Source organism: Lynx canadensis, chromosome A3 (genome assembly GCF_007474595.2).
Source record: "Lynx canadensis isolate LIC74 chromosome A3, mLynCan4.pri.v2, whole genome shotgun sequence".
Taxonomy (NCBI): Eukaryota; Metazoa; Chordata; class Mammalia; order Carnivora; family Felidae; genus Lynx; species Lynx canadensis.
This window is the reverse complement of record NC_044305.1, coordinates 25,815,342-25,874,531: the sequence shown is the minus strand read 5'-3', so window position 1 is coordinate 25,874,531 and position 59,190 is coordinate 25,815,342. Positions and strand designations below refer to the sequence as shown.

At 52.9% G+C, this 59,190-nt stretch overlaps 2 protein-coding genes across 2 annotated transcripts; both read right to left on the bottom strand.

Moving 5' to 3' along the window:
• Positions 1-4,542: 4,542 nt before the first annotated feature.
• Positions 4,543-19,551, bottom strand: LOC115510205. Its single transcript, XM_032592584.1, has 5 exons — positions 17,967-19,551; positions 14,952-15,111; positions 14,039-14,204; positions 13,403-13,597; positions 4,543-4,791 (listed from the first exon to the last, which is right to left on the bottom strand). Exons 2-5 carry the CDS (start codon positions 15,101-15,103, stop codon positions 4,630-4,632), a joined length of 675 nt encoding a protein of 224 aa, XP_032448475.1. The 5' UTR covers positions 15,104-15,111; positions 17,967-19,551; the 3' UTR covers positions 4,543-4,629.
• Positions 19,552-30,855: 11,304 nt separating this feature from the next.
• LOC115511187 (uncharacterized protein C20orf203) lies at positions 30,856-32,760 on the bottom strand (the record flags this gene model as incomplete). Its single annotated transcript, XM_030311760.1, is given in 4 exon segments — positions 30,856-32,371; positions 32,373-32,485; positions 32,487-32,531; positions 32,533-32,760. Coding segments are annotated over 4 exon segments (495 nt in total), but the record flags the coding sequence as incomplete, so codon positions are not given.
• Between the last annotated feature and the right edge of the window lie 26,430 nt (positions 32,761-59,190).

Here is a 59,190-nt window from a genome sequence, read left to right as displayed (position 1 = left end):
GCAAACGAGGCCGAGTGAGCGAGCAGGTGCCCAGAAGTGGCTCAGGACCCCTGCCTGCCCAGCACAGTGGCAGGCTGCAGGCCCCTCGCCTGGCCGGTTTCAGCATCGGCCTTGTCCCCGGGTTCCAGCTCCTGGGCCAAGAGGAGGGGAGTCAGCCAGTGCCACCTTGGCCTTTGCACAATGAATGGGCTTGGCCATGGGGCTTCTGGGAACCCTGGAACAGAGCAGGCGCGGGAGCTGGAGGGCAGTGGGCCAGCTAGCGTGGGTGGCAGGCTATGATAATGCCCAATGTCTCTGTGTCCTGGGGAGAAGGCTGCCATCTGTCCCTGTCCCCGTGGGTCCCGTGGAGCCCAGGAAGAAGCAGGTAGAGACTGGGTGCCTAAGACCTGGCCTCTCTGCTCTGCCTGTTCACTGGGCAACACGGGTGACCCACTGGCTTCCCTGAGCCTCAGTTCCCCATCCGCCTCTGGAGGATAAGAGCGACAGAGCTGAAAGAGCTCTATGTGGGACAGGGTCGGGGCAGAGGTGGCTCTGGGACAGCAAATGGTTGCCCCACCCTGGCTCATCAGGTAGCTGGTGAACCTTAGCTGTTGTGGATTCCTCACCTGCCAAGCGTGGTCTCGTGGCGAGGCTGAAGGCTGCCCGGCAGCGACGAATCGTGTGACTTGTCCTTGGACCCGACCCCGGCCCTGATGAGGTGTGGACAAGGCAGAAGGGCTTCTGCCAGAAAGGGCCCCCCCGCCCCCGCCCTGCCTCCCCCACCTCACCCCACCCCCCTAGTCAGGGATCTCAGCTTCCTGAAGACTGCAGACTCAGACCAGCAGACCCCAGAGGCCTGAGAGCTGCTGCTTCCAACTTCTTCCGTGCCAGCTGGAGACAGAGGCTAGGCGCCTTCCCCAAGGTCACCCTTTTGGGTTCCTGGCTCTCCCCTTGCCACTGCCCCCTCCTCCTGGCAACCTCTCCCCTCTCCCCCATCTGCCTCCCTCACATCATGATTGCAATAATAATAACCACCATCGTGCAGGTGCTGGGCGCTACGTGCATTTGCTTGTTTACTTCTTTCAACACCTGTAAGGAAGATGCCATTTTTGAATGCTGTTTTCAGGTGGGGAATATTGAGACACAGAGCAGTAAAGTGATCTGCCCAAGGTCCCCTGGCTGGCAGTAGTATAACCCAGAAGGTCAAACCGGGGCCACTCTGGGCACCGCCTCTTCTTCTGTCTCCCCTCCCCGCCGAGATGACCTCCTCGTGTCAGGGATAGGTCTGGTTCTTCTGTTTTGCCAGCTCTGTGCACGGAGGAGGCACAGACAAATGTTTCTGTCCGCTCATTTATGCACGCATGCATTCATTCAGTATGCACTGAGCACCTCTTATGTGCCAAGCCCTGTGCCCGGTGATTCCACGGATCCCCTTCCTCACATCGGCCAATCAGAAGTCCCCAAGGACAGCTGACCCCAGTGCACAGAAACTGATTCAAACGAAGCATCCAAGTCTGGGCAGCCTGGAATCTCTCACTGGCCTGAGTGGGGCAGAGCAGTGGCCATGGCCTCACACTATAGCTGAGGAGAAGGGAGTATAGAGACCAGAGGATCTGCCCAAGGTCACACTTGTCCCAAGTGGGGCAGCCCCTAGGACCCAGGAATTTTTCCACCCCACCGGGCTATCGGCATGGGGATTGCTTTGGCCTTGATAGAGTGCTCATAATAGAGTGACCGACACGTCCTGGTTTACCCCTTAGCCTCAGACAAACTAAACAATAGTTACCCTGCTCAGGACCTCCTAGGTGCCACAGACCCAAACTTTGGAATCCAGCTGCCTGATCTGGGATCCAGGCTCCCTTCCTTCCTGGGAATGTGATCCTGGGAAAAGGATGGCCCCTCTGAGCTGGGGGGTGCCTCCCTGCCCCACCCAGGGACCTGTGGCCCCGTCCCAGGCTGCCTTAACAGGAGTCACAAGGTCTATACCCAGGAGACACCAGGCCTGCCCGGTTCCTGTTCCTCAGGGAATGCTGGTTGGGTAGGGAGCCCCAAGCCCGCCTTAAAGAGACAGGCACAGGCCATAGCCAAGCTCTGCATATTTAACAGGCAGCTCCTGTGAGCCATGAATCAGCAGCCCAGGGGCCCTCTGGGCGGCACAGAAGCACTTTCTCAGACAGGCCCCTCCTGCAGCCATTGGGGTGGGGTGGGGGGGTAAGACAAGGATGTCTGCAAGGAGGGGCTTGTGGGCCCAGGAAGGCTACTCCCCATATGGCTGCAGGGCCGCCTTAGGGATTGAAGGGTCCCAGGAAGGACTTCCAGGAGACCCGCGAAAGGGCTGCAGTCGGAGGTGTGGGGGCTCTCTGATTCCAAGCCCCATCCTCCTGCTTCTCGGCGATGGATGGGGACCTGCACTTCTCCTGGCCTCAGTGCCCCTGGAGCAATGGCATCTGGCCTCTGACCTCTCGGGCCCCTTCCAGCCTCGCTAAGATTCTCTAACTGAAACCAGACTTCCGGATTCCCAGTGAGAGTGGGATAAATGCTCGGCTTTCTGGTCCCTGGGTCTCAACACTCAGTCTTATACACAGTAGGTGCTGAGAAACACAGAATAGAAAGATGGATGGATGGATGGGCAGATGGATGGATGGATAGGTGGACGAATGGATGGATGGATGGATGGATGGATGGAGAAGGGGACTCTTGGGCCAGTGGACTACTCAATGCCCAACAAAGGGCAACTCAGTGGGTGAATGAATATTTGACTCCTCCCTTGCTCTTAGCCTCACATCCACTCCACCCTCAGGGCCATCCATTTGACGTTTCACTTCCTCTCCATCTCCCCTGCTACCTCCTGGCTGAGGCCACTACCCTCTTTGGCCTGGACAATCATAGCACCCTTCTCACTGCGGTCCCCTTCATCCCCTTTCAGATTATTCTCCAAGAGCAAGAGGACCCAGGATGTAAATTATCTCCCACTTCCCCCTGCCTCAAACCTCCCCCTGGCCCTCCTTACCCTGGTCCACAGGCCTCACATGATTGAGCCCCCGGTTACCTCTGGACCTCACTTCCTGCCCCCCACGCACCTCCCGACCTCTCCAAGCTCTTCCACGCTGACTGGCCTCCAGTGTCCCCACATGCACCATGCTCGTGCCCACCCCCAGCCCCCTTACCAATGCACCCACACTTCACCCTCTTACCTCCTACTGCCTTCCAGACCTCAGCTCAGCGGCCGCTTCCTCAAGGAAGCCCTCCTTGACCCCAGCCTGTGTCAGGCACTCCCATTGTACACTCCCAAGTCACCCGAACCTTTATTTTACAACTCTTCTTATAGCTGCAGGCATGTGCTTGTGTGACTAATAACACCTGTCCTCAGTGGACCTGCGTGAGTGGGGCCCTGTCTGTCTCATTCCCTCCTGGGGCCCCCGCACCCAGCACAGGGGCTGGCACATAGTTAAGACTCACTGAGCATTTGTTGAACGAATGAATAGACGGAAGGAAGGATGGATGGGAGGATGGATAGAAGCAGAGGATGGAGCCAGAAGGTGAAGGACGAAGTGACAGCTGTTTAGACAGGGCGGCTGGGGGCCAAGGGAGCCTCGGTAAGGCGGAGACGTTTGAGAAGGGTCACAAAAGCAGGGGAGTATCTAAGCAGAGGGAAGAGCATAGGCACCGCTGGTGGGAGGCGAGCACACCCCAGGTACATCCGCAGGCCCAGAGACAGGGTGCGAGGGAGCGCAGGGCTGGGCAGGGCGCAGAGGGGCCAGGCACAGCCTGTGGACCCTGGAGCGCGTCCCAAGTGACACGGGAGGAGCCTTCTGCACTCTGCACAGAGCAGTGGCTCCGTGCATGTGTCCCCGCCGCTCCCCGAGTGGAATGCACACCCAGCGAGGGCAGGCCCTGGTCCAGCTTGTCGGCTGCTACCTGTACGTGAGCAGCACCAGGCGGCTGCTCCCAGTAAAGGAGGGTTGGGGATCAGTGGCGTCGTCTTTGTGCGGGCATCTCAGGGGACTTCGGCCATCCCTCTCCCCCATACAGCCCATTTTCCACCCAGTCACGTCGCGTCTTCCCTCTGCTTGAAACCCTCCCGTGGCTTCCACCTGGAGTACAAGCCAAAGGCTTTGCAGTGGCCCACGGCCCCATAGCAGGGTTCCTCCCCTCAGGACTAATGACGTCCAGGGCCCGGGCGTTGTCCACTTTAGGGCTGCCCCCTGCGCTGCGGGAGGTCAGCAGCACCCCACCCCCAGGGCAGCAACCCCAAATCTCCAGACACTGCCGAATCTCTGTCTCTGGGGCTTGGGGGGCACACTCTTCCCTGCTGGGGTCTGGGATTTGCTTCATTCCCCCCATCCCACCCTGTCCTGGACCTCCTTCTGAAAATCACACCTCCCTACCCCAGCCTTCTTTTCTCTTTTTTAATTTTTTAAATATTTATTTTGAGAGAGAGAGAGAGAACATGTGTGCAAGCGAATAGGGAGGGGCAGAGAGAGAGAGGGAGAGAGGATCCCAAGCAGGCTCGCACCGTCAGCACAGAGCCCCACGTGGAGCTCGATTCCACGAACTGTCAGATCATGACCAGAGTCGAAATCAAGAGTCAGGTGCTCAGCCGACTGAGCCACCCAGGCGCCCCCAGCCTCATTTTCTCCATAGCTCTTACTAGCGTTCAACATTTCTCTTGTTCACTCGTGTGTGTAGCTGGTCGGACCTGCCACCTGGATTGAGCTCCGCGAGGGTGGGCGTTGGCTTGGGTCCCCAGTGCCCAGCACGAGGTCGTCTATATATTTGTTGAGTGGATGCCTGAATTCGGACCATCACCTCCTGCTTTAGGGATGAGAAAACTGTATCAGGAAACAAAACCAAAACCAAAACCAAAAACACAAAAACTGGATCAGAGAGGTTTGGTGACTTACTTGTGGTCACTCGGCTAAGTCTGATGCCAAGACAACGTGGGGCCTCCGCCTCTAGATTCAGGATCATTTTACTCTGTGTGCGCCTTTGAGGCCTGGGACAGGGTAGGCAATGCAGGGGGAGGCCAGTTTCCCTGAGTCCCAGGAAACAGGATTCCCCTGGGGCTTGAACCCACAACCGCCTGGCTATGAAGCCGATATGTGATCTCCCCAGTAGGTGTCACAGTGTGGGGCAGAGGGAAAGGGGGCCTTGCAGGGGGTGGATGATTAATTCATCCTAATTGACAAGGTTTTATTGAATTCCTAAAAGGCCCCAGGCTGGACATTTCAGAAAATATCGTTGCAGTGTCTCCCTGGGAAATGTCCTCCAGTATCAAGCGAGCAAGCAGATGCACTTTAAGATAAAAGTTTGTTGCATTTACCCAGTAAACATTCAAGTTTGGGGTGGGGGAGGTGGTGCTCAGAAGGGGGTGTGACTTCCTGAAGAAGGGAATGCGCTTTTCATAAATTACCAGGAGGAAAATTGTATGTGTCGGAATAAACTCTGTCCAAAAATATAGCAGGGCTACCTGATAGTTAATAATTCAGAGCTGTTCCCCAGCACGACGCAGGCTTTTAAAAATATTTCCTTGGGATCGTTGTTTAAAAATACTGTTAGTGGCTGGGAACCTTCTCGTTGCACTAGATGGCCATGATGGGCCAGCCTTGGTGGGGTCCCGGCGGACAAAGGACAGCGATGTATCTGATGCATCATGATGTGTGAGTAAGGCTGTGCTCCTCCGGGAAAGTGCCACGGACACCCTCTCATCTTCCTCACAGTCCCTCACAGCACGGAAAGGGAAGACGGTGGGGCTCAGAGAGGGCAAGAGGCCAGCCCCAGACCACACAGCTAGGAAATGGAGGAGGGGCTCTGAGGAGAACCCAGGAGGGGTGATGGAATTGCGATGCCCGCCCCCCCCCCCCCGGCTTTGGGCAGGGATTTCCCTTCTCTGTGCTTCAGTTTCCTCGTCTGTAAAATGGGGATGTTGATTCACCAGACAACACATAGTTACGGAGTACTCATTAAAATCGAAGTGTTTGGGGGGATTGCACGCTGGTGGGTCAGTCGGTTAAGCGTCCAACTCTTGATTTCAGCTCAGCCCATGATCTCATGGGCTCGTGAATTCAAGCCCTGTGTTGGGCTCTGTGCTGACAGCACGGAGCCTGCTTGGGATTCTCTCTCTCCCTCACTCTCTGCCCCTCCCCCATTCTCCTGCATTTGCTCTCTCTCTCTCTCTCTCCCCCCCCAAATAAATAAATAAACTTTATTTAAAAAAAAAATCTAGGGGCGCCTGGGTGGCTCAGTCGGTTAAGCGGCCGACTTCGGCTCAGGTCATGATCTCACAATCTGTGAGTTCGAGCCCCGCGTCAGGCTCTGTGCTGACAGCTCAGAGCCTGGAGCCTGTTTCGGATTCTGTGTCTCCCTCTCTCTGACCCTCCCCCGTTCATGCTCTGTCTCTCTCTGTCTCAAAAATAAATAAACATTAAAAAATAAATAAATAAATAAATAAATAATAAAAAAAAATCTAAGTGTCGGGGTGTCTGTCTGGCTCAGTCGGTGCGACTCTTGATCTCGGGGTTGTGAGTTCAAGGTTGACATTGGGTGTAAAGATTACTTAAAAATAAAATCTTAAAAAAAAAAAATTGCAAGTGTTGAATGGTGTTTGACCAAGACAGACCCAGCAGTCAGGTGGAAGAGTCAGATGAAGTACAGTTACACCCCATCACAAATGCTAATCAATGCTATCAAGAAAAATAAAGGGGAATAAAGGGACAGGGCAGGGAATGGATGCTTTAGTCAGGATAATTAATCAGGGAGAGCTCTCGGAACAGGTGCTAATTGAGTAGAGACCTGAAAAAAGGAGAGGGCCGAGAGAATTTGTGGAGGCAGAGGGCAGACAGAACAGCAAGTGCAAAGGCCCTGGGGTGGAATTGTGCCTGCCATATTGGAGGAACAGTGAGGAGGTCACAGTGGCTGGGGCAGAGGGAGCCATTGGGAGAGAGAGGGAGGTGAGTTCAGAGATGCCAGCAGTGGCCAGATGAGAAAGCACCCTGTGGAAGTCTGGATTTTACCCTGAGAAGGCTAGGGATCCACCAGAGGGGTGGTTTGCAAGGGAGGGACCAGCCATTCTGTTTGTTTTTAAAAGTCCTCTGTAAATTCTCCAGATTGATTGTCAAGTGAAGAAAAGCACGGGGCAGAACCATGTGCGTGGTCTGCTACTGTCTGCTTAAAAAAGAGAGAGAGAGAGAGAAAGGTATGCATTGGCTTGTATATGCATAAAATTATCTCTGGCATGATAGATGAAAATAGGAGGAAACAGTGCCTGCCTCTGGGGAGGAGTCCTGTCTGGCTGGGCCAGGTGGGAGGGATACTTTCTTTTTTCCACATTCGTTCTCGCACCTTTTGAATTTTGAGCCATGCAAATTTGTCACCTATTCAAAAAATAAATACTTTTTTGGGAAGTGAAAGAAATAAGATAAAAGAAAGGCCCCTTTGGCTGCCATGTGGATAATAGATTTTAGATGTGCCCAGATGGCGGTGGCTGGGAGATGAGGAAGAGGCCAGCTGGGGCCCCCTGGTCAGAATTTTTTGCTCCACTTTACAGGGAGGACCGTGGGGCTCAGAGAGGGCAAGCGCTGAGCCCCAAAGCACACAGCTAGGAAATGGAAGATGGTCCCAGATGAGAACCCATGCCTCGGTTTCCTGGGATTCCTCACTGCCTCCTTCTGTCCTCTGCTTTTGGGTCATCTGCCCTGCAGCATCATCCCCAAGACCCGGTGTGAGGGTTTTGGCTCCCAGGCCCTGTACCGATGGTGACCTTGCCCGAAGTATGTGCCCATAAATGTGTGCTGAGTGATAAATTCCTTCTGTCATCCATTCGCTCGTTCATTCTCTCGACAATTGTATGGAGTGCCTTCTCTAGGCCGGGCCCTGTGCTAGGCCCTGGGGTTCAGCCGTGAACAAGACAGGCCCTCACCTTGGTGGCACTTGCACTCCTGGGGCCAGGGTGTGGGAGGCAGGTGATTGCACGTTAACCAAACGGTGCGTAAGTGCTAGGAAGAAGACTAGAGAGAGTAGGGGGTAGTGAGTGAGAAGGGAGGCACCTTTAGATGACCACAAGAGCTCCTGTGGGGAGGGGGCATTAGAACAGAGGCTTCAAGGACACGCAGGAGTTGGTAGGGATCTAGGGGCAGAGCACCATAGGCAGAGGGAACAGTGAATGCAGATGTGTAAGAGGCATGTGGGAACTGGATTACTCCAGGGTAACAGAGTCATTCTGGAGGGTGCCGCGTCGTTCCAAAGGAGTTTTGCAATGAATGGAGCTGCCCCCTACGTCCCGTTTGTGGGATGGGGATGGTGGTGGCCTCAGCTCCGTGGGCTGCCTTGTGAGAGATTCTGGGAGAAGAAAATCCCAGAGTGGTGAGGCCAGAAGGGACTGTCCCATCCTTCGAGGATTCTGGGGTGTGCTGGAGAGGACCCGGTCATGTAGACAGAAGCCAGTGACTGTTCCTGGGGACTCAGCTGTCTGCCTTGTCACAGAGGGCAGGGTTACAGATGAGGAAGGGCTCCTGAAGGCTGGTGACGCTTAGCGCCAAGATCAGCAGTGTGACCACCGCCGATAGAGACTGACCTGAACAGCTGAGGCTCTGCTAGGAGGAAGGGAGGGCCTGGAGGCTGCTGGCGCCCCCGGCCACCTCCACGGTCCGTCCCACCACAGTCCCTGGCTCTGGCCCGGGAGACCTGGGTCTGGCCTCCTGTGCTGTTGCCATCTGTGCTCCACGGCTGGCCAGGCGTGCCCTGCTCTGGGGTGCCCATCTGGACGCCGAGCTGACAGCACATCCGGCTCAAGCAGGGCCTCTGACAAGGGCCATCGTCCCTAGATTCATCAGGCTCCCAGTGATTTTGTATTGGCTTGCGTCTGGCCCATCTCTTCCCCGGTGGTACTGCTGGGGAACGGGAAGGGACACAGGGGCTCACACTTCCTGTCTGCTCTGTGCGGGAGCCATCAACTCATTCCATCTTATACGAGCCCCCCCCCCCCCTTTACAGGTGTGGAAACTGAGGCTCAGCGAAGAGGGCGGTTTGTCTAAGGACACCTAGGTGTTAAAAAGCCAAGCCAGGATTTCAACCTCGGACTATTGGATTCCAGACCAGCACTTTCCACCAAGTCCCAATTCCCCACTGGCCTCAGACACCCAGAAGGGACTTGAAGTGTGGGCAGGGGGTTGACAAAGCCACACCTTCATCCCAGGTTCTGGGCTGGGGAAGGCCCGGGCCATGCTTCTCTGAGTTACGAGGAAGAGGAAGCGAGCCAGCCAGTAGGCTTTATGGGAACATGCTCCCTCCTCCCCGTGGAGCAGCCGGGACCTGGGCTCAGGTGACATATAGCACCTGCAGCTCGAGCCACCGCCTGCTTGGCCCACCAGCTACAATATTCCCAGAGCAGCGGGCAGGCGGGCCAAGGGCTTCAGTTCACTGGCCCGGCCTCGGGAAGCCCAAAGAGGGAGGTCAGGAATGCTGCTGCTGGGCTTCCAGAAGCGTCTCCAGTTTCTGTAGCTGTAGCAACGTCTGGAATGGACCCAGGGCAGTCTGACCCCTGCCCAGACCCCCTCCCAAATGCTGGCTCCCACTTGCACACTCAGGGGTCACTGCCACCAAGAATGGTGCCTTGTGCTCTTGGCTTGTTAGGGGCCTTGGAGACTCTGGGGAAAACCCACAGTAGTGGCCCTGTGCCTGAAATGCCACCATCAGCCAGCATCACTGTGGGTTAAGAAATGCCTTGTCCCAGCCACCTTTAAAGAAAAAAGCCGCCTGTAATCTCACAAGGGAGAAAAGGCCAACTCTTGTACATATCAGTGAAATAATAACCGGCCAGAGGGGAGGAAAGAGCACCAACTTCCTGTCAGGCTCATTAGACTTGAACTCTAGCCATGAGCCAGGCCTCCATGCCAGAGGCCTCTCTCTGCTCACCCGGCCCCACCTCTGCCCTTCGGCCTCCCTCAAAGGCCTCCCCTTGTCCTGCCCCGGGGCCCCTGTGGATCAAGACCCCACCAGCCCTCACTTGCACCACTGTAGCAGCCTCTCAGCTGGTCTTGGTGGCTCTACCCACCCTCCACAGAGGCCACAGAGTCTTTCTTCTCACACGCAGCTCCAACCCTCTCTCTCCCCACCTCAAAGCCTCACCATGACTCCCCAGAAGCCCCAGAACTGGATCCTGACATTAGCCTGGCCTTCAGGGCCTTTTATGGCCCAGTTAGAATCATCAGTCCAACCCCACCCCTGAGTGTTGGAGGGAACGGACTCTGGGTTTGCTGTGTGACCTTGAGCAAGTTCCTTGACTTATCTGAAACTCGATTCTTCATTCTGAAAGGTGAAATCGGCCGCTGCCACAAAGAGAGCAGGGTTTAAATTGTGTGATTCCAAAGAGCTCATGCCTTGTAGCCCTGGGCCAGACATACAGTCAGGGCTCCATAAAGGTAGCTGTCCTTAATTATCACTGGTCCCACGAAACCACTAAAATATTCGCCCACTGTGCTGTGCTGTTTCCTGTTTTTGAACCTGTGCAGGTGCTGTGTTCTCTGCCTTGGCAACACGGTGAACTCCTATTCCTTCAACACCCATCTCAGAAAGTGCCCTGACCAGTGTCATCTCTCCTTTCTTAGGACACTCCTCCATATAGGCCAAACAGCTGACCTGGAATTTTTCCATTTACTTGTTGATCCTCCACCATATGACTGTGGGCTCCCAGGGCAGCGGCTGACAAATGACTGGACCAAACCATCAAGGAAGGACTGGGGTGATGGGGAGGGGGAGAGGTGAAGGGAGAGGGTTTCTGTGGTTGGCCACTGCAAAACAAAACTTCCATTCATTCAATCATGCATTCACTCATTCATTCATTCATTTAACAAATATATATTGACCTCCTTCTCTGACTAAAACCACTTGCTGACTTTCTACAGCTTCTAGAATCATATCCCAAAACTCTCCTCCGTGGCCCACAAAGCCCTGGAGATCCAACCCTGTGAGACCTCACCGACCTCAGTCTTCCTGTCCCTCTCTGCTCCAGAACCCTGGCACCCCTTCGGTTCCTCAAGGAAGGCCATGTTCTAGAATGTCCTCTTCCTGACCTTTCCAGGCTGGCCCCCTGGAGAGGCCCTTCCGGCTCACTCTGCTTAAATGGGGTCTCAGCCCTTGCTTGGCACACCCCATCTCAGCCCCACATCTGTCTCCTTCCTCACACTCACAGCCCACACCCCAGACACACTTGCGGGATTAGGCAATTAGCACCCGCTCCTCACTAGGCTGTGAACTCCCCACTTCCGAGCCTGCTTAGCCTCTCTGGTGCCTGCTGGAGAGGCCTCGCCTTCAGAAAGCCGCCTGGAGAGCCCTGGGAGGCCAGAGCCAAAAGGGGCTTTGGTGAGAGCGTAGGTCCACCTCCTCGCGTTGTAACAATAATAAAAATAATCATAATTCCAACAATAACAACAGCTAACACTTCCCACGTGCCAGGCGCTGCCCTTTCCATGCACTGTTTTCTTTAATCCGTGCAACAATCCCATAAGGGAAGGTTCATTATATCCCCCACTGGACCGAGGGGAAAACTGAGGCTGGGAGAGGTTGACTCGCATCCCCCCCGCCCCCCCCGTTCCCTTTCCCAGCCCAGACCAAAGAGTCTGCGCCCTTACCAACTACTGGGCTACACTGCCAGATGACAGATGACTGGGGAATAGCCACAACAAATACCACAGCGATGGCAGGGCCGTGACAAGCCTGAACTGGCTGGACACTCTCTATTTTCAGCGGTGTGACCTCAGACAGGCCACATAACCTCTCTGGCCTCAGCTTCCCCATCTGTAAAATGGAGGTAAATGTATCCCCTTCATCAGATCAAGCATTCTCAGGAGGGAGGCCTACGGGGCCTTTACTACTAAGTGGAGGGGCCTGGACGCCATCAGGGCAGGATTCTGGGGGTCCTGAAGCACTGCCTCTGGGCCCAAGGCCTCCCCCACAGGCAACCCCACACACAAAGCCAGCCCTGCCCACAACAGCTCTATGCCTGGCTCCAGCAGGACCCTGCCAGGGCAGCGTGAGTAGAGTCATAAACACCCTTCCTGGAGAGCCCTCAGTGACTGCGCGCTCCCCTCTGGAGAGGGGAGATGACATTGGGGTGATTACACCCAAGGGTCCTGGGTGAGCAGCGGGCAGCCGACCTGCCCCGAGTGGAGCCCTGAGCCACAGGGACCCCAAGCACCCCCAGTCCTGACACCTGCTTCCCTTGCCCCCACGGGTCCTGGCAGCGGGAACGGGGCGTCGCTGGAGCCTCCCCTGGGCCGTGCCAACCTCCCTGTGCCCAGACAAAGCCCCCTCCCCCTGGCCTCTGGGGGAGGGGCAGGCGGGGAGAGGGAGCCAACAAAGGCAGCCAGTGGGGCTGCGCCGGGGGCTCGGGCGACCCCCTCCCCGACCTGCCCAGAGCGCCCACACCCCCTCCTGCCACTCGGCCGCCCGCTCGGCTGGGGCGCCCGGCACCGTTGCTATGGCGGCCGCTCTGGGGAAGCTGCAGCTGGGTAATTATTGCGAACATCCATCCTGCCTCCTGCCCGCCCGGGAGAGCAGGGGAGCGAGCAGCCGGGGCCAGGCCAGCCCCTCCTCGCCCGCCGGGTGGCCGCACCCTGGCCTGGCCCGGCGCCGCCGGAGGTATGCGGGGGAGGAACGCCGCGCAGGCAGCCCGGTGGGCAGACGGCTACCCAGCTCCGGCAGGGGCCCGCGGGGCTGCCCGGGAGACCCCTGCTTTCGCCCCTGCCCCCCACCCCTGGCCCACCCTTGGAGCTGACCGACCAGCCCGGAACTTGTTTTTTCTAACTATAAACACACACCACACACAAAACCAGCCAGAGAGCCTCCTTTGTTCAAACAGAATCTTTCCTTGGCCTTTTTTGGGGGCAGTGGGAGCCAACAGCGCCTGGTCTGGGCTACGGCCTCTTACACGGGACCGTCCCCCTAGATGAGGAGGTCCCCCTGGGGCCCCACCGTGGGCTCCGCCGCCTTCTCTGGCCCAGAAGCTCGCCCTGGCCCCGGTGTCTAAATATAGCTCAGCCTGGCTGAGCCTGAGGTCACACACACTCCCGACTGCCTGGGGTGACCATGCTCAGGCCGGCGAGTGACGTCCATGGGTTTGGGTATCAGACGAGTATTTCAGGAGCCAGGGCAGTGCTGGGCTCAGAGCCCCAGCCGCAAAGCAGGTGTGCCTTTCCCCCGGGGCTCATGGACCCCTCAGAGAGACTTGCAGCCATGGCTTACAGAGCACACACTGTCAAGGGGACACAGACAGGCTCCCTCACACACCGGAGGCAGGATGGGAAGAGGGCCCGGAGGGAGCTTTGATGCCCACAAGGCGATGTCAGGTTTGAGGGAAGGGGTGGGGTCCGGGCAGAGGGGAGAGGGGGCAGGCACAGCCTCTTGTGGGCAGGAGTGGGGGGCGCACCTCGGTCAGCATGCAGGGCCCAGGAGCAGCGGGAGGCCACTCTAGCAGGCCAGGGGTCAGCAGGCTACAGAGCACGGGGACACTCTTCCTCTCCTTTGGCCCCTGTTGCCCCTTGGGGCTCTGCACAGGCTGGGACACTTGGCAGAGGGCACTCGGCAGGAGAGATCTGCCGGAATCCTTGATTTCCAAAGGTCTCTGGTGGCAAGAGAGGAAATGGAGGGGCCATGAGGGCAGTGGGGAAGCTGGCAGGGGCCACCGGTAAGGCAAGGACCCCCAGGAATAATGGGTTCGAGGAGAACAGGAAGACCAGACGGGACTTGGGGGCTGAGAGGGAGCAAGGGGTTGGTCTGCGTCTCTGTGTTTGTCCAGGGGTTTGGGCTGCCTGTGTATCCCGCCCCCCAGACTTGGGTCATCTAGGTGCTGACCAGGGCCCTGCAGGGGAGGTGGGCATTCCAAATAAGAGGCAAAATGTTGGTCGAGAGGGAGCCCAGCCCTGGCATGTCACCACACGTTGGGGCCCCGGGGAGAAGGTCATCTGCTCCTTCACCACAGATGGAGGGAAAGCGGCCTGGGCTCCAGCACAGCCTTCTGGGCAGGGGCCGTCCGGCCCCGATGGCCTTTGGCCCTCACACTTACAGTCATGGCAATAAATCTTCCCAATGGGGCAAGTTTTCCATCCGCAAAGCTCTTCCCCATCCAGCATCTTACACTGGCTTCATTCGAACAGCCCTGGTGCTGGGCTGGGCGGGAGGAACAGCCATCGCAGGCGTCCAGAGACTGAGGCCCGGAGAGGCGACCTGACCTGCCCAGGCAGGGAAAGAGGGAGGGATTGTGATGTCAGGTGCCCGATAAGTGGTGGGTACCAGACACGCTCACTCAGGCTGCAGCTAGAAAGTGTCAGGAGCAGAGCTTGAACTCATGGCTGACCCCCGGTCCAGGGCGGCTCTGTCCTCCTGAGACAGAGGCTAGCAAGGGTCTGAGGTGGGGCCACAATCCACTCCCTTTGCCAACATGTCTTCTGAGACCAGAAGCCAGAGGAGCAGGGGCCCAAGACAAGCATAAATACCCATAGCAATTATCCAGTCTGACAGTGACCACTTCTGTCTTACACACGGGGAAACTGAGGCTCTGGCCAGGACCAGACCCAAAGAGCCTGCTGTTTCCCAGATCATGGAGTGGCTGGAGCCGGGTGGGTAAGTCCCATGTATTCCCAGAGCTCTGTGGGGTGCAGCCATCCAACAGTGCTTGCGTTTGGAATGTGAGACAAAGAACTGTGGATGTAAATTCAGAAGGAAGGGTTCCGGGCCAAGCTCGCGGCTAATAGCAGCCCTGGGAGTCGCAGGTCACTGGGGTAAAGCGGCTCAGGTCAGGAGGGCTGAGGAAGGCCACACCACAGCCAGCACCCGCCATCTTCAGAAACCCAGAGGGTGCAAGGGGCCGTGACGGTGCGCGGCGGGGCGCCCCACGCCCTCATCCCTCCGTCTGCCTTCCTCCTCCCTCTGTCCCTCTCGTCCTGGAGGGCAGTCCCAGGGCTGGGCACAGGGCATACCGGGGTGGGTCAGCAGCCGTGATCCGGCCCCCTTGGTGCTCCATTGTCAGTTCCTCGTCTGCAAAACGGACGTCGTGGCAGCCATGTCCTGAAGTTGTTGGAAGGGTGCGCTGACACGTGTGGAAGGCCGGGGTGATGGCAGCTGTGTTCATGTCACTGACTGTAGATAATAACGGCGGTGGTGATTAGCTGCAAGCCAGCTCCCTGCCTGGCATTCATGGCAGGCAGTGCAGGGCCCCTCCCCGCCCCCCTCCGCCGCTTCCAGCTTTGCGTCTCACACCCAGACCCAGACCAGACCCTTCTCCCATCAACATGCCAGGTTCACCCCAACCTCGGGCTTTTGTTCAGGCTGTTCTGCCGACCCCGGAAGGTGCTTCCCTTGCTCCCCAAATCCTACTCGTCTCTCAGATCCCTTTCCTCACCAAGACACACACACGCTTCTCCAGCCTTCGTGTATCTTGGGCTCCCTGGGGAGTCAGCACTACCTTCTGGCACACATTTTTAGCTCCTTGCCATTACAGGGCCTGGGCTTTGAGGCTGTATAGGCCTGAGTTCAGATCCTGCTTCCCCTCCCTCTGAGCCACGGCTCCCTCACTTACAAGGTGGGGGCAATTACAGCACCCAGTGCAGGGAGTGCCTCAGGCTTGGTGTGGGGTCAGGGGCACTGCAGGTACTTTGTAAGGAACAGGCCATTATTACGGTTCTATCTCTTTTGGTTCCTGCTATGCTTTCCACCTCCCAAGCCTGCCCTTCTTTGTTCCACACTGCCAGTGTGGCGGAAGCCTTAGGAAAAAGAGCTCCCAAAAGGGGCAGGGACTTCACCAAACTTCCTCTTCCTTTAGATATGGGAGAAATTTGGAGGCTGGGAGATTCCTCCGTTTTCCCTGAAATCACCCCAGGCAGGAGGTCACTCACTAGCAGGACAAACCGAGATGGCTGGAAAGTTCCCTGTAATCCAGGTTTCAAAGCCATCCCAATAGAGTGATTGGAGGCTTGGGAGGTAAGGATCATGCTGGGGAGAGATGGTCTGATACAAAAATGTGATACACTGGGCAGCTGAGTGCCAGTGATGTGCACAGAAGCAGGCGGTCTATGCCCTGTGTGGGAGTGTGGCTTTGCTCTCTGGCTTCCCCGGGCTGCGATTTTTTAGTACTCGTCACAGATGGGGTACCCAGTGTCTTCAGTAGTGCTGGGAGGTTAGCCAGCTACCTATCCCAGAGAAATTGCTCCATGCACAATGAGGCCTGCCCAGGGCCGTTTGTGGAAGCAAAACAATAGAAATCATTTAAATGTTCAATAGGGGACTGGACAAGAAACGACGGGCCAGCTCACATGGTGGAATAGTGCTCAGCTGTTAAAAAGCAGGCGGTTGTATGTGTGCGGACCCAGAACAATGCCCATATGACATTCAGTGAAAAATGAGGCACCTTGCAGAACAGAACATGCAGAACGTTACCACTTATGTGAGAAGCACACACACCTCTACATCCATAGTTATAGATACAGTTGATGCAGATATAGACGAAGGTATAGTCACACCCGCAGATGGAAATGTACATACAGAAGGAAAGATACAGACATATACACAGGATAGCAAAACGTTCAAGGGCATACCCACTAACAGGCAGTAATGTTTGAGGGGAATGAGGCTCAGGAAATTCAGGGGAATTACTCCGGTTTTTGTCTGCTACATTTTGTTAATGCTTGAGATATTGCAAGGAGAACGTTTCCCTGAAATATGTGCATAACGCTAAAAATTAAAAAAGAAAAGAGCCTGGCCACGTGTCTGGCATCTGGAGGCAGGGCTGGGCCGGGATCTCACGGGAGGCTGCTCTGTGGGGGTCAGGCCCGCTGGGTAGTCTCAGGCTGAGCCTGGAGCTCCTTCCTACACCAGCTGTGGCTCTTTCTCCCCAAGGCCAGAGGCAGAGAGAACTGGCTTTGGTGGCAGCAGCAGCACATGCAGGTTTCCTAGTCTGGGAAGTCTGGAAGTATGTGAACGCTGAGCACTTACCCCGCAAGATGGGCTCACTTCCACCCCAAGATGCAGGGAGAGCCCTGGAACCTGGCAGATGGCCACCTCGGAACATGTAGGCACAGAAGCGGGTGAGGGTCCCGTGAGCCCCAGGCCTGTGGTTCCCAGACTGTGTGTTCCCAGACTGTGCTTGCACCTGAGCCGGATGAACACTGTGCCCCTCGCTTACACAGACCCGCAGCCAACGAGGCCATGGGTGGGAGAGGGGAGAAGGCCATTCATGTACATCCTGGGTGCTGGACCCTGAGCTAAACGCTTTTCCTGCTGTGTATCTTTGGCCTTCCAACAATTGTTTAGAATCGTTCTTTTTTATTTTAATTTTGGGTTGTTTTTTTTTTTTTTGGACACACAGAAGTTGAGGAGGTTTTTCAACCTGATGAGGACAACAAAAGGTTAAAAGCCTTCCAACAACACAAAAGGATATATAGTGAAAAGCTGATCTTTTCCTCACCTTCTCTCCCCAGCCACCCAGCTCCCTCCCCAGAGAATCCACGCACATGAACATGTGTGTGTCCATTCACACCCCTCCTCTGATACTAGTGGAAGGTCTCCAGACAAAACGTTCTGTACCTTGCCCTTTTCACTAAAAATATGTATCTTAGAGCTTCTTCCATTGCGGTACACGCGAGCTGGCTCATTCTTTTTCATGACTGGATTTCCATGGCACATGGAAGTCTTTAATATTCATGTAATTGATCTAGAATTCTACTCCCATGGTTTTCTGCCTTTCCCCTGTGCTTACTTCTGTTGTGCACAACAGCCCTGGGAGGCGGGCGGTTCCCCATGTCCCAGGTGAGGGAACTAGGGTGACCGACCATCCCCGTTTGCCTGGGACTGTCCTAGTTTTAGCAGGGAAAGCACCGCATCCTGGGGAAATCCTCATTCTTAGGCAAACCAAGATGGTTGTTCGCCCTAAAGGAAACCGAGGCTCAGAGGGGGTAGGGACATTCTCCAAGACCTTGTGCTCGGTCAGCACAGGCTACCTGATGATGACGACACCTCAGGAGGACTGGCAGCATCTCCTGCTTAGTAAGTGTTTCCTCCGTGTGTAACTGCACCTCCTCTGGTCTCACCACAGCCTGGGAGGGAGACTGCAGGGAATCACGAACGGAACCTGTGGTCTCCAAACCTGGGTTCCATCTCGGCTACAGGGCTTGCTCGCGTGTGTGACCGTGATGGTCAGTTCCATCTCAGCCTCTGATCCTGGGCCCAGAACAGACACTCAACAAGTGTCTGTTAAGCGAGAAAGAAAATGAATGAATGAATGAATGAATGAATGAAGTACTAACATTTGTTATTCACATTTTATAGATGGAAAAACTGAGGCACAGAGAAGCAAAGTCACTGACTCAGAATCACACAGCTTGTACGCATCAAGGTCAGGATTTGAATCTACGTGGAGGCTCCAGAGCCCATGAAACTCTTCCCTCTTCTGGAATGTTCTTGTCCACATTACCCTCCATTCGTGCCCCCCTGCCTCTGACTCCCAAGGTCAGTCCCTAGTTCACTCCCTCCTTTGCTGCCCTGCACTGCCCAGGCCCCTGCTTCCTTTCTCAAGAGTCTGCCCTTCCCTGCTCCTTGCTCTTGGCTCAGGGGCCCTGCTCTGCACCCCACTCTGTCCCCCTGCACTGGATGCTCGTCTGAAGTCCAATGTCTGAGCCCCAGCCTCCTCCATGGACTTTGTTTCATTTGTTCAATTCATTTGTCCAACTCTCCATTCCTTTGCTCAACAAACATTTACTGAAACTGAAATGAGCCAGCTCAACCCCTGGTTCTGGAAATTCAGAGATGAATCTAGCCTGGGCCTTGTCCTCAGGGGACAAGGAAAACCAGACAAAGAAACAGCACTTGTGACCCCGCAAGAAAGCACTCCGGTGGAGATGGCCCAGGCACACAGCGGCAGAGGGAGTGGCAGTGGGGAGCTCCCAGCCTGGGGGCCCTGGGAAAGCTCCCTGGGGAAGCTTATGCCAGCGTCTGGAAAGATGAGGAAGAGTCAGTAAGACAGAGAGAAGGGGGAAAAGAGAGAGCTCGGGGAGGGGTGTTGTAACACCCAGACAAACCGGCCTGGAGGTAGGTGAGACCAGAGGCACTCAGAAAGTGCAAGTTGTTCCCTACAGCTGAGGCCCAGGCTGTCCTCAGGTGGGACGGGGTGGCCTTGGGAACCCCACCCCTCTCCTGGTTACCCAGCCAGCTCCGCGCTGAGCAGGGTTTCCAAGAATCTCATGTCTAGGAACTGACCAGAAAAAAAAAAAATCAGCGATGTGGACATGGAATTATGTATGTATGGAGGCTGTTTATCACGGTGTTCTTTGTTACAGCAAACAAGTGCAAACAGTGCCCAGCCATGAAAAATCACCACTTTAGCCAAGAATCCACCACTGGCTGGAGTCATCCGAATGGCTTAGAAATCAGGTTAGCAGAGGTTATTTAACGGCACTAGAAAAATGCATCTGGCGTAACGTTAAGTAAAAAGCAGCAAAATGCAGGGGCTCCTGAATTTCGTACACCATGCCACTCTCGATCTCCGGGTTGTGAGTCTGAACCCCAGGTTGGGTATGGAGGTTACTTAAAATCTTTAAGGGGCCCCCGGGTAGCTCAGTCGGCTGAGCGTCTGGCTCTTGGTTTCCACTCGGGTCATGAGCTCAGGGGGCGTGGGATTGAGCCCCGCATCAGGCTCTGCCGTGCTGAGCCTGGAGCCTGCTTGGGATTCCCTCTCTCCCTCTGCCCCTCCCCAACCCGCGCGCGTGCGCACTCTCATTCTCTCCAATTAAAAAAATAAAAAAATAAATTTTTAATCTTCAAAAAAACCCAAAGACAGCAAGATGCAAACTAGCTTATTATTCTAAGTTATATGTATGTATAGATATATGTATATATAAAGATATTAGGAAATGCGTCGAATACTTCACAATGGTTACCTCTGGTGGTGGGCTAACCTAGGGGTTGTATTTCCTTTTTTAAGATAATTTCCTGTGTTCTCTGATTTTGCAACAGTGGGCCAGTCTCACTTTTATTTTCAGAGGCGGAATCGAGGAGACAAGGTCCGTGAGGCCACAACTTCCCTTTCCAGTCTCTCTCGAACCCTCCATTGAGCCACACAGAACGTCCTGTTGCCTCAACATCCCTGTGCCTCCAGTCTCTGAGCTTTTGTCTCTGCTCTTCCTCCATCTGAGTGCCCTTCCCTTTCCCTCTCCATCCTGTGAACCCCGGCTCCCCGCCTCCCCCGCCCCACTCCCAACCCCTGGCCTCCCAGGCCTGCCTCAGGGCCCTTCCTCTGAGGACCTCACACACACGGAGCACCCACCCTGTGGAAAGGCAGGTTTATGGACCCAGACCCCACATCACAGCCTGGGCTGCTGGAGGGAAGGACCCTGCCTCATCTATACCCTCCCCAGATGCTCTATATGGGGCCGAGGACTTATTTTTATTTACTCTTCACCACAACATTTTTTGAATATGTCTAAACCTACAGAAAATAAAGCAACAAACACCCCTCTACCCTTCAGTTAGATTCTCCACTATTCGCTTTGAAATTCCCTGTCTTGCTGACCCAGTGCAGACATCTTGGCCAGAGCTGGGAGCTTGGAAGGTGCTCAATGCTCGCTGGAATGAAGGAAAGGAGGAACGAGGACATGGTATTGCTCTCTCTCTCTCTCTCTCTCTCTCCTCTGCCTCAGGGAGAAAACTTGCAGAGCAAAGCACGGCTTTTTCTAAAATGCAGACACAGGCACCCACCTGCTCGGAAGCCGGCTGCCCACAGTCAACGCGGCCCCCGCACAGACCCCCAAGGCCCCATCATGCCTTCCCGCCCCATCGCCTGCTGACCCCCGGAAGACAGTGTTGTCCCATACCTGCAGCCCCGACAGGCTCTGGCACTGGTGATTTGGGGCCTCTGTCATCCTCACTCACCTGGCAGGGGCGCATGGCCTCTCCCTTCCCTATCCCTCGCAAGGGTCACATCCTCAGAGAAGCAAGTGGAGGCCTTTGCTGACCTTTCCTGGGCCCGCTGGTACCGAGGGCAATCTCTGTGAGGGCGACCACTTGTCCTGGTTTGTCCGGGACTTTCCGGTTTGGCACTGAAAGTCCTGTGTCTTGAGGACACCTCAGCCCCGGGCAGATCCCGTGACTGGTCACCCTAGATTCTGCTTCCACTCCTCCCACCAGGCCTGCTAAGGCCACATAACGGGTCCAAGGAGATGTTTGGTGTCACTGGCTGACTGCCTGGAGGGAGGGAGGGAGGGAGGGAAGAAGGAAGGAAGGAAGAGGAAGGAAGGAACAAGTGAACGAACGAGTGAATGAATGAATGAATGAATGAACAAATAACCCCACCTCCTTTAAATCTTTGCTCAGATACCCCTTCTCCGCAGGGCCTCCTTGGCTCCCCTGTCTCAGCTAACAACCTCTCCAGTACCCTCCTCCCTCTCCCTGCTGGACGTGTTCTTCCGGCATTTATCACGAACCAGCATTCTCTCTGTGTCACTATTCATTTCCTTTGGGGTCTGGCTCCCCTATGAGAGTGTCCCCTCTACCCTGGCAGCGGTTTCCCTGTTGTGTTTGCTGCTGGATCCCCAGTGCCTCCAATAGCAGGTGCTCAGCAGGCGATAGTTGAATAAAAGAATGAATGGTGACCGAATGAGTGGACCCTGCACTTTCCCCGCTCCACCTTCTTTTTATGCATTTCGTCTTTTGTTTAGTTTGTTCAACAGACATCAGCACACACCGTGTCCATGCAGGGTGTGGGCGGGGGCCTACAAAGCAGAGTGCCCAGTCTAACGGGCTGGTGGTGGGAGGGACAGAGACCAGGCTGTATGTGGGTCCGCAGACCTGGCATTTGGAGCTGGGGTCCCTGGGGCAGGACTTGGGCACTGCAACAGTCCTAAGAGGCCAGGATCATAGTAACCATGGCCAAAATATCTTGAACATTTGCTATGTCCCACCCACTGTTCTGAGGCTTTTACATGTAATTTTCTCAGTGAATTCTCAAATTGTGGAGGTGCAGATGAGGAGACTGAGGCTAGGGAGGCTGAGTTACTTTCCCAGGGGGCCACAGCAGTAAGTGCGGGGGTCGGAATCGGACTCTGGAGCCAGCTGCTAACCTTGCTACCATAGGGAAGGAAGGAGGCTCGGCGGGGGGGGGGGGGGGGGGGGGCGTCTCTTACTGAGGTCACTGAGCTGCTCAGAGGCAGGGCTGGGCTACACAAAAGGGTCCACAGGACTACAAAGGCAGCCTGGGTCCCAGTAGGTGGCTGTCCTAGAGTTGGTGCTGAGGGGGATGAAGGGAAGATGGACAGGAAGCAGGGGAGGGGTACAGAGACCAGGCCAGGCCGGTTGGGGTCCATGTTGAAGGGGTACAGAGAAACCGCCTGGGACAGGCAGACAGGGGGTACCCAGCCTGTCTGGGGAGATGGGGGCAGACTTCTTGGTGGCGGTGTCCCCTTCCTCTTCTCTCCTAGCCAATGGGTTGGGAAGCTGTGGCCAACTGTCTCCAAGCCTTCACATGGGCTGGCCACCAATCCGCTGGGTCTGGAGGGGAGCATACAAAACGCCAGCGTGGGCAAAAGCCCCCTCAGGGGCCCTTCCTCCTGGGCTCCCTGCCTCTGTCAGCCTGGCTCACCCCAGTGATACCAAAGCTCATCCCATGTCAGGAGCTACGCTGAGTGACCCCAGGCACTCTAACTTATTCAGAGCTTACACCTACCTGTCACAGGAAAATCAAGTTCAGACTGTGGGGTAACTGCCCACGTCACCAGTGGAGGTGGGGTTCCAAGCCCGACTGTCTGGCTGCAGAGCCTGTGCCCCTCACCCCTACCCGGGAGGTGGGGCCCTGGCTCACCCTGGCGGCCACCCTGCCAGCCTGTGCATTGAGCAGACACCGAATTCAAGCCCCTACTGTGTCCCCACAGCCCAGCAGAGGGCTCAGAGCGAGTAGGCACACATGAACACATCTCTTGTTCAAAATCTAGCAGCAGTGACTTCCCCCTTGGGCTGCTCCCTCTCCAGGTCTGGGAAATAATAGCCCAATCCCCAATTTGGACAGGATTCAAGGCTTTTCAGAGGTGTCCCTTCCTTGGAGGACAGCAAAGCAGCAAGGACACTGACTTTCAAGAGGCAAACCTGGAAATGAACCTTAGCTCCACCCTCGACTGTTTGCAAAGGGCAGGCGGCAGCTCCCTGAGCCTCAGTTTCCCCATCTGTCACATGGGGTTGATGGTATTGTAAGGAGACAACATGAGCCTACGCCAGGCACACAGTAGGTGCTTGGGAAGGGTGGTTTCTTTCCAGAGGGTCACAACCACCTCCGGGGTCAGTGCCTGACCACCCTCCCTATTTTTAAACCATGGATGTTTTAAACCATGATGTGTCGGAAACATACAGAACAGCACAGAAAGGAGCTGGGCCTGGCGGGAGTTCAGATTCCTGGCTGGAATCTGAACAGGGCCTCCACCTTCAGAGTGTTTCCCTTGGGCCCCGTGTCTGTATCACGTGCCTTACGTGTGCCATGTCCTTCCTTCTGTCCTCTCTGCTTCCTCTGGAGGGGGTCCTTGGGTTACCCCAACTTACAGGTGGAGAGACCAAGTGTCTGAGAGCTGAGGTTGGCTTACAAGGCCCACAGCCAGGGAGTGGTTGAAGCAGGATTCGGTTTTACATCCAGGTAGGTTTACTGACATGTTCTCCATGTATTATCAAATGAAAAAGCAGCATGTAGGGCAACAATATAATTTGGGAGAGTATCATTGAGATGTAACAGGGGAGGGGGCACTTGGGTGACTCAGTTGGTTGAGTGTCCGACTCTTGATTTTGGTTCAGGCCTTGATCACGGTCATGAGATTGAGCCCCGCACCTAGGTCCACACTGATAATGGGATTCTCTTTCTCATCTCTCTCTCTCTCTCTCTCTCTCTCTCTCTCTCTCTCTCTCAAAATAGAATAGGATAGGATAGGATAGGATAGGATGGAATGGAATGGAATGGAATGGAATGGAATGGACTAGACTAGAATAGAATAGAATAATAATAAAATAAAATAAAATGTAACAGGGGAAAAAAATAAATAAAATGTAACAGGGGTTGTCTCTACATGATAGGATTATGACCTTACCATTTTTTTTCTTTTGCTTATCTGTATTTCCTAACTTTTTATAGCAGCTTTATGCTGATGTAATTCACATATCACACAATTCACTCATTTAGAGTCCAATTCAACGGTTTCTGGTGTATTCACAGAGCTGTGCATCCAACACCACTATTTGCTAAGTTTGTCATCATTCCCCCACAAAACCCTACTCATTAGCAGTCACTCCCCATTTCCCCAAACCCCTGCTCCTAGCCATAAGCAACCACTTTTTGTCTCTCCAGATGTGTCTGTTCTGGACCTTTCATATAAATGGATTCACACAATGTGTGGTGCTTGTGTCTGGCTTCCTTTACTTAATATGCCTTCAAGGTTCACCCGTGCTATAGTGTGCGGTCGGCACTTTATTCCTTTTAATGGCTAAGTAGCATCCCATGTTATATTTCTCAATTCATCAGTTGAAAGACATTCAGGTTATTTCTACTTTTCTGGGTATTATGAATAATACTTCTACGAACATTTATGTCATTTGTGTGTGTGGACATATGTTTTCAAGTCCCTGGGGGGATCCACCTAGGAGTGGAATTGCTGGGGCATAGGATAATGCTATGTTTCATCTTCTGAGGATGTTTTCCAGAACATCTGCACCACTTTACATTCCCACCAGCAGTACATGAAGGTCACACTTTCTCTATGTCCTCGCCAACACTTGTTATGATCTGTCTTTTTGATTAGAGCCATCCTAGTGGGTATGATGTGATATCCCATGTGGTTTTGATTTGCATTTCCCTGATGGCTAATAGTGTTTAGCATCTTTCGTGTGCTTATTGGCTCTTTACATATCTTCTTGGGAGAAATGTCTACTCAGATCCTTTGCTCATTTAAAAAAAAACATGGGCCATTTGTGTCTTTATTATTAACTTACTGAAGTAGGATTTGAACCCACGTCCTGTCCTACTGTCAAGCAATAGATCCTGCCCATACAGTCATGCACCCCTGACTCCAGGGAAATCTGGAAGCATCCTGGAGTCCTGCCTACCCTCTGGGCAAGTGAGGGCCAGCACAGCTGCTACGGAAGCCAGCCCAGCTGGGGCCAGGCCCATGACAGGTGTCCAATGAGGGTCTGTGGATGGACACAGACGGACAAACAAGTCCACCTCCAGGAACCGGTGAACCAAAGGGAAGAAAAAACACCCAGAACAAAAAGTCTGCGCCCCAGAAGGAGGAAATGGCCAAGACCCTGCTCCGGGAGCTGGAGATAAAGCCCTGAGTGGCCGAGAAGCCTCCATGGCAACTGCTTCTTGGTGGCAGCAACCTATCCGCCTGTTTTTATGCTACTGACTGTTGGCCTGTGTAAGGCTGGGAAGGGGAGGCCCGGAGACATTAGCAAGGAACTGGAGAGCGTATCTGTCCAGAGGGGGACTGTAGAGGATCGGTAGGGGCCATGGCGAGTCAGAGGAGAACAGGGCCGTGGTGGGGCGTGACCCTGCTGCTGTGCCCCTGCCCTGGCTCCGGAAAGCCACTGCTTTGTCACCAAGGGCACCTGAATCCTGAACACCCAGCTCTGGAATCCAACTGCCTGACTGTGAATCCCAGCCTCACCATCTCCTGGCTGTGTGGCTGGGACAATTACTTCCCCGCTCTGAGTCTTGGCTCCCCTCTAAGCCTCTCCTGCAAGAATGGAGAAACCGGGGTGCAGATGAAATGAGACCATAACAGAGCCTCTTGGTGGGGCCAGACTGCTACTAGGCAAGCTGTGGACAGCAGGGCTCACCTACTGGGTGTCCCCAGGCCCTGGATTCAGAGCTTGAAGACTGTCCTCCTGTGAAATGGGAGGCAGACTCTCCCAAGAACACTGGAGACCAGCCTCTTGTAGGAAGCTTAACCGTCAGACAGGAGCCTCAGCGTGTGGCTGCTGGGCAGGGCCGGCTTCACCAACCCAGCCTCCGTGGTGAAGGCATGCGCGGTGGTTGTGTGTGTAGCCCCTCATTCAGGCAGCCTGAGTTCAAATCCCGCTTACGAGCTGTGAACCTTGGGGAAGAGCCTGCCTCTCTGTGCCTCTGTTTACCCTCAGAAAAATGAAGACGACAGCAGTGTTTACTCTCCAGGGTGGTTGTGAGTTGACGCACATAAAATTGGGATTAAAGTCTCAGCTTTTTAGAGATTAGTTTATTTTTAATTTCTGCACCCAATGTGGGTCTCAAACTCACGGTCCTGAGATCAAGAGTCACACGTTCCACTGAATGAGCCAACCAGGTGTCCCAAAGTCCCAGCTTTAAAGTAAAGGTTGGAGGGGCACCTGGGTGGCTCAGTCACTTGAGAGTCTAGCTCTTGATTTCAGCTCAGGTCATGATCTCATGGTTCATGAGTTTGAGCCCCACCTTGGGCTCTGCACTGACAGCACACAGAGCCTGCTTTGGATCCTCTGTCTCCCTCCTTCTTTGCCCCTCCCCTGCTTGTTCTCTCTCTCTCTCTCTCTCTCTCTCTCTCTCTCTCTCACTGTGTCTGTCGCTCTCTCTCTCAAAATAATAAATAAATGAACATTAAAAAAATTAAAATAAAGGTTAGAGGGGTGCCTGGGTGGCTCAGTCTGTTGAGAGTCCGGTTCTTTGATTTCAGCTCAGGTCATGATCCCAGGGTCATGGGATTGAGCCCCGAGTTGGGCTCTGCACTGAGCGGGGAGCCTACTTAAGGTTCTTTCTCTCCCCCCCCTCTCTCTCTCTCCCTCTGCCTCTCCCCTCTGCTCATGCACTCTTTCTCTCTCTCCCATAAATAAATAAATAAATAATAAATACAAACACCATTTAGAAAATAAAATAAAGGTTCGAACATCCTCCAAGTCCTTTCAACTTATTTGGCCCCCATCTTCCCCTCATGTCCTCCAGCTTTCATACATGGAGGAGGGGGAAATTTTCAACCGTTTCGGCATTTCCCGAAGTGAGTTCCATAGCCCTCTAGTCTCACGAGATGCTTTTTGAAAAAAACAATTTGAGGGACGCCTGGGTGGCTCAGTAAGTTAAGCATCTGACTCTTGGTTTCCGCTCAGGTCGTGATCTCACGGTCCGTGGGTGTGAACCTCACGTCATCGGACTCTGCGCGGCTGTGAGGAGCCTGCTTGGGATTCTGTCCCCCTCTCTCTCTGCCCCTCCCCTGCTCACGCTCTCCCTCTTTCTCTCTCAAAATAAATAAATAAATTTAAAAAAGAAAGGAAGGAAGGAAGGGAGGGAGGACGGAAGGGAGAGAGAAAGAAAGAAAAGACGGTTGAAAAGAACATGACCTTCCAACAGGCCTGGCTGCTGGGTAGGTACAGCCCCTGCCCTTAGCAAATGCTCAGGAAAGGGCCTGAGAAACCTGCAGCGAGGAAGCCCATCGGATGTTCATGGTGGTGTTTCCCAAATTTATTTGACCACGAATGCCCTTTTCGGCCCAATATCAATTTAGCATCTTCCTGGAAAAACACTGATGGTCAAGGTCATATCTGGCTCACAGTTTCCACCTCACAGAAAAGACAGAACGTTTTCTAAAAATCATCCTCCTTGCCTTGAAAACCCCCTCAGAAACCCCCAGTTTTTCAAGCACGGTCATGCTGGCCCACAGGCGAGCGTCGCCCTGCCATGTGCCCTCAGCCCTGCTCCACGGGTCAGGGGGGGATCGGAACGTGAAGGCCCCTCAAGGATGCCCAGCAAGAACTGACCCAGCCCCCTTCCACCCTCCGCAGCAGCCTCGGCTCTTACAGACCACACGCAACACCCAGACATCATCAGGACAGAAGGCGGCGTCTTGTCTTGTCAGGAGCCTTTGAGAAAAAGGACTTGCCAAAGAGAAACCTCTGTGAGTTGGGCAAGCCCAGCCTCGGGCAAGAGAGAGGTGTCTCAGGCTCAGGAGACTCCTGGCACCTGCAGAGGAGGCCCTGTGACCACCAAGCCCCATTAGCAGGGACAGCACCACTTGCAAATCATCTCTTCCATCTTCTTGTAAATGTTCCAGCAATTCTAGCATTTGGCAACCAAAGTACAGATCCCAGACGGCCGTGTGAATACAGGACAAGTGCCAGAGTTTGTCTCTAGGCCCCGTAGGGTTTGGAAAACAAGATTACTTGGCTAGTCAGTGGAGGAGAGTGATTTATTGAGCACCTACTACAGGTTGTGCATTGTGTCAGAAGCTCTATCTTTGTGGTGAGATCTCGGCCTGATAACAGCCCCGTTTTACAGATGGGGAAAATGAGGCTCACGGTGGTGAGTTAGCATGCCCAGGGACACAGCAGAGCTGGGCGTCAAACCCAAGCGTGGTTTTGCCTCCCCGGTCCCAGCATTCTCCGCTCCACGGTGCTGTTCTGATGCAGCCTGGCTAGGATCACTCCAAGACCTCGGTCTACACCTAGATCCCAGGGCCCCCTTGTTATTACTAACCCAGGTTTTCAGGGCCTAGGGTGTGAGGAAGGGAACCGGATGGGGGGCTAAAGTAGTCTGGCCCCTAACAGTCTGGTGCACACTGCAGATGAAAAAACTGGCATTTGGGTTTGTCCTGGAGAATCTGATTGTTTTAGCCCCCAACATTCTGATCATCCCGGGGTGGGCAGGGCAGGTAGATGAATCCGTTTTCTGAGCCTGCCTGGCTGGAGGCCAGCCCACCAGCCTGAGGTCACACTGCCAGTATGGAGACCCCCAGGAATCCAGCCTAAGCTGGCACCTGGGTGCCCGCTTCTGGCTGCGGCCTCCTCCTCTGCATCCTGCCCCAGCCACCTCCCCACCCCCGCAGGGTCCTGGCGCTCAGCCTGTGTGTGTGGGGGGGGGGGGGCGGGCATCACACAAACCTTTGGAAACCCCCCTCCCCTCTCCTGACTCCTCAGAACTCCTGGGTCAGCAGCGTGGCTGCGTGCTGGGAGGCAGTGGGGAGAGGGTTCCACCCATCCCTCTCGTGGGCCAGCCCCCTGCTCTGTCTGCACAGCTGCAGGGAAGGAAGGCCCCACCTGAGCTGAGGGCCCCCTGAAGCACCCACCTGGCCGTGCCCTTCCTCCTGCCCATCATGACAATCGGGGGTGAGACCAGTGTGCCCGGAGCCCGCCCCATGCCTGAGCTCTCCACCACTTGCACTCACCCTCAAGCCATCTGAGAGGAAAGCTTCCTTCTCTTTGTCCTGGGGGTGGGGGGGCTGCATCGCAGGGAAGACGGTGACTTGCCCGAGGCTATGCAGCCAGGCAGTGGTGGACATCAGTCCTGGGTCCAGCGGGCTCCAGAGTCGGGGGCATTTCTCCCAGGACGGTGCCGCAGCGGTGCAGTGGGTTCTGAAGTGAGCCAGCCGGACTCAGGTCCCGGCCCCTCAACCCGCTCAGAGTCACCGGGGGCTGGTCGCACAACCTCTCTGTGCCTCGCTTTCCTCATCTGTACAATGCTGTCAGAGAGTCCCTGAGTCTGAACCCTGTGGGAGAGCGACTTAACCTGCCTGTGCCCCAGTTCACTCTGACTTAACGTGAAGGGCTCAATACACACACGGCAAGGCTGGGGATGAGGATGAGAAAAGACAGCCCTGCATCTAGGGCTTTCTGGAAGGTGGTACCAGGGGGCCCGCCGATGGTCCGCTGGTGTGGTCCAAGAGTTGTCGTCCAGACTGCAAGGAATGGGTCTCAGACAGCATCTCTGGGGAGGAAAAGTGGGGGGGGGGAATCTAAATTGTCATCCTATCTGTTGTTTTGGACTTCCAGAATTTTGTATGACATACGTGTGATGTTACTGTTACTGGAGTGGATTACGTAACTATCACACAGAGGTGCTCCCTTGCTGTGACACATGGTCTCATGCTGGCCAGAGACCCCATCCACAGGGTGCCTGGCTTGGCCCACCCCTCCGTAGCCACACCCAGGCCTGGACCCGCTCAGTGTCTCCCAGTGAGACCCCAGCACAACCTCAACACCCAGGAGGTGTCCCTTCCAAGCACAGGCCTGTGACATGGGCCGAGTCTCCACCTGCCCACCGGCTTGTCTAGAAGCAAAATGACCGCATTACCCCCACGGGGTAACTAAGTTACAGACTAAAATGAGCTACTAGAGAGGGGCCTGGCTGGCTCAGTTGGTGGAGCGTGCAACTCTTGATCTCTGGGCTGTGAGTTCAAGCCCCGTGTTGGGCATAGAGCTTACTTTAAAAAAAAAAAAAAAAAAAAAAAAAAGAGGTACCAGAGAGCTAGAAACAGGCTCTTGCCGAGTCTCCTTCCTTCCTGTCCTCTGAAAGGGCAAAATGATGCTGAAGGGAAGCTACTTCCTCCTCTGAACGCATCTCCCCACATCGAGCCTCTCCCACCCAGCGGGTGAACTGCAAACCTCCCAAGGCAGTGGTTGCCTCCGGGCCTTTGCACTTGCCGGTCCGCTTGGGGCAGGCCCTTCCCTCATCTCCCAAGGTTGGCTCCTTCCCATCACTCAGTTTCTCCCAAGTGTCACTTCTTCACAGAGACCCTCCTAGACCCCACCCTGTCTACAACGGCCCCCACACCCTCTTCTATCTTAGCCCTGTTTATTTTGTTCATGGCGCTTACCCTTACCCGAAATTGTATTTTTTTTTTAATTTTTTTCAACGTTTTTATTTATTTTTGGGACAGAGAGAGACAGAGCATGAATGGGGGAGGGGCAGAGAGAGAGGGAGACACAGAATCGGAAGCAGGCTCCAGGCTCTGAGCCATCAGCCCAGAGCCCGACACGGGGCTCGAACTCACGGACCGCGAGATCGTGACCTGGCTGAAGTTGGACGCTTAACCGACTGCGCCACCCAGGCGCCCCCCGAAATTGTATTTTTTAAATAAACTTTTTTGGGGGAGGGATAATTTTAGATTCACAGAAAAGCTGCAGAGACGGTACAGAGCGTCGCTGTATACATTTCATCCACTTTTCTCCACGTCACCGCGTCACTTAACCTGACCATGGTACATCTGTTAAAACCAAGATGTTAACGCTGGCACATTACTATTAACTAAACCGCAGACTTTGTTCAGACGCAATTGCACTTTTCCTTTATTTACTTGTTTTCATCTGCCTCCCCCACCGGAAGGAAAACTCTGAAAGGCAGGGAGATTGCCATATTACTCACCACCAAGTCCCTCATACCTGGCAATAAATATCGATCGGTAAAAAGCAGGGGAAATCATGGCAGAAACAGCCAATGATTCCTCCCTCTGCCAGGCACCGTTCTGAGTGTGTTAAACATCGTGAATCATTTAATCCTCAGGACAGCCCACGAGGTAGACATTATGGGGAAACTGAGGCACGGCACAGTTTGGTGGCTGGCCGCGGCCACGCAGATGGTCAGTACCAGAGAAAGCGCTAGTCCTTCCGTGTCCCTAGTCCATATCAGAGCAGGGGGGCCGGCACCCTTCTGTGGGCAGGACTGAGGCCCCAGGGCGGCTGATTTGCCTGAAGCCACAGGAGGGACTGGGGCGCAGGGCTGCTGGAACCTGAGCCTCCAGCCTCCAGCTGGCTGCCCTGAGGCGGTGGCACCCCGGCTCTGCCCGGAAGGGTGTGAGCGCGGCTGCCGGGGCCACCAGCTCCGCCCTGCTTCAGGGCAACAGAGGGCAGCTGGTTCGGCCACACACTGTGGGCTCTCTCCTGTGCCCCCAAGGCCCCAGAAGGGGGCTGAGACGCCTCACCGCCTCCCTTTGCCCATGGCCTCGGCCCGGGCCTCTGGGATCTGAGCACTGCGGAGGCCCGGCTGGAGGAAGGGCCCTCTCCCCCGCAGTGGATGCAGCCTTCTCCGGGGGGCTTGCTGGGCTCTGGGGCAGGGAGGCGAAGAAAGAAACAGTCGTTCCTTTCTGGTTGCGGGGTGCGGGGGGGGGAGCAACAGGGAGGATTATTAAGCTTTTCCCAACACCCTGGGACCAGCTGGAGAGGTGTCCCGGCACCTCCCAAAGGGAAAAGCCGTTCTGGAACAGTTGGACAGGACGGCGGCCGGCCACCCCCATCCAGCCTGGGTTCCGCCCAGCGCCAGCCTGGCGCAGACTCGAAGCCCTAATAATGTTTGCTGGATGCTTTGAATACAAGCGTCAGTGCCCAGAATCTCCTTGAGGTTTCAGCCAGGCGTGCCCGCCCCATCCCCCCTTCTGGGGAGCAGAATAAATACGGTGGGGTGTGTGTGTGTGTGAGAGGGGACACCATGAGGTGGTGGCAGCCTCCGTGAGAGAGGCAGGCTGCTCAACCCAGAGCTGGGGGGTAGGGGTGCCTTGTGCGCGGCTAATTAAACAGTGACTGAGATGAATCGGGGAGAGGCTGCTGCTCGCTAATTAAAGGTGCGGGCGCCTTGCCTGGCAAGGAGGGAAGGCAGCTCTGGGACCATGTCAAGAGGCCAGGCCAGCAAGGACAGCGCTGGCTCCTGGCATCCCTTCCATCCTCAGGCCCTCCCAGCAGGGCCCCACGGCCCCCTCCCCACTTCCCTATCTCTCCTACCCACCTTGCCAGAGCCCGGGGCCTCGGACTTCCCCCTCCCCACCAACCCAAATTGCTTTCCTGATAAGGGCCTGGGCGTTGGGGAGGAGGAGCCTGCTGGTGCCCAGTGTCTGGGCTGGAGGGTGGGCATGATTTTGAGCCTCTGAGGTACTTCCTTTCACCCTCTCCCAAGACCCCCGAGTTGGGCAAATGAGCTCGACCAAGACGGGAGGCTGGCTGTTGTGGACGAGACCCCGAGATGACTTTTCGAATCACAGATTCTGAGACCCATAGGGGCTTTGAGGATTACCCAATTTCCCTGCTGTGACAACACCTGCTGTCGCTGGGGTCCTGCTTTGCCCCACAGGCCCTGGTGTGTGTGTGAGAGAGAGAGACAGAGATTGAGAGGAGGGGTTCCTTTCTGGTCTCGGTACACAAGTCTAGAAAAGAGGATCAGAACCGAGGATCTGTGGTCCTTGGAGGTTCCTATGTAGTGGACAAAAAGACCCCAAACTGCCCGTCCCAGCCCCACATCTGCTCAAGGCAGGAAGTGGCCCAGTGGCTAAGAGCGTGGGCTCCAGAAGCCAGAGGTCCAAGCCCCAGCCCCACCTTTTGCCAACTGTGGGACCTTGGGCGAGGTAGAGCTAATCGTTCCATGCTTCGGTTTCCTCGTCTGCAAAGCTGAGGACGGTAACGTGTCCTCCTCACAGGGTCGCTCAAGGGATCAAGAGAGATGACCCAGGTGAGCTACTCAGCACAATGTCTGGTGCACAGAAGGGGCCCAGAAAACGCCAGCCATTATTTGAAAATCCCAGGGAGTCACGTGGCCTGCTGTCCACCTCTCTTCCATGTGACCTCCTAGCTGACACCACAGCTGCAGCAGGGGTGATAAGGGCCTGTGTCCCTGTGTCGGACACAGGGAGAGCAGGTCACCCTTCACACCACGGCTCTCATCTCTGCTCTGACCCCCGTGACCGTCTGAGGGAAGTAGAGGAACAAAGAAAAAACAAAGTGGATGCGCAGAAACCTAAGTGACCTGCCCAAAGTCGTACGGCTCAGAAAGGGGCAGAGGCAGCCCTGGTCCCCGGAGTGGGAGACGATGGGGTCAGGGTTCCCATGGTGACACCTGCTGAGCTTCTCTACTGGACGCCAAGTCCTGAGCCAGCCACCCTGAAGTGGACGTAGGGGAAGTGGACACTCACTCTGCCTTCAAGAGGACCCGGTGTGGAAGGGGGGGAAGACACAACAATAATGGGGGCTCCAGGCAAACGTGGCGGGCATCTGGGCACGTGCTCCCGTGTCCTTCCACGCGAGGGGCTGAGAGCTGCTGCTTTGACTTGGAGCTCGATTTGAAAGCAAAAGTTCTGCTTCTATTTGGAGGGTACAATCAGCATCGGAGGGAGGCTAGAGAGGGCTGCTGGAACCCCTCTGGTGCTCCCAGGAGAATCCTTCGCCACGGGGGTCAGATACTCTGCCCTGGGGAGTGTCGGGTGGTCTCTGATGCCTAAGGTGCCTAGTTCTGAGGTTTGGGGAGTCGGTCTCTTGAGGAATCTGGGAGTCCCAGAGGGTGTGGTTTCAGAGGCGACACTGTCCAGGACCCCCGGCAAGAATCCATCCATGTCCTAAAGGGGCTGTAATTGTTCCCTTCCAGGTGGCCAGGAACTCACCAGGAGGGAGGCTTTGTACTGCCACGAAATGCAGTAGGCAAAGGATGTGGTGCCCACAGGGGCCCAGAGACAGTAGAAACCTTTCCCGGCTGAGACACTCAAGGCTGTTGGCCCTGACACCGGACGCCTGGGCCTTAGGCGGCCAAACCAAGGCAGTCAGGGATGAGTGCAAGGTCACTGGCCTTGGGGGTGATGTCTCCATCCTCCCTCCTCAGAGACCAGGGCTCATCCAGAGGAATGAGGCACAGGGCCTGGCAGGTGTAGCCACAAGGAAGCCTGAGCAAGCAAAGCTAGCAGCTCCTTAAAAACACACCCTGCTTCTCAGCCTCCCCAGGGCCCCCTGTGCCCTAGCTGGGCCAAATGCTGGTCTGGGGTGCCCTCTGGTGGCCACTCTGGGCAGTGGCAGAAGCAGCCCAGGTTTAAGGGTGGACGGTCAGACGGGTCAGACGTGGAGACTTCAGAGTTGAACCACCTCTCCCACTGCACAGATAGGAAAAGCAAGGCCTGGGGCTGCGAGGGGTGTGGAGGGGGAGTAACTTGCTCAAGGTCATGCAGTAAGTCCGTGGCCAGGTCCAGAACAGAAGCCAGGTCTCCTTCTGCACCAGTGGCTGCTCTTGGTGGGTCGCGAGGCATCTCCATCAGGGGAGGGAAGACTGAGTGTCCCAGAGGCTCACTCCCCAGTGACCAAAGACAACTGGAATGGCAGGTAGCTGAGCAACTGTGTGATGATGTATGCAGCACTTCCACTCTCTGGCCTTGGGCTCCTCACCTCTAAAACCTGGAGCTACTGACAAGGAGATTAGGGACTGGGGTCCCTCTCATATGCTGCTAATAGTGAGGCTCTAACCAACCAGCCTTTCAGGAAAGCCTAAAATGAGCCTTCCTACAGAGGGTATTGGGTATCATACTTAATGGTGAAAGACTGGGTGCTTTCCCCCTGAGACCAGAAACAAGACAATGATGTACACGCCTGCCCTTCCAGTCAACATTTTACTGGAAGTTCTAGCCAGTATACTTAAACAAGGCGGGGAAAGGCATCCAGATTGCAAGGGAAGAAGTAAAACTGTCTCTATTTTCAGGTGACATGACCTTGTAAATAGAAAATCCTAAAGAATCCACACACACAAATTTAGAACTAAGAAATGAGTTCAGCAAGGTTGCAGGATTCAAGATGAATATACCAAAAAAGTCAACTGTATCTCTGTGCACTTGCAATGAACACTTCAAAATGTAATTAAGAAATTAATTCTATTTATACTAGCATAAAAGAATAAAATGCTTACAAATAATTTAACAAAACAAGTATAAAACTTATACTCTAAAAATTACAAAATACTGTTGAAAGAAATTAACGTAGACCTAAATATATGGAAAAACCTCCCATGTTCATGGATCTGAAGACCCAATATTCTTAAGATGGCAAGACTCCCAAAATTGATCTTCAGATTCAATACCATCTCCAACAAAATTCCAACTTGCTTCTTTGCAGAAATTATCAAGCTGATCTTAAATTTCTTAGAGAAATTCAAGTGACCCCAAATGGCCAAAACAATATTGAAAAAAGAAGAACATTGTTGGAGAAACCATAGGAAGTTTTCTACAAAGTTACAGTAGTTAAAACAGTGTGGTATTGACATAAGAATAGATATATAGATTAACAGAACGGAATGAGAGTCCAAAAATAAACCCTCACATTTACAGACAATTAATCTTCAACAAGAGTGCTCAGACAGGGGCGCCTGGGTGGCTCAGTCGGTTAAGCGTCTGACTCTTGATTTTGGCTCAGGTCATGATCTAGCAGTCATGGGATCATGGGATTGAGCCCCGCATCAGGCTCCATGCTGAGTGTGGAGCCCTCTTGAGATTCTTTCTGTCCCTCTCTTTCTCTGTCCCCCACCCCCCCCCAAGATAAACACGTAAACTTAAAAAAAAAAAAAAAAAAAAAAGAGTGCCCAGAAAGTTCAGTGGGGAAAGGACAGTCTTTTCAACAAATGGTACCTGGGGCAACTAGACATCCACATTGCAAAAAAAGGAGGCTGGGCACCTTCCTCACACCCTACACATAAATTAACTTAAAATGGATCTTACACCCAAATATAAGAGTTAAAACTATAAGACTCTTAGAAGAAAGCACAGGCCTGAATCTTCATTACCTAGGATTAGTCGATAATATGACGCAAAAGCATAGCAACAACAACAAAAAGAAAACAGGTAAATTGGACATCATCAAAATAACAAACTTCTGTGCTGCAAAGGATATCGTCAAGAAAATGAAAAGACAGGGCGCCTGGCTGGCTCAGTTGGTAGAACGTGCAAGTATTGATCTCGGGGTTGTGAGCTCGAGCCCACGTTGGGTGTAGAGATTACTTAAAATAACATATTAAAAAAGAAAAAAGGAAAAAAAAGTGAAAAGACATAGAATGGGAGAAAATATCTGCAAACCATATATCTGGATAAGGAATTGTAACCAGAATACATAAAGGACTCTTACAACTCAGTACTAAAAGACAAATAACCCAATTTAAAAATGGGCAAATGATCTGCATAAACATTGATCCAAAGAAGATATACAAATGGTCCATAAGCTCATGAAAAGATGCTGAAAATCACTAGCCATTTGGGAAATGCAAATCAAAACCATGAGATGCTACTTCACACACAGTAGGTTTGCTGTAATCAAAAAAAAACAGTGAAAAGTGTTGGCAAGGATGTGGAGAAATCAGAACCCTCACACGCTACTGGTGGGAATGCAAACAGTGCAGCCATCTTGAAAAGCAGTCTGGGAGTTCCTCAAAAGCTTAAATAGCATGACCACGTGACCCAGCAGTTCTATACCTGGGAGGTACAGATCTGAGAGAAGTGAAAACATATGTTCATCCCAAATCTTACATGAATGTTCACAGATGTATTATTCATAATAGCTCAGAAAGTAGAAACAACCCAAATGCCCATCAACTGATGAATGAATAGATAAAATGTGGTCTAGCTACACACAGAAATATTATTCAGCAAGAAAAAGGAAAGGAGTACTGATACGTGCTGTGACATGGGTAAACCCTGAAATATATGCTAAGTGAAAGAAGCCAGTCACAAAAGATCGCACATTGTATGGTTTCATTTACATGAAGTGTCCGTAATGGGTGAACCTTGCAGACTCTTTTACAGCAGTGATTGCCTAGAGGTAGGGGGAAGGGACTGGGAAGAAATGGGTGTGGAGTTCTTTCTGGGATGATGAAAATGTTCTGAAATTGATGGTGGTGATGATTGCACAACTCTGAACATACCATTGAAAAACTATTGAGTTGTGTGCTTCAAATGGGCGAATGGGATGGCAAGTGAATCATACTGTTAAAAAAAAACCCAAACAAACCTATTCTTTGGACCCATGACTCTACTTCCAGAAATGTCTTCTAAGAATTACTCAAGTGCATAAAAAGATAGGTATAAAGATTTCCATCACAGTATTGTTTGTAACAGCAAGAGTGTAAACCTAAGTGTCCATCAGTGGGGGGGACCGGTCAGTTATGTTCAACCCTGGGATGGAACAATGGAATCATTGAAAAAAATAAAAATAAAAATGAGAGTCACATTTACTAACATGGACAAGGTCTAAGATATACTGTCATGTTTTGTTAAAAAAAAAAAAGTTAAAAAATACATCTATAGATTAAAAGGGACTTAAAAGAGATTTTTTTTTTTAAAGACAAAATTATAGTATCTAGGGATTCACACTGAGTGATAACTAGCAAGAAAGTGATGACCTTAAAAGTCAGGATAACAGTGGGGCGCCTGGCTGGCTCAGTCGGTGGACCATGATTCTTGATCTCTGGGTCATGAGTTCAAGGCCCATGTTGGGCATAAAGCTTACTTTAAAAAAAGAAAGAAAAAAAAAAAGGCACCTGTCTGGCTCAGTCAGTAGAGCATGTGACTCCTGATCTCAGGGTCATGAGTTCAAGCCCCATGCTGGGAGGAGAGATTATTTAAAAAAAAAAAAAAAAAGAAAAGGAAAGAAAAGAAAAGGAAAGAAAAGAAAAGGAAAGAAAAGAAAAAAGAAAAAAAAAAGTCAGGCTAACAGTAACTCTTTGTGGTGGGGTAGGGTGAGGGGGCACACTGAAGGCTTCTAGGGTGGCTGGCAGAGTTCTTCACCTGGGCAGTGGTTCCAGAAGTTTGCCTTATAATAATATGCCAATTGAACAATTATTTTGTATGGTCATTCTGTATCATATTTTGTAACAAAAAAGTTAAAAATCAAGTATTCTCAGGGCACCTGGGTGGCTCAGTCGGTTAAGTGTCTGACTTTGGCTCAGGTCATGATCTCATGGCTCATGGGTTCGAGCTCTGCGTCGGGCTCTGTGCTGACAGCTCGGAGCCTGGAGCCTGCTTTGGATTCTGTGTCTCCCTCTCTCTCTGCCCCTCCCTTGCTCATGCTCTGTCTCTCTCTCAAAAATAAATAAACATTAAAAAAAATCAAGTATTCTCATTTCAATTTTTAAAGCGTGTCTCATAAGAGTCGATCTTTGTAAAAACAATCTATATCTTTATGTGCATATGCACAAAAGCAGCCAAAAGTTTGGGATTTGGGGTGCTCTTAATTTACGCTTTTCTGATTTTTTTTTCTGCAATGAACAAGAATTACTTTTACAGCCCGAAAAAAACCAATAAAGCTATTTGCTGTGGCTGGGGCATTCCTTCGGCGCTCTGACATTGTGTGGCCAGAAAAGTAGACGCTGGGGCACTGGGAGACTGCACAGGGGCACTTCAGGAGAAGACCAAAGTTCATTCTCTGCTCAGCACCCCAGGGCTTAGCCGAAACCCCAAGGCCCAGCCTCCACCGCGGCTTCCTGGAGACTCAGCCGGTCAGGTAGCTGGCAGCAGGTGCTGCGTGGCCATCCCCCCCCTGCACTCCAGACACTGGGAGTGCGGCTCTGACCTGGCAAACCCGAGGGAGGTCACTCTGGTCCCACCTGTATCAGCCTCCTATTGTGGGCCAGAGGAAGAAGCCCTGGGCAGGGGGCAGGGCGGGCGGCGGCAGGGTCTCATCCTGGCTGGCTTTGCCCACTAGCGGCACAAAATCCCATAATAACGAGCTAAATGAGCAATATATATTTGTGCTAGGTGGGTTACATGGTTGGTTTTATGGAACCTTCCCGATGACCGGAAGCCATGGGTGGGATCATCATCTCCATAGTACACCTGGGCAAACTGAGGTCTGGGAAGCCTGGGTGCCTGGGGAAGTCACTCTCACTGAGGCTGGACTTAGCCAGACCCTTCGCAGGCACAGCGTCAGAGGCTTCTCCCGGAAATCCAGGAAGGTGGCCGCCCTGGTTTTGCAGATGAGGACACGGAGGCTGAGAGAGGGAAGTCCCCTGTCCATGTCCTACGGCGACTATGTGGCAGGGCCAGGCGCAGAGGCAGAGACTCTCAGAAGCTCCGCCAGGCGGCCTCTGGTAGCTGCGAGAGGCCCCGGCACGCTCCCCACCTAGTAAAGTTACTAGTTACTGTAGCACAACCTCAGGAGCGTGCGGGGCAGAGGTGAAGGTGCATTGTTTCATTTGCTCCTCTCATCAAAACTGCAAATCTTCCATCTGATTGAAGCCTGGAGACCGGAGGTCCAGAGCCATGAGTGACAGGCAGTGAAGGCATGGGGGCCCCCATGGCACGGTCCAGGGCAGCCTGGTGTGGAAGCTTCTGGCAGTGCAGCCAGCTCCCTTGTCCCATCACAGGGGCATCAGGAGAACAGTTCTCCAGCAGAGCGGCCTGCCTCCCAGCCGAGCCCCCCCCCCAGCACCCCCCACCCCCGATGTAGCGTGAGCCTTCCCGGCAGGGGAAAGAGCACTGAATGGCAGGGCCAAGGCGAATTGCCAAGGACAGCTGCAGGGGTCTCAGGGGATCTGTAACCCTCTGCTGCCTCTCAGGTAGCCCCAGCTCAAGATTATCTCATGCCCCTCCCAGAGTCAATTGTTCAGCCAACTCGAGTCAGAGAGCTCGTCGTGGACAGAGGGCCAGGCCACTGGCAACAAGAGGGGCTGCTTCTTTGGGTACCTACCACCTTCCAGGCACCAGCTATATGCAATCGGGCACCAAGCCTCATAAAGCCCTTTCAAGACATCATATCTGCCTCATTTTGCAGAAGAGGCGATGGGGGCTCAGAGAGGTAGAGTGACTTGTCCAAAGTCACACAGCCAGGAAGTCTCAGAGTTCCTGGTGGCCAACTTCAACCAAGGAGGGACAGAGGGATGGATCATCCAGGACCCTGCAGAGGGAGGCCAGGGACCCACTATGGAGAGGAGGTGGGGAGAAGGAAGGGCCTGCGTCATGAGCTCTGACTCTCTTGGGACATGATTTATTCATCAATCCATTTGTTCTCTGTTTATGCATTCATGGACCTCTCCACATGTCAGTGTCTTTGCTGGGCATTGAGGACTCAGGTAAAGTGGGCTCATCTGTGCTCTCGCAGAGCTCATGGCCTAGCAGAACAGAAAGGGAAACTGAGGCAGGAAGAGGCCACCACTTGCTTGGGTCTGCTAGAATTTACTGAAGGCTTACTGTAGGCCAGGCCCCGTGCTGGGAACCGGGGGCACCAAGTAAACGAGAAGCACAAGGCTCTTGCCCTCGTGGAGCATATATTCTAATAGTATCCAGTTCCAAACCTCCAGAAACCCTGCTTGCGTGACCCCTGAGTCCTGAACACAATGGGAAATTTCTCTAGGGGTTGGGTTCTCCATGAGTCATACGTGGGCCTGGTTCTGGGATGCTGAGCAGGGATCCAGAAAGGGCAGGGAAACCCAATTAATGCCTTAGGAACAAGCGTGTGTCTCTTTGCTCCCCACTGACAGCATACTGGCTCAGAGGCAGCGTTATGGCATTCGGTTCAGCCACTCTGACATCAGGTCCCTTTCACAGCCTAGGAAACGGAGAAACGGGGCAGGGGAAGGACTGGCCCAAGATCACACCAGCCTGTGGCACAGGCAAAATGTGAACCAAGGACTGCCAGCCCTCTCCACCAGCTCACATGCCAAGAAGCCACCTGCAAGGATGGGCACATCTACACCCAAGCTGGCTATGCCCATGGTTCTTCACCGCATGAGCTGCAGGCACAGAGGGAAACTCCTTTCCTTTTTTAATTAAAAAATTTTTTTTGTTAATGTTTATTTATTTTTGAGAGAGAGATGGAGACATAGAGTCTAAAGCAGGCTCCAGGCTCCGAGCTGTCAGCACAGAGCCTGACGTGGGGCTTGAACTCACGAGCCGTGAGATCATGACCTGAGCTGAAGTCGGACGCTTCACCGACAGAGCCACCCAGGGGTCCCAGGAAACTCCTTTCCTAAACATCCCGATGGTGGTGGTTTTTATTTTTTGTTTTTGTTTTTGTGTTTCTAAATACTCTACCTCTGCTGTCACCTGAGCTGTTCAACCTGAGAGGCCCCTCTCAGTGTGAATGGCAGAGAGCAACCCAGAACTGTTCCATCTCAGCAGCTAAAAATCTGGATCTAAATTTTTAGGTGGAATTTTATTTTTTTGAAAAAAGTATTTCTTAATGTTTACTCACTTTTGAGAAAGAGAATGTGAATGGGGTAGGGGCATAGAGAAGGGGACAGAAAATCTGAAACAGGCTCTGAGCTTACAGCAGAGAGTCTGATGTGGGGCTCGAACTTATGAACCGTGAGATCATGACCTGAACTAAAGTCAGACTCTTAACCGACTGAGCCAACCAAGCGCCCTTTGGGCAGAATTTTAAAAACTGCCAAGTCTCCTTGGTTTAAAAAGAGAGAGAGAGAGACAGAGAGAGAGAGAGAGAGTCAAAATAGGAGAATGAAAAAAAAAATAGGAGAATGGCTAAATTATTAACACAATACCATATAGCCATTAAATAACTTTAAAGAAAATTTTAACTGTGAGAAAACATTTCACCATATAACGTAAGGCAGGGGGTAAAGCCAGCTACAGAGTATTATTATAATTAAAAAATGCACTTATATGCATATGTATGATCCAAATAGAAAAACAGGACTGGAGAGAAATATAACAAAGTAGTTATGACAGTTATCTCTGGGCAGCGAGATGACAGATGACTCTCATTTTCTCCTTTGCACCTTAATGTAGTTCCCCAATTTTACAATGAGTATGAATTGCTTTTATAATTAGACATAAAGCAGAAAGGCAGAGAAGGGGTTGCCCTTGCCCAGGCCCGTCCCCTCCACCTCCACCCGCCCCTGCACACAGCTGGGTGGCCTCTGGGTCTGTCCTCACTGACCAGCCCAGCGCCGGCCAGAGCTGAGGGGCCCTGGCCAGGCCACTGGAGGCCGAGGGCAGCCGGCACAGAGGTCGTGGGATTCACCAGCCATCTCTGCCCATGAAGGAACCAGCAAGGGGACACTGCCCTGTCTGGGCCCTCCAGAAGGGTCAATGGCAGGCTGTAAATTTCCTGGCCGGGGACATTGGGATTTGATGCTCTCAGGGGCTGCGAATCAGAACATTCATTATCTGCTGTATGAGAGAAGTCATCTTCTTTGTTCCTTGCATTTCTTTCAGAGCTGCTGAGTACAGCAGGAAGGCTGGAGGACAGCTGGCCTTTGTCACCCTCTCACTGTGGGCTCAGGCAGGCTCTCGGCTTCCCCACATGGGACTGGAGTGCCTGACCCACCTCGTCTCCCTGGGCCCTCGTAACTAAACTGAGAGGTGAAGGCCCAGGGGTGCTGGCCTGCGTTCGCTGGCCTGCGTTCGCCCTCCCAGGTTACTGTGCTCCAGGAGCGACTCAGCTTTGTCTCTGGCAGTGCTGCCTCCTGTCCCACCCCGATCTCACCCAGGGGGGCTGGATAAGGCAGAGTTCCCAGAGAAGGGCCTCCCTGCTCTCTGGAGCTGCAGACTTGGGCAGGTTCCAAGAATGGTGCCCTCACTTCCTTCCAGCTGAGATCTTAGCCACCCCCTCCCTGTTCTGGAAGCTTCCGCCCTCCTCCTGGGCTATTTTAGCAATCAGGTCACCCGTTGGCTCACTCTGAGCTTGCGGTCAATTAAAACCCACAGGCCCTTTTCACAGAAATGGTGGCATCTCTCCCTCCTCCAGATGCTGCCAAAGTCAGTGTCCTCAGGGTGAAAACGGCATGAGGGGACAACCCGGTGGTCCTCCCGTAGCAGGGGGCTCTTGCTCAGGAGCTGAGGCCATGCATTATTTCCATGCCCACTGTGGCCGGCATCCTGTGAAGGTGGCTGAGGGCAGGAAGGGCGAGCTGGTCACAAGGATGTTCTGATGGCCTGAACACCTATGTGTCCCCACGCCATACCCCGCTGGTGACACACAGCCCTCCCTCTGGTCCTCACTGGCTCTAGGCAGGGAGCCAATCCTCACTTAAATGGGAGCTGGGTGACCTCCAAAGGTCACCGTGTGGTAAGCAGCAAGGCTGAGAGGGACCCTGGGGTGTCCCAGCAAAGCCCAAATCCACCTCGGCCGCACTGGCGATTCCCAATGACCTGGCACACATGACCGCTGACCCAGGCTGCCAAACGGGTTCTTGTGATGAAGACTGGGGAGGCTTCGCACCGTCATCCTACTGACACGGCAGGTGCCCCAAACCCCACACAAAGCCCAAAGGCCCTCTCTCAAAGTTCATGTGTGTGTTCTGCTCAGAGCCGCTGAGGATCCTGGTCACCTGCTTCAGCTAAACCCTGGCCAGCAGCATGTGGAGCCCTTTGGCTGGAGACCCCGGGTCAGTTCCCATCCTTCCTTCTGCCAGGTATGTGACTGACCCCAGGCTCTTCCTGGCTGTGGTCCAGAGTCAGGTGGTGGACCAAGGGCAGAGCACCTGCAGTGGGGGACCCCGACTCTGCCTGGGGCAGCAAGACAGAAAACAGGAGAAAGATTGCAAGGGCACCTGGGTGGCTTAGTTGGGGAAGCATCCGCTCTTGGTCTCGGGTCAGGTCATGATCTTGCAGTTTGTGAGATCGAACCCCACATTGGCTGTGCTGACAGTGCAGAGCTTATCTGGGATTCTCTCTCTCTGTCTCTCTCACTCTCTCTCTCTCCTCATTCTCTGCCCCTCCCCTGCTCTCTCTCTCTCTCTCAAAATAAATAAATAAACATTAAAAAAAATAACTTAGGGGCGCCTGGGTAGCTCTGTTGGTTAAGCATCTGATTCTTAGTTTCGGCTCAGGTCACGATCCCACAGTTTTGTGGGTTCGAGCTCCGCATTGTGCTGTCAGCACAGAGCCTGCTTGAGATTCTGTCTCCCTCTCTCTCTGCCGCTCCCCCACTCACACACTCTCTGTCTCTCTCAAAATAAATACACTTAAGGAAAAAAACTCAATAAAATAAATAAATATATGAGCATTTCAAAAATAAAATAAAATAAGAAAATCAAGATTTATTTAAAAAAATTTTTTTTTCAACGTTTATTTATTTTTGGGACAGAGAGAGACAGAGCATGAACGGGGGAGGGGCAGAGAGAGAGGGAGACACAGAATCGGAAACAGGCTCCAGGCTCTGAGCCATCAGCCCAGAGCCCGACGCGGGGCTCGAACTCCCGGACCGCGAGATCGTGACCTGGCTGAAGTCGGACGCTTAACCGACTGCGCCACCCAGGCGCCCCAAGATTTATTTTTAAAAAGGAGAAAGATTGCAACTGCAGAGGGCACTGAAAGTAGCAGACAGACATAGGCCCTGCCTGCCTGAGGGAAGACCTCAGGCAGACCAGGAACTGACAAAGGCCAGCGTGTGGCTGCAACAGCACTGTCCGATGGGACCAGAACACAAGCCATGCTTGGAACTGACAATTTCTAGTAGCCACAATAAAAAAAAGAGAGTCTTAGTCAGTTGAGCGTCCCACTCTTAATTTCAGCTCAGGTCATGATCCCAGGGTCATGGGATCAAGCCCCACATTAGGCTCTGCGCTGAGTGTGGAACCTGCTTAAGATTCTCGCTCTCTGTCCCTCTCTCCCGCTCCCCTGCTCACGTGCTCATTCTCTCTTTAAAAAAGAAAAAAAGGTAGGGGCGCCTGGGTGGCTCAGTCAGTGAAGCGTCTGACTTTGGCTCAGGTCATGATCTCACAGTTCATGAATTTGAGCCCTGTGTTGGGTTCTGTGCTGACAGCTCGGAGCCTGGAGCCTGCTTTGCATTCTGTGTCTCCCTCTCTCTCTGCCCCTCTCCTGCTCACGCTCTGTCTCTCAAAAATGAATAAGCATTAAAAAAATTTTGTTAAAGGTAGAAAGAAGTGAAATTAATTTTAATAATGTATTTTGTTTAACCCAATATATAAAAATATCATTTCAACATATAATAAATATCAGGGCGCCTGGGTGACTCAGTCTAAGCGTCTGATTCTTGGTTTCAGCTCAGGTCATGATCTCACAGTTCATTCGCGAGTTCAAGCCCCGTGTTGTGCTCTGCACTGACAGCATGGGGCCTGCTTGGGATTCTCTGTCTCCCTCTCTCTGCCCCTCCCTCTATCTCTCTCTCTCTCTCAAAAATAAATAAATTTTTTTTAAAAATTAAAAAAATAGACATATAGTCAATATAAAATTACTAATAAGGTATTTTACGCCCTCTTTTGGACGATAGTTTAGACAGCCAGTGTGTATTTTATATGGACAAGCACATCTCAATTTGGACTGGCCACATTTCAAATGCTCAGCAGCCCCATATGGCTAGTGGCCACTGGCTGGCACAGCACAGCAGGGCTACAGGGTGCTGAGCAAAGGGGAGGTGCGAGATGAAGTCAGAGAGGCGGGCAGGGGTCATGCTGGGTTTTATTCCAAGAGCTCTGAGAAGCCACAGGAAGGCTTTAAGCAGGGGTGTGATGTGATCCATTGTTGTCTTTTAGAGGCTGACTCTGGCCACTTGCAGTGCTGCAGAGCAGATGAGATTGGCTGTCCAGAGACATGCCCTGGTCAGGGCCAAAGGTGGCCTGTACCTTGGTGAAGGCAGCCACGGTGAGCTTCAGGGAACACAGGAGAGGCCATGGAGAGGCGGCGAGACAGGGGGAGAGGTCTTGCCATCTGCTTTTTCCCTCCCTCTCTGCCAAAATTCTTCCCAAGTAACCCTGTCTCAACAGTTGCCTCCCTTCCAGGAAGAGATCTGCATGGTAGCTATTTAACAAAGCCTAAAGGAACTCGACCAAAAACATGTTGCCAAGGGCCCAGAACTGAAACAGCTGCCACGTTCTGTATCCCAAAGAATCACTCAAGAAAAGATAAATCTTCTAGATGCTCGTATCATATAATAATTAAGTGGTCTCTGGGACTGACCTGCTTGGGTTTGAACCCCTGCTGCCCTCTAATTAGCTGTGTGACCTTGGAAAGATACTTGACCCCTCTGGGCTTCTGTTTCCTCATCGTATAGTGGATGTGTGAATGATCTTGATCTCTGGGGGGTGGCCAGGAGGGGTTTATACCCTATATAAGTGCTTAGGGCAGTGCCTGACACATAGGAGGCACTCATTACACGTTAGCCTGTCACTGTGCTTGTTGTCGGTGTTAACAGACCAGACAACTAAGACACAGGGACAGGAAGGGACCTGTTTAATGTCACACAGCAAACCTAAGGCAGAGCAGGAAGCAGAATCTAAATGTTCTCATTTCTGGCTCTAATGGCTGCCTCACAATTGAAGTTGCTGGCCATCCCTTCATTCGGACATTTGCATGTGCCAGATGTCGTGCTGGCAGCTTGGGGGAGACGCCGAGATGGTACAAGCCTCATCTCTGCAAAATCAAGGCTTTCCCGTTGAGAAAGAGAAACCTCTTTCTCAACCACTCTGGGCCACAGGGGAAGAAAATTTTATTCAATGCAGACAGAGCTACAGGCCGATTCGAGTGCAGTCAAAACAGTACTGGCCTGAGAACTGGGAGAGCCCAGGCTGAGCCACCTCTGGCTGACCCGCTCTGTGACGGGGGCAAAGGGTTTCACCTCTCTGATCTCAGCATCCCTGGCTGCATGGAAGAGAACAAATGTTAGCTGAGCCCCTACTCTGTGAAGTCCCGACTCCAAAGTGCTCACATTCTGGGGAAAAGGAACTAACTGCCAGTCAGACTGGGATGTGGCCTCTAAGGACATAAGTCCTACAGCTCAGATTTTTTCTGGAACATTCCTGACTGACCCATTCATCTCCTAAGAGCTATGTGCATACCAGACCACACATTCAAACTTTTTTTTTTTTTTAATTTTTTTTTTTAACATTTATTTATTTTTGAGACAGAGAGAGACAGAGCATGAATGGGGGAGGGGCAGAGAGAGAGGGAGACACAGAATCAGAAGCAAGCTCCAGGCTCTGAGCCATCAGCCCAGAGCCTGACGCGGGGCTCGAACTCACGGACTGCGAGATCGTGACCTGAGCCGAAGTCGGACGCTTAACCGACTGAGCCACCCAGGCGCCCCCACATTCAAACTTTTAAAATATAATTGGACACTACAACAAAATTATGAGACTCTGGTTCACAAGATTTCACAGACCAATAACATTTCTAAAGAAACATTAGGGAACCTGCAAAGGACTGAACATTTGTGATTCTGCCAAGGAAGGCCCTTAAAACCAAATAACAAATGGTAGTGGGAAAACCAGATACCCATGCAAAAGAGTGTAAATGGGCCCTTATGTTAGCACACACAATAATCAACTCAACATGGATTGAAAACTTAAATGTAGCACCTGAAACTATAAAACTCCTAGAAAAACACATAAGAGAACAGCTTCATAGCATTGGTGTTGACAGTGATTTCTCAGGTATGATGCCAAAAGTACAGACAACAAGAGCAAAACTGGACAAGTGGGATGCCATCAAGCTGAAAACCTTCTGCAGGGCAAAGGAAACAGTAAACTGAGGGCACCTGGCTGGCTCAGTCAGTAGAGAGCATGAGTTCAAGACCCACGCCAGGCATAAAGCTTATTTCAAAAAATTTTTTTTAAAAGGGGAGCCTGGGTAGCTCAGTCAGTTAAGTGTCAGACTCTTGGTTTCGGCTCAGGTCATGATCTCACAGCTCGTGAGATTGAGCCCCACATCAGGCTCTGCACTGACAGCACAGAGCCTGGTTGGGATTCTCTCTCCGTCTTTCTCTGCCCTTCCCCAACGTGCGCACACATGCGCACTCTCTCTCTCTCTCAAAATAAATTAAAAAAAAAAAACAGAAAAAAATTGTTTAAGAAGAAACAATTAACAAAACAAAGAGACAATCTACGGAATGGGAGAAAATATTTGCAAACCATGTATCTGGTAAGGGGTAATATCCGAACCATATAAGGAACTCCTAACAACTCAATAGCAAAACAAACAAAAAACCTGATTTAAAAATGGGCAAAGGACCTGAATAGACATTTCTCCAAAGAAGACATACAAATAGTACATGAAAAGGTGTTCAACATCTCTAATCATTAAGAAAATGGATATCAAACCACAACGAGGTATCACCCCACGTATGTTCGACAGCTGTTATCAAAAAGGCAAGAGACAAATGTTGGAGTCTGTGGAGAAAAGAGAACCCTTGTGCACTGTTGGTGGGAATGTAAAATGCTGCAGGTGCTAGGAAAAACAGTATGGGGGTCCTTCAAAAAAATTAAAAATAGAACTACCATATGATCCAGCAATCCCACCTTTGGTATTTATCCAAAAGAACTGTAATCAGGATCTCAAAAGGTATTTTCCCTCCCACGGTCACTGCAGCATCAGTGACAAAAGCCAAGAGGTGGAAACAACCTGCATGTCCACCGATGGATGAATGGATAATGAAAATGTGGTCTATCCATATTATGGAATATAATTCAGCCATAAAAAAGAAGGAAATCCCGTCACATGCTACAACGCAGATGCATCTTGAGGACATCACGCTAAGTGAAATAAGCCACTCCCAGAAGGACAAATCCTGCAAGATCCCACTTATAGGAGGGATCTGACGTGGTCAAATTCAAACTCACAGAAACAGGAAGTTAGAGTGGTGGTTCCCAGGGACTGGGGAAAGGAGGAAGCGGGAGCTGCTGGCCAGCGGGTACAGAGTCTCTGTCACACGAGATGAATACATACCAGGGACGTGCCATCCAGCATCGTGCATTTAGTTAGCAATACAGTACCACACAGTTAAAAATTTGTCAAGAGGGGCAGGTGTCATGTTATATGCTTTTTACTACAATAGAAAAAAAAAGAGGGGGCACCGGGCTAGCTCAGGTGGTGGAGCGTCTGATTCTTGGTCTCAGGGTCGGTCATGGGTTCCAGCCCCACACTGGGCGCGGAGCTTACTTTAAAAGAAATTTTTTTTCAGAGCAATGAAACAAATAAACAACAAAGTACCTCCTGGACAGGACATTAAAACACAAAAGAACAGGAAGGTCATCATCTCAGAATAAAGAATAACCCTTCAAATTAAATAGCTTTTGGGGCACCCAGCTGGCTCAGTCAGAAGAGCACGTGACTCTTGATCTTGGGGTTGTGAGTTCAAGCCCCATGTTGGGTATAGAGATTACTTAAATAAATAAAACTTAAAGTTTTTTTTCCCAAATTAAATAGCTTTTAAATAACCATCATGTGCGGGTGTCTCGATCTCCTGTTCTCTTTCTCTTCACAGCCCCCTCCCCCACCCTGCCCAGACAATTCCTCATCACACTAGGCCTTGTATTTGGAAATCCCAGGGGAAGGAAGCCATGGACTCTTCCTCCACTGACCACCACTCCTCCCTCCCCTTCTTCCCCCAAGCCTATAGCTCTCTGCACACGCATTTGCAGAAAACTGCTTCTCTTGCTCACTCAGGCCTGGCCCTGCTGTCTGTCCACCGGGCTGGGGGCTCCAGAGGGCAGGGAGCGTCCCACCCTCTGTCCCCTCCTCTACCCAGAGCTGGCCGCCAGGAGGAGTCCGGTAAGTACTGTGGCTGGGGAATGGATTCTGACTGAGACACATGGGAGGCACAGCTGGCGTCAGGCCTGGGAGACCATGGAGGACCTGAGGAAGGGAAGAGTGGAAACCAGCAGCGACAAGGGAGCTGGAAGGGAGTGTCCCTAAAAGCAGCCGGCCAGCCCCAAGATGCCTCCCCTCACGGCCTGGGAGGAAGGTGGGGAAGGGAAGTGGGAAGGGGGTGGGGAGAAGCCCTGGAAAATGCCTTCCTGACTAGACCCGGGACAAAGGGCAGGAAGAGGCTGGAGTGGGCCCTCAGAACCACAGACAAACTGGGAGGGGGGGGGCCCTCAGCCCTTCCTGGGACAGTCGGGCTGCCCCTCCTGCTCCCCTCAACACTGGCCCAAGATGCCTCAGCCCCACCAGCAACCACAGGGACAGCAAAGGGCGGAAGTGGCCGGGACTTCAGACCTGGCTGCCGGAGATGGGCTCAACGGCCACGCGCCCCCACAGCGGGGGAGCCCCAGCCACAACAGGTCCCGTGGGCCCAGAGGCCCAGGTGGGGCTCCAGGGGACATGTGAGGGCCAGGGAGACTCAGACAGCAACTTCAAAAGCACACAGAGATCTTTCTGCTCGCTCTTTCCCTCTGTCACCCACCCTGGCTTCAAACCCTTCAGGGTCACCTCGTGCTTTTAAGATAAAGACAGGGGCTGAGCTGGGGCCAGCTGCAGGCTCCCCTCCTCACCCTGTGCTCCTCTGGGCCTCTTGCCCAGGCCGCTTGGCTCTGTTTGCAGTTGTGTGTTTCTTGGTGAGATTCTTCAAGTTCGCAGGGATGCGTCTGCTTTTGCTCATTGTGGCATCCCCAACAGGAAGCAGGGAGCCTGGTCACCTTAGCCACTTAAAGCTGTTTGTTGATGGAATGGATAGAGATGCGGGGGAGGGAAGGAGTGGGCGCAGCAAAGCGTTTGGAGATCAGACAGGTCTGAGAAGCAAAGCCAGCTGAGACCCACTAGCTGTGTGACCTTGGGCCGTTCGCTGTCCGGGAAGACTTTGCCAGCAGCTGTTCTCTCAGCCTTTGCCTGCTAGCTGAGCACGAGTCTAACATACACCCACTTCTCAAAAGCAGGGTAGGAGCCGTGCTGCCCAAAAAAGACTGGTTCCTTTCCTTTTTTTTTTTTTTTTAAAGTCTAGACCCATCATTTTATGGACAGGACACTTCGGGGAAGTGATCTACCCTGTCTCATCTTATTTATGTTTAAATGGACAAAAAAAGGTGGTGGTGGGGGGGCGCCTGGGTGGCTCAGTCAGTTAAGCAGCCCACTTTGGCTCAGGTCATGATCTCACAGCTCGTGGGTTAGAGCCCGGCGTCGGGCTCTGTGCTGACACCTCAGAGCCTGGAGGCTGCTTCGGATTCTGTGCCTCTCTCTCTCTCTGCCCCTCTTCCACTCATGCTCTGTCTCTGTCTCTGTCTCTCTCTCAAAAATAAAAATAAGTAAACATTAAATGGACCAAAAAGGGAGTGCAAACTGGTGCAAACTTTTTTGGAAAAAGACTTAGACATAACTTGCCTACGTGTAAAATGCTCATGGGGTGCCTGGGTGGCTCAGTCAGTTAAGCGTCTGACTTCAACTCAGGTCATGATCTTGTGGTTTCTGAGTTTGAGCCCCATATTGGGCTCTCTGTCCTTAGCACACAGCCTGCTTCAGATCTTCTGTCTCCCTCTCTCTCTGCCCCTACACCACTGGTTCTCTTTCTCTCTCAAAAATAAATAAATAAACCTTAAAAAAAAAATAATAATTGGGGCGATTGGGTGGCTCAGTCAGTTGAGCGTCCAACTTCGTTTCAGGTCATGATCTCACAGCTCGTGAGTTCAAGCCCCGCGTCGGGCTCTGTGCTGACAGCTCGGAGCCTGGAGCCCACTTCGGATGCTGTGTCTCCCTCTCTCTCTGTGTCCTTTCCCTGCTTGCACTCTGTCTCTCTCTCTCAAAAATAGATAAACATTAAAAAAAAACTTTAAAAAAATAAAGTAAAATAAGTAGTAAAAAATAAAATGCTGGTGTCCACCAACCCTGCCCTTGTGCTTTCAGGAATTTATCCTATAGAAAATATGTTGTATTTAGATTTATTTGTTTGGTACTCAGGAAAAAAGTACAGTACCTTGTTTGAATGAGGGAGAAAAAGCAAGCCAGAAAACATTGAGCATTTTTAGAACCAACCACCAGGAGGCACCTCTGGGTCAGGGGCTCAGTCAGGTTAGCCCACAGCGTCTGGATTTAAATGACAAAAACAAATGACAAGGGGTGCCAGGGTGGCTCAGTTGGTTAAGCATCAGACTTCTGCTCAGGTTATGGTCCCACGGTTTGTGAGTTCAAGCCCCATGTCAGACTCCCTGCTGCAGCCCGCTTCAGATCCTGTCCCCCTCCACCCTCCACCTCTGCCTCTACCCCCCTCCTTCTCTCTCTCTCAAAAATAAACATATATATATATATATATATATATATATATATATATATATATTTAAAAACAACAAATGACAATACCCAGACCTTCTTCAAAAACAGGCCAGTCTTTTTGCTTCATCTCGCCCAAGAAGCTTTAGTTGTTGACAATATCTACATGTTTGGCTTCCTCTCTGTACTTCCTCACAAACAGTGCCCCTTAACCAAAAACAAACACACAGAAAACAATTCTAACTCTTCTATCCTCACATTGTTCTGCTGGGATTATTTCTCCATCTCTCAAAACTCCACAGTCAGGGGATGCCTGGCTGGCTTAGCTCATAGAGCACGCGACTCTTGATCTCAGGGTCGTGAGCTCAAGCCCCATGTTGGGTATGCAGCCTATTTAAACAAAACAAAACAAAAAGCCAGTTTCCCACAGGATACTCCTTCTGGGTTTCTAGGTACCCCTGGGTTTTCCTCCCCCCCTCTCCTTCCCCCCCCCCCCCCCGCTGCTTCTCCCCCCCCGCTGCTCCTCCCCTTCCAGTCTGGGCCAGACACTGTGACAGGAGGACATTCACTACATTCACTTTGCCAGCACTCTGGGCATCAAGCACTGCCCTCAAGGGCACTGGGACGCTTGGGCTCTGGGAGTGCCTCTCTTTGGGCCCCGGCCTCCAGTCTTGAGGACCCCATGCCCTTCTTAGCTCAGGCATGCCATACTCTTGCCTACCCCTGTACAGCAGCTTTTCATTATGCTAATCTTTTAAGGAGGAAAAAAGAAATACAAAGAATTTTTCTTGTTCCTGACCTCTAGATTATTTATAATGACAGTTCATGAGGAGCTGGGCTTCGAGCTGAAAACACTCCATTTTGGAAGGGGTGAGGCCTGGAAGGGAGGCAGAGAGGAAAGCAATGGTGACAGCCTCTATTCTGGTCTCTTGCCTCCCTCTTCTCCCACCCCTCCTGGGAGAGTGACAGGAAGGCCTTTTGACAAAAACAAAACAAAACAAAACACCTTCCAGTCTTTCTACTCTCCAGGAGCAGTACTGGTGTGGTGAGCAAGGCCCCACAGGGTCTGGCAAACCTGCTCATTCGTTCATTCGTTCGTTCGTTCATTCATTCGTTCATTCATTCATTCGTTCATTCACTCACCCATTTGTTCATCCACTCACTCATCAAATATGTATTCAGCACCAAGCCCTGGGCTGGGAGAGAGAGTAAAAGGTGCAACATAAACATATTGTCACACCTGATGTCAAGTGTCACAAAGAGCCATAGGAGGGGCGCCTGGGTGGCCAGTCGGTTAAGCATCCGACTTCGGCTCAGGTCATGATCTCGTGGTTCGTGAGTTCGAGCCTCGCGTCGGGCGCTGGGCTGACAGCTCAGAGCCTGGAGCCTGTTTCAGATTCCGTGTCTCCCTCTCTCTGACCCTCCCCTGTTCATGCTCTTTCTCTGTCTCAAAAATAAATAAACATTAAAAAAATTTTAAAAACAAAACAAAGAGCCATAGGGAATGCCGAGGTGTGCAGGCCTCCTGGGGGAGATGACACTGAGCTGAGACCTGCCTAACGAGGAGGGGTTAGCCTGCGAGGCCACAGGACACCAGAGCAGCAGAGAGGGTGACAGAGAGGCAGGGGCTGGACCACCCAGGACTGCCTGACAGGTGGGGGAGCCAAGGCATAGCGCCAGGTGACTTACACATGGACCCGAAGCTTGTTAGGCACCCCTTCCTGACTGCCCCCACCCAAGGCACCCAACCCTTTGTCCAAATGGTTCTGAATCACCTGCCGTGGGTCACGTGTCCACCCTGGGGCTTCCAGGACAGAGGGTGCATCACATCCATCTTGGAGGCCCAGTGGTGTGTAGGAGGTGCTCAATAAGCATTTATTGAATTGGCTCTTGGTGTCTCCAGGATGCTCCGAGAGCACGTGGGCTGAGCTGGTACCGCCCTCGGTGTCACTCAACAGGCAGAGACGATGGGGTGGCAGCCGCACGGTGCTCCCACTGCTTCCTGGCCTCCTTGCTACCTGCTGATTAGCGCCATCACAGAAGTGTGGGGTCTTGGTGGTGCTAGGGCATCAGGGGCCCCTAGAGAGCCTGAGCCCAGCTCCTCACATTGGTTTCACTTCCAGTTTGTAGCCCTCTCAGTCCAGTACGAGCTCAAGCCTCAGTGGTAGAAGTTGCAGAGCTGGTTTCAGGGTGTCTTTGGCAATTTCAAGGATATTACTTACATGCTCTCCTATCTACCTTGACAGTAGTACGTGCTTTGGGAAGAAAGCCCCGCCCATAAACATGTATCCAGCAAACACATATCAAGCACCTCCTCGGTTTGGGGCCTTCTAGGATGCTGGGGGTGGTACGATGGGCAGTGGCTCTGGGCACCCCCACGGGCCCGTTTATCAGCTCTCGCAGAGGGACAGAACCACCAGTTCAGGATGTGGCAGGTGCGAATGGAAGAGGAAGTGCATGATCTGCAGCCTGGCTCCTTCTCAAGGCAGTCTGGGCAATCGTCTGCTTCTCCCGGTGCCAGGGGTTCTGCCGGGAACACATTAGCCCCACGCTCCCAGCAGGAACTCGGCAAAGTAAGGGGCGGGGGGGGGGGGGGGGGGGGGGAAGCACACAGTAGTACCCTGAGGCTCAGAAGCAGGAAGGGCCCTGCCTCCCCTCCTCTCCCTGCGAAGACTGTTAAAGCATCCATCCAACAATAATGGGTGTTGGCTGTAGGGCGCACAGCCCTAGAATCACAGGAGCTCACCATCTAGCTGGGAGACAGATGGGTAAAGAAGCAAGTGCAGTGCAGGTGCTCAGATGGAAGTCCCATCACAGTGCTGTCGGGGGGCAAAGGAGACGGCTGCCTCCATCCGGGGACAGTGTCCAGCACAATGCAAGGGGGTGGGCTGTGAGGTGTTATGCCAACAGTAACAGCCACCCTCAGCAGCGATGGCTGTCACGGACTGACTCACCCTGGATGCCAAGAATACACACTTGGCTTCATGTACTCCAGCAGCCCCAGAGTAGGAATTGCTTCCATTTTATTTATCCTTTTCATTTTATTTTTTTAAAGTAAGCTCTCCGCCCAGTGTAGGGCTCGAACTCAGACCCTGAGTTCAAGAGTCTCATTCGGGGCGCCTGGGTGGCTCAGTCGGTTAAGCATCAGATTCTTGATCTCCACTTAGGTCGTGATCTCAAGAGTTTGTGAGATCGAGCCCCGCGTCGTGCTCTGCGCTGCCCCTGTGTAGCCTGCTTGGGCTTCTGTGTCTCTCCCTCCCTCTCTGCCCCACCCCTGTTCACATTCTCTCTCGCGTGCGCTCTCTCAGTGTCTCAAAATAAATAAAGTTAAAAAAAAAAAAAAGGCTCATGCTCTACTGACTGAGCCAGCTAGGTGCACAGGAATTGCTCCCATTTTAGAGACGGCAAAATTGAGGCACGCAGAGCAACTTGCTCATGGGCCCCCAGGCAGTAAGTGCAGGTCTGGAAGGAGGAAGCTGGCATGCCGGTTTCCAGAGACGGTCCCCCAAGGGAGCACTGACAGGGGCTTCCAGGAACCCGATATGTTTAAACTTGCCAACTTGTTCCGTCTTGTTTCCAGCATCACTAACCAGCCTTGCTACTTCTAGCCCCTCTCAGCTAGCAGGGTGGGGCCTCGCTCCTCGGCTGTGCCACAAAGACAAGGATGAGGGGGCAGGCCTGACTCAGCCTGCAGATAAGTCTGGGAGGAGAAGACCTTGACCCAGATGCTCCTCAGCAACTAGATTTTCCAGGCCCTCCAGAGGCTGCCCCCTCCCCTCCGCCCCCACCGCCTGCAGCCGGCTGCAAATTGCTTCCAAATGTTGATAATTACAGCAGACCCAATCTAATCAACACCTGAGAGGGAATACGGGGCTCCTCCTTCCAGAGTGTCCCAGAGCACTTGGCATCCTCCTCTCCCTTGAGCCTCTAGTACGGAGGCAGGATGTGGGTCATGGACCCCATTCTCTGAGGGCTGGGCTCAGTGACTTGCCCAAGGTCACGCAGACCTTTCAGGCAAAGAGGAGTCAGAGCTCAGCTTCCACTTACCAGCAGTGCCTTTCCTTCCCTGAACTGAACCAGCTTTGAAGGAAGAGTGGAAGATCCCCAGGAAGGGGCTCTGGTAGCCACAGCCAGGCAGGACTCTCAGCCAAGTCAGTCAGCGTCCGTCCAGCCCCCCTGCAAAGCTCTGGGCCTTGGCGGGTGATTTCAGAAGGAAACCCTTGGCACGGGCAGGGATCTCAATCGCATCTAGTTTAAACCCTTTCTGGTACAGATGGAGTAATGGAGGAGCAGAAAGAGGGCGCAGTTTGCCCAAGATCACACAGCAAGTTTGATTCTAATCCCTGACTCCCCCATCTCGTCCTTCTCTATGGCACACACTAAGAGGGACTCTTCCTCCAAATTCATCTTCTTCACAGGTTTTCCCTCCCAGAGGAAGGGGATGAAGTGTAAGGAATGGCTTTAGGGCTAGGCAGACTGGTTGGAAGCCTCACTCCCCGCCACTTAACTGCTGTGTGTCTTTGGGCAACTGGATTCCCCTCTCTGAGCCTGTTTCTTCATATTTAAAATGGGGAAAATAATAACTGCTTCTTAATGTTGTAGTAAGCAGTTGATGACATAAGGTGTCTACAAGATGGAATGTTCCACCTGGGCCCCCGGCGGTCCTTCCTGGTGCTTAGTAGGCGGTCAGACATTCCACAGATTCCCTTCCCCCTCTCCCTCACTTTCCCAAGCTCAGAGACACACATCTGTCCAGGCTCTCGGACGGGCTTGAAAATCCTCCCACGCTGGCCACAAGCACAGGGCTTCTTTCTGGAATGGTTTCTCTGACCCTGGGGAGATGACAGAGTGAGTCAGGGAATTCTCTGGGGGAGAGCTCCCAAGGGCTGGTGCACGGATGGAGGAGGCAGAATCTGTCCTCACCAGTCTCCCTGGCTTCTTGAGAGCTCAGCCCCCTCCCTCCAGTCCCGCCCAGAACCTGCTGGCTGTAGAGGCCTGCTGGGCAGAGGGGCTCTTAGGGAGCAGCCTTCCTCTCCCCCCAACAACCCCCCCACACACACACACACACGCTGCCCACAGACACGAGGCTGCTGAGAGCTGCACGGGAGTGAGGCGGGCACTGGAGCTGAAAGCTGCTGACGGCAGGCCTCTGAGGAGGAGCACGGTGGGGAGGAGTGGGGGAAGGAAAAGAAAGGAGGAGGAGGAGACCGGCCTGGTGGGTCCTGCTGGACAAGCTAAGAAAAGCTCTGGGGTAGAAAAACCGCCAGAGATGCACAGTTGCCCTCCCCTCCGAGCGGGCGGGAGGCCCTTCCTTCCCCGGGGCCAGCTGCCCCAGGCAGATTAGTACGAGGCTCCGGAAAAGCAGGCCCCACACACCCGCCTGCGGGAGGCTGCCAGCTGAGTCAGCCTCTCTACCTGTCAGGAAATCATTCATAAAAAATGACACCTTCCCAGCGCCCGGCTCCTGGCCTCACCCCAACCACTGTCCCCGAGCCAGCTACACAACACAACGACATTACCTCCAGCCTCCTCCCTCCCGCCTCTCCCCCGCCCACTTTACACTCTCCTCCTGGGATAAAGACCAATGTGAAATCAGGCCAGCTCAGCCTTGGTAAATCCTATCTACTGGTTGTTTGCCCCGGGGACAATGTCAGCGGTGGACACTTCTTTATCTTCAGTGTATGTATGGGTAGCTAGAGGCTCCCAGGACACCTCAATAGACATAGATCACTGGGCCAGTCCTCCCACAAAGGGAAACTGAGGTCCACAGTGGTGAAGTGACTCGCCCCAGGTCACACACATCCTCAGACTTGAAGCCCATGTCCCCTCAAATGGAGATGTCATGTCGTAAGTTGTCCTTCTCACTTCCCATCATTCAAACCCCGATGTACTCCTACCTGGGAGATAAAATGCAAGTTGCTCTCCTGAAGAACTCAATTCCTTAGCACAGCCCTGTGTGCCTGGGCCCTGCTAACCTCTGTCCTCATTACACTCCCCCTTGCTGTCCTTCTCCAGCCACCCTGGCGTCCTTGTTTCTCAAACCCACCAAGCATGCCGCAGGGCCTTTGTACATACCACGCCTTCTGTCTACCATACATTAGTCGCCAGGCTCCTTATCATTCTTCAGGACTAGGTTTCTTGTCACCTCCTCAGAGAGACCTTCCCCGACCACCACAAGAAGCCTCCCCCCACCACACATTATCCCTATCCTTGCATTAAAATAGTTCCCAACCCATATTACAATTATGTACTTCTTTACCTATCTATTGTCTGCACCCACGTGTAGAGTAAGCCTGTAAGGTTGGTTTTGCTCACAATGGTGTCTCCGTGCCTGATGCAAAGCAGACCTTCGGCAAATATTCATTATATAAGTAACTGAAGGACTTATCGTATATGATCAGAACCCCTCAGGCTGGCACTCAAGTCCCTGTCCTCTGACTATATCACCAAGTCGACCAGTCAAATGATCAGAACATGTCCATTCCTTTCACTGTTCTTACTTTTTTTTACCTTGATTTTTTAAAGTTTATTTATTTAAGTCAACTCTATACCCAACACGGGGCTCGAACTCACAACCCCGAGATCAAGAGTCCATGCACTGTCAACCGAGCCAGCCAGGTGCCCCTCATTGTTCTTATCTGACATTCATGAGAGAGGGGTCAGAAGGACACTGGAGGGGGGGGTGGAGCCAAGAGTCTGGAGCCCAGGCACAGGGCTCCACCCACTCAGGTGAGCCCCCCCGCCCTGTGGATGATGATGTGAGACAGCATTCTGTAGGACACTCCACAAACTGCCGTCGTCCCATTCTCTGTGGCCC

What these genes read in the sequence shown, in the direction of transcription:
- LOC115510205 (XM_032592584.1), bottom strand. Translation starts at nt 15,103, where the DNA reads ATGAACACAGCTGCCATCACCCCGGCCTTCCACACGTGTCAGCGCACC. An exon ending in GAAGATTTATTGCCATGACT is followed by an intron (nt 13,598 to 14,038) that starts GTAAGTGTGAGG and finishes TCTTGCCACCAG; the next exon opens with AGACCTTTGGAAATCAAGGA. An exon ending in GGCCCTGCATGCTGACCGAG is followed by an intron (nt 4,792 to 13,402) that starts GTGCGCCCCCCA and finishes TCCCTAAAGCAG; the next exon opens with GAGGTGATGGTCCGAATTCA.